The sequence below is a fragment of the Rhipicephalus sanguineus genome, chromosome 8 (assembly GCF_013339695.2).
Source record: "Rhipicephalus sanguineus isolate Rsan-2018 chromosome 8, BIME_Rsan_1.4, whole genome shotgun sequence".
Taxonomy (NCBI): Eukaryota; Metazoa; Arthropoda; class Arachnida; order Ixodida; family Ixodidae; genus Rhipicephalus; species Rhipicephalus sanguineus.
In genome coordinates this window covers 162996955-163069043 of record NC_051183.1, presented here as the reverse complement: position 1 = coordinate 163069043, position 72089 = coordinate 162996955, and the positions used below count along the sequence as shown (strand labels likewise).

Sequence of the window (72089 nt, the reverse complement as noted above, 5' to 3'; positions counted from 1 at the left end):
TATGTATGATTACGCTAACTAAGAAAAGAATATTCTATATCGGATAAGTGAAGAGAAGGTGTACTAATGCACTGATCCGAGGCCTTCCTGATAAAAAAACGCTTCTATAATTTCTCTTTCATGCTTCGTTTTTGCTTTTTCCAGAAACCTTGTCTTATGGAATACAGGACTGCACTTGCATTCCTTGCAATGTATGGCCATATGGCTACCATACCCATTCCTGACGTTGTACGCATGCTACCTAGCTCGATCATTAAAACATTGCCCTGTTTGACCTATATATAATTTTCCACAGGTTAACGGTATCTCATAGACAACATTTCATTGGCATTCTGTGAAGCTGTGCTCATGACGTATATTACATGGTCGATCATTCTTCTTGCAATTCAGGACACACACTTTTGAAAGCTTGCACGGGGCGGAAAACAACAAATTGATATCATATCTGGTTGCTATTTTCTTTAAGCTGTGAGACACCTTATGTAGTACATAGGGTATGACATGCAATGGTCTTTGATCCTTTTGTTTTCCCTTTGATCCCGTGTTTTGGCGCTTTACTTTCTGTAGGAGGCTTTCGCAAACGGGTACGACGACGCTATTGGGGTAGCCAGCAGCTTTCAGTTTATCAATCTGCGTAGTGAGACTAGCCTCAGCCTTGTGCTCACGCGACTTATTACTCAGTTCCACGTGATGGCCTTCTTTGTGCAGTGCGGAAGTGTTTTGAAGAACAGGAGCCGCAGTTTCAGAACGCTATAGGCTTGAACTTTGACAATTTTATCACGCTCCTAGAATTTTATCTTAGTTCGACAAACATCAACCACGATGGGCAATTCTTAATCCAACGCAACGGCATATGTATAGGTTCATCACTAGCCCCACTTCTTTGTGACATCTTTTTATCTGTAATAGACAACCGCATTTCTGCGAGCCTTGCATGTGTGCCTGTACGCCGAGTGTATCGTTATGTTGACGACTACCTTGTGCTTGTTGAAGAGAGCGGACAAATGTGTTTTAATGATAAAGTTACGGCCGTGCTCAATGTCTTCAAAGAGCACTCATGGGGGCTCAATTTCACATTTGAATTGCCAAAAGACAAGTGCATACAATATTTAGACGTTCTCATTTCATTCTCTGACAATAGGCATACTTGCTGGTGCTATCAACCTAGGAGCGCTAAGAATGTCCTCCCTTTTGACAGTGGCCATTCAAAGGTAATCAAAAGAGGCATTGCCACCACGTGTATTCGGGCCGCCCTTCATAAGTCGTGTGAGCACAAGGCTGAGGCTAGTCTCACTACGCAGATTGATAAACTAAAAGCTGCTGGCTACCCCAACAGCGTCGTCGTACCCGTTTGCGAAAGCCTCCTACAGAAAGTAAAGCGCTAAAACACGGGACCAAAGGGAAAACAAAAGGATCAAAGACCATTGCATGTCATACCCTATGTACTACATAAGGTGTCTCACAGCTTAAAGAAAATAGCAACCAGATATGATATCAATTTGTTGTTTTCCGCCCCGTGCAAGCTTTCAAAAGTGTGTGTCCCGAATTGCAAGAAGAATGATCGACCATGTAATATACGTCATGAGCACAGCTTCACAGAATGCCAATCAAATGTTGTCTATGAGATACCGTTAACCTGTGGAAAATTATATATAGGTCAAACAGGGCAGTGTTTTAATGATCGAGCTAGGTAGCATGCGTACAACGTCAAGAATGGGTATGGTAGCCATATGGCCATACATTGCAAGGAATGCAAGTGCAGTCCTGTATTCCATAAGACAAGGTTTCTGGAAAAAGCAAAAACGAAGCATGAAAGAGAAATTATAGAAGCGTTTTTTATCAGGAAGGCCTCGGATCAGTGCATTAGTACACCTTCTCTTCACTTATCCGATATAGAATATTCTTTTCTTAGTTAGCGTAATCATACATACTATCACACGTGTTATAGAGCACCTGCACCATGTATAAAAGCGGCCGAAGCACCTTCAATAAAGTCTAGTTGAAAATCAGCGCTCTTTCCTGTGTGTCGTTTTCTTTTCCTTCTGATGTTGCGCTGTACCCACGATATTCAGCATGAACCAACTGGCCCAAATCAAGCTCTTGTTGCTGCAAATTTCTTCTACATTGGGCTCTGTTCTGTCTTCTTCGGCTGCCGCAGACCCGGTGCTCACCTGCGTAGACCTGATAGCCGTCACGACATGCCAGTCACGCACCCTGGCCTACTACATGAAGAGGGGGATCGCACCTCCTGAGGTTGGTGCTTTTTTCGGTCTCGTTCAACCTTCTTGGGGTAACGCCAAAAGGATTTGCAAAATGATAAAATCGGAAAAGTGGCGACAAATTCGGATGTACTACGATTGGCTTAATGTCCTAGTTCTTGAAGGAAAGGATCCTCCGTACGAGAAGGCAAGACTGCGTCACTTCAAAAGCCTAGCAAGTAATACTGCCGAATTTCTTTGGAGACGTACCCTGCTATTTTTGCCAAAAAATAGAAACAAAAACATGTCGCTGAGCAAAGTAACGAAGTTGGGTGGAGCAACGTTACCAAACGAAGTTGAAAAGGTGTTAGAAAAAGGGCCGAAGTACAGTTTTCAACCAAGACTGGAACCTTACCAGCAGCTGGCCATGGCACGCAGCTTGGGACAAAAAGCTAGCGATGATGCAAGAAGTCATCTCATAGCGGAGAGTGTTGAATGTGCCATAACTAACTACAAGAAATCCCCACGACTGCCGCTGAAGAAGATTGCCACCTATATGAAAGATAACAATTTGGAAGTGATACAGGCCGATAAAGAAGGCGGATTCGTGGTGCTTCCGCAAGAATTATTTCAGGCAAAAGCAGCCACGGTAATTAACAAACATTTCGAGCCCATAAAATTTGACCCCAAACAGCAGAAAAGAAAAGCGCTGAAGTTGACCAAGGACATGAATTTGGAGGCACTAAGAAAGCTAGTGGGCAAGTCTGAAAGAGGCTACTTGGAGGCCTTTTTCTCTTGCAAAACACACAAGCCGGAGCATTCTTTCAGAGTGATAGTTTCGGAGAGATCGTCATGGCAGAAACATGTAGGACAGTTTCTTCAGGACAAATTGAAAAAGCTGACTTTTGAAGATCCGTTCCTAATAAGAAGCTCCACTGAACTGGTCCAGGAACTACAGATGGGGTACCATTCCAACGTCGTGGGATTTTCAATAGACATTGAGGACCTTTATTACTCAGTTCCACGTGATGGCCTTCTTTGTGCAGTGCGAAAGTGTTCTGAAGAACAGGAGCCGCAGTTTCAGAACGCTATAGGCTTGAACTCTGACAATTTTATCACGCTCCTAGAATTTTATCTTAGTTCGAGAACCATCAACCACGATGGGCAATTCTTAATCCAACGCAACGGCATATGTAGAGGTTCATCACTAGCCCCACTTCTTTGTGACATCTTTTTATCCGTAATAGACAACCGCATTTCTGCGAGCCTTGCATGTGTGTCTGTACGCCGAGTGTATCGTTATGTTGACGACTACCTTGTGCTTGTTGAAGAGAGCGGACAAATGTGTTTTAATGATAAAGTTACGGCCGTGCTCAATGTCTTCAAAGAGCACTCATGGGGGCTCAATTTCACATTTGAATTGCCAAAAGACAAGTGCATACAATATTTAGACGTTCTCATTTCATTCTCTGACAATAGGCATACTTGCTGGTGCTATCAACCTAGGAGCGCTAAGAATGTCCTCCCTTTTGACAGTGGCCATTCAAAGGTAATCAAAAGAGGCATTGCCACCACGTGTATTCAGGCCGCCCTTCATAAGTCGTGTGAGCACAAGGCTGAGGCTAGTCTCACTACGCAGATTGATAAACTAAAAGCTGCTGGCTACCCCAACAGCGTCGTCGTACCCGTTTGCGAAAGCCTCCTACAGAAAGTAAAGCGCCAAAACACGGGACCAAAGGGAAAACAAAAGGATCAAAGACCATTGCATGTCATACCCTATGTACATAAGGTGTCTCACAGCTTAAAGAAAATAGCAACCAGATATGATATCAATTTGTTGTTTTCCGCCCCGTGCAAGCTTTCAAAAGTGTGTGCCCTGAATTGCAAGAAGAATGATCGAATATACGTCATGAGCACAGCTTCACAGAATGCCAATCAAATGTTGTCTATGAGATACCGTTAACCTGTGGAAAATTATATATAGGTCAAACAGGGCAATGTTTTAATGATCGAGCTAGGTAGCATGCGTACAACGTCAAGAATGGGTATGGTAGCCATATGGCCATACATTGCAAGGAATGCAAGTGCAGTCCTGTATTCCATAAGACAAGGTTTCTGGAAAAAGCAAAAACGAAGCATGAAAGAGAAATTATAGAAGCGTTTTTTATCAGGAAGGCCTCGGATCAGTGCATTAGTACACCTTCTCTTCACTTTCCGATATAGAATATTCTTTTCTTAGTTAGCGTAATCATACATACTATCACACGTGTTATAGAGCACCTGCACCATGTATAAAAGCGGCCGAAGCACCTTCAATAAAGTCTAGTTGAAAGTCAGCGCTCTTTCCTGTGTGTCGTTTTCTTTTCCTTCTGATGTTGCGCTGTACCCACGATATTCATAGAAATACAAACGTAATGTTTATTAGACTGCTATAAAAGCGGAGCCAACACTGGAACTACAGACGTTGATCTGATATGACGCCTGTATCGTAGGAGTGCACATCGTAGGAGTATCATGTAGTGTTTATTGCTTTCTTGCAAAATTAGATGGCCAGCACCACAACCACAATTGACGTTGCACCGATTTTACGCCTGCGTAGGTTTCCAAACCAGTTTATAGGCCTGGCGTGGCTCAGTGCTAGAATACCTCATTGCCACGCAGAATGCTTGGGTTCGATTCCTGCTGGGACCCTAATTTTCATTCTTTCCATTCGTTGAGTCAACGCTGCCGATGTTGGTTTTCCTTAACTCTCTAGCATTTAAGTTGTCAATGTCTTTTCTCGCCGTTCCTGGGTAGATATAAACTGTCAATCACCTGTGGCGCATACCCGTGCACCGCGGCCCGTGGTAAACGGGTATTGCCACACGTGTCTAGTGGAAAGGGTTTCACGACGTACGTGACAGGATTTTAACGTCATTCATGTCATGAACCGGCAATCATATTTGTCAAATCCTCTTACCCTCCCATGCAAATTTTGGTATACACCAAGTTAAGGAGGCGATCATGAGAGCACCCAGACGTAGGCGGCTAGATAGATAGATAGATAGATAGATAGATAGATAGAAACGCTCAATGTGCTAGAGGTTCGCTAAGAAATGCTTCGCATTTAATAAAAATTTGTGGCAACGGGTGGGACTTCAAACCAGGCCGGCTTCCTGGCGGTCGAGTATTCTACCCCAGAGACATGCTGGTGCTTGTCTCTGTGGTAGAATACTCGACCGCCACCTGTATAGGGCATTTTTGTGAAGGCGTTTCAAGCCTTCACAAAAATGCCCTATACAGGTGCCATGTCGGGCAAGCTATCGTGTTAACATGTACAGTTTGACGGCTGTTGCTGCCGATTTTTAATAGTCGTTTCTCGCCCTTAATGATCAACAAGTACAGAAGCATTGTGATGATTTGTTCGATAAACACGCGCCTACACGAATTCATACTGAGTAGTTTTCTCGCGCGAGCGACGATATTACGCGGGGCGGGCGTGCCTGTATACTCATTTGCAGTTCTGTCGATACCTACTACTAAAAAAACCGCTGAACAAAAACAAAAACAATTCGTTGAAAAAGAGATACCGGTGTGTTGGTTCACTAAAGTGTACCAGTTGTCAGGTATGTGTTCTGACGTAAGAGTCAGAGAAGTACCGGCGAGTGCGGCCGGCTGCTTTCGGTGAGCCTGCGTCCGTTGCTGAAAGCGCGCCGCATGGATGGTCATCGCTCCTTGTGCGGACACGCACACAAGAAAAAATGGTTAAATTACGTTAACGAATGTCTAGACTATATATTACAGTAATTCTTACACGCTGGAATTGCGTGTACTTAAACCGAGAAGCGCCGGTGGCATGTAGACGGACTCAGCCGGTATACGCTAGGCCTAACGCTCGCTGGGAGTCGCGCTGGGTAGGACCGATCTCGGCGTAGATGAGTAGCGATGGTTGAAGTTTCTGCATTTTAGCCTCGAAATTTTTTTAACTGTTACCTAACGTAAAGCTGAAGTAAGTGGAAGTGCCAGAATTTCCCGAGATGCGTTTCCGGTGTGGCGATACCGAACGACGGCTGTTTTTCAGGCCTCCGTTCGGAGCGGTCGCGATGACAGAGCTCATTTACTTCTTGCGAACTGCACGGCGATGTAACGATTAGCTCTCTATGTTCGGACCGACGCCTCCACACTTATAAACATTACAATATGAAGTCATTACCGCAACACATCACGGATGCAAAACTGATATATATGCGCGACATGCACAAAATGTGTATTCATTGCCGGTACGTGCTCCGCAAGAATTAACGACGTTATTGACACTGCATGAATAAAAAACAAAGCGTGCTAGAAAGCAAAATGATCAGTGTTGGCTGCTTTGGGTTATTAACATATTTTTCTCTACATTCGACAGGGAAACACTAAAAGTGACCGTGACTTCACGTACATCATGAAAATAGTGCGCATCTAACCGTCTTTCCCTGCCAAGCTAGAATTTGTGACAGATGTTTGGTACCTGTTAGGATAGCATCTATCGGTACTGTCGAATCCAACATTCGATATTCAAGGATACCGAAGCATTCCGCCACGCACAATAATGAAAGCAGCGCGCGGCACTGGCAAAGACAGTGCAGGCTTCATTCAGTATGTGCCAGCACCTGTCAGTGAAAATTCCAGCGTCTATAGTGCTTCCCAGTGAGCGCCAGCGTCACAGCGGCAAAGCCAGTGCCCCTACCAGTGCGACCCAGCTCTTTCCCAATGCGTTCACCAGAGTCCCAGTGAATCTGAGCTTATACCAGTGTTCCCAGTGCTATCCAGTGCCAAAAAACGTACTGGTATCACGCTGGGGGTACTGGAACGGCGCTGCTTTTGAAATAGGGATATGTAATATAGAATCGTAGAAGAGTAAAATAACAAGGCGCAACGAGTGACCGAGTGGTTGATTGCTTCCAACCCATAACAAAAGGCTCAGCCATAATTCTTCATCGTCATCGACCACAGCACAACATAATACCTTACATGTGTGTAGCGGGCACCACGCTTTTCCCCAGAATGACGAATAAGGACCTAGTGGGTGCTTCCCTACTTCATGAAAGTTACGATGATTTATGTCGTAGTGGGTACCCTGCATGTGTATTTGTATTGGTTACCCCAAGAGAGTCCACAACGGGCTCTAGAGAGGCCGCCCTTCCAGCTTTCGATGTGACTGTGCTGCGTATTGCGCGCAGTCCTGGCGATTTTAGGGGCGAAGCTCCTTATAGCGGCACCCGTTCGTCCCTCGTAGCGTAGTATGTAACCAGTCTTACGCTTTGACCCGCAAGGTGGTGCCGGTGGGAGATTTTTCCTGTGCGTTGTTGAATAATAAAAAATTCGCAGCGTTAGCTAAAAGCCGACTTCTTCTGTCTCTCATTCCCATTAGCAGCCATTCTTTACCTCCAAGGTAGTGCCTGGTGAGATTTCTCCTGTGTGTGATTAAACAATAAAAATTTTGTTCAAAACGCCGTTGATTGATGAAATAAACCAACAAAAGACGCCAGATGTTTTGTAAAAGCAAAACGAAAGAACGCCAGATGTTTCTAAAGCAAAACGAAAAGACGCCAGCTGCTTAACGAAAGACGCCAGATGTTTTCTAAGCAATGGTTTTCTAAACAATGAAAATTGACAGCGTACATGTAAAATTAAAGTGCGCTGCAAGTCGTCATAACTCATCGAACCTTTAGTATAAACGCGCCCGATCTCACGTCGGTGATGATGTACTGGGCAGAATTCACGGGATTCACGGTTTACCGATGAACCTCCGCAGCTTCGCCCAGTCATCATCATTCACTCCGTGGATATGCTGTGATTTTTTACCACTTGCGCATGTTTATAAAACACGCTAGAACCAACGCATTGTATCTTTTGCAACAAAACTTATGTCTTTTATCGGTCTTAGCATTGTTTCTCCGGCTTTTTTATCTTGGCTTAAGTGGGTATGATCGTCTTGGTTTCCGAGTTTCTCAGTTGGTCGCCTTGATTTGAGCTTCATATCGCAAGAACTGTTACAAATATTATTGTAAAAGCTTGCATGTTGAATAAGAAAGCATTTGGTCTTTTTTACGTATAATTTTTACTCTTTCTCTTAACTTAGAAAAACAAAACAGTGTCACTGGTAAGTTTTGCACGCTAATTTCGCACGGTAGTGGCATTGATTCGCAGCTAAAAGAACGAATTCCTAAACTGACGTCACAAGGGAAAAAAAATATTGCGCTCGCTTGTCATGTGCCATAATAAAGACATTTCAATTGATTTCTTTTTTTTCTTACTTGTAACTGCCACAATTTTTTCAAAAAAAATTTCAAAAAGTATTTCAAGGGATTTCAGGATAATATGAGAAAACTTGGAAAACGTGAGATCAGTGGGATAATTTTCCAGTAAAATACACCAAACTCGGAAAATTAAAACAAGAAATGGTCTTGCGAAAAACGCACTTTTATATTTAAAAACACACCCGGAGAGTGCTCACAACATAAATCAATGACTATGCAGGAGGCGTTTGACCACCTGCACCCCTTTTTCGGCCACACCATTCGCTCTCGGGAACCTGGGACTGGAAATCACATGGGAGAAGTCACACACTTGCGCAAAATTACGAAAAGCACTGGAGGTGAATTGCGGACCCCCGTCGGTGTGTATCTCCAGCGGGATGCCGTGTCTTGCAAACATCATTTCAAGTTTTCGGATGACGCTTTCACTCGACGTCTGCAGCAGGCGCTCCACTTCCGGGTAATTCGAATATGCATCGTACGCTACCAAGTACGAAACCCCCGAATGTTCGCACAGATCTATTCCGACCCTTTCCCACGGAAAGCTTGGGGCAGGGCTGCTGATTACCGGCTCAGATGGTTGGCGATAAGCAAACTGGCAGCACGTGCTGCACTTTGCACGTAACTCTTCAATCTGGTTCTGCATGCCCGGCCAATACATTAGAAGTCGTGCTCTTGCTTTCGTTTTGCTGAGGCCGAGATGCCCCTCGTGCAGGCGTTCCAGCATCTCCCTGCGCAGTTGCCTTGGAACAAGCACTTTGCAACCCTTCATTAATATTCCCTCCACATATGACAGCTCCAATTTCACAGTCGCGAATGGACCAACCACTTGACCCTGTTCTAGGCCCGTTATGACTTGCCTCAGCTCTTCGTCTCGTTGCGTCTCTGCTTCATGTTCATCTTGTCACTCACCAGGCTTGCCAGGACTTGGGCGCTGACGTCCTCATCTTCCTCTGTCCGCATGTTGTCTTGAGCAGGGATCCGAGAGAGTGCATCGGCCAACAGTAGTTTCTTTCCTGGGACAAACTGTAAGGTAAGTTCAAAACGCATTAGACGCAAGAAAAATCGCTGCAGACGAGGAGGCATTTCACACAGTTCCTTTTTCGCGATCGCTAATAGAGGCTGATGGTCAGTCTCTAGTGCTATCTTTGTGCCAATTATGAACTCGCCAAATTTCTCGCACCCAAACGTGATTCCCAGCGCCTCCTTTTCTATCTGGGCGTATCTACTTTCGGTGTCCGTGAGCGCACGCGACGCATACGCTACTGGCCGCCAGCCCTTATCGTGCAGCTGCATCAGCGCTGCTCCCAGCGCATTCCTGGAGGGATCGGTGCTAATCTCGATTTCTTTGTGTGGGTCGAAGACTGCAAGGACGGGTGCTGATGTTAGCAACGTGCGAATACTTTCCCACTCTCTCTGGTGAATGTCGCTCCATTGAAAACACACACTTTCACGCATTAGACTGCGTAGCACCTCAGTTTTTTTAGACAAACAAGGGATGTACTTCCCGAAGTAATTCACTGCGCCTAACATTCTTCTTGCTTCCTGCTTTGATGCGGGTGTTGGCATGCTGGCGACACATTGCACGAGTTCTTCGTCCAGTTTGATTCCTTCACTTGAGATTATGTCTCCAAGAAATTTGATTTCTTGCGAGCCAAATATGCATTTCCCCGCGTTAAGCGCAGAAATGCATATTTCATTTTTCTTTCAGTGTGTGCATCCATAATGTACCTAGTAGGTTATATGATGGAAAACATATAGCAATAAGAGCGTCTGTATAATTTTCTTTGTCTGACATCTTATGTACATTGTATGATGCAGGTCATGCACAAGGAGCAATTTTGTATATATTTCTTCCCTGATATTTCGTGATTATTTATAAAAAATTTTTTGCCGATAGTGGTGTTATGGTTGTTGGGTTTTTCCTTTGTATATTTCTGTCTTTTTTGTTTTTTTGTGTTTGCTCGCGTCTATGTAACTATCTTCTGTGCTATGTTTGGTATCAGGATGTTTTTGTAATAACGTATATATATGTTTTTCTTCACCGTATTTGGTATTGTAATGTTAGCTTATGGCCAATTTAACGTTGTTACATATCTTTGTCACTGTCCCAACTGCCTTGTATAGGGTTCACTGGCCTCGTCAAGCTGTCCATAAACAGCTTTTTGCCAGTGAACCTCTCCAGAACCTGTTTCTTTCTGGGAAATAAAAAAATGATTTGATTTGAAAAAAAAAGCCTCCCTAGTGGGAAAGTTTGCAATTAAAACCTAAACAAATGGAAGGACATTAATCTAATTAACCGATTGAGCCATGTTTGTTACCACAACAAAAAAAAAATTGGCCGCGTATCTGCGTGCTTCGCTGCAAATGTCGTGTAAAGACGATAGAAGAGGCGCTGTGTGAGATATGGACGCCATCTGGCAATACGTCGGGAAACATGAGTGCTGTGTTGCGTGCTGGTAGTCCCGGCGCAGCAGCAGGCGAAGACCGGCGGTGACCAACGCGACCGGCAGGGACGCCAGCCAGCCCGAAAACGCGGTTTGGCGCGAAGCGCTGAAGCAGAGAAACGTCCGCACTCAACGAGTACTCTCCACACACTCTTTTATTTACACGTCGCCTGGGTAAAACAGGAACGCCAGAGCGGCGCCCACAACCGGCAGCCTGAAGGCCGCCCACAACGCTGCTTTTTCGTTTTTTAAATATTTTTTTTTCACCTTCTTGGCCTTCTCAAAACTAAAGTTTTTCAACACCAACCCATGGCATTCGTACAGTGCAATACAGAACCGAAACCGAAACACAACAATGAGCTCGTGCGAAGGGCACGGAGGAAGGCAAATTTCAGCGCAGTCGCATTTTCAGCTTTGTTGAAACAGCGCTCACTAGACGACGACGAAGTAAAAGAAGGCACAGGACAGGCAGCGCCTGTCATGTGCCTTCTTTTACTTCGTCGTCGTCTAGTGAGCGCTGTTTCAACAAAGATGAACGCATACCAACTAGCTCAAGCTTCCATTCTTATGCATTTTCAGCGCAGCTTAAGAAACTAGGGTCCTTAAAATTACGTGTGTATGCATTTTCTATTAAAGGAACACGCCACCTAATACTTACCTAGTGATGTTGCACCTCAGATATGCATGATATTTACTTTTTGATCGACAACGTTCACAAGTATGAACAGCCGTACCAGTTCAAGACGGCTGGCCCTTGGGCAAGTGGTTCAACTTTGGCCGAGTGGCTGAATCGAGGGACGTGCCGACAAACAGAAAGACAGACAGACAGAAAGACAGACCAAAATTTCTGCGTTTAAGTTCCCCAAGAAAGACTATCGTCTTTAAAACATTGTGTAGCTTGTACTAAGTCGCGCAAGGCTGGGTCTAAGCATAGCTAGCTGGTGGGCACCTAGCTAGCCCTGGCTTGGTTGGGCCCTCTAACCTCTCTGTCGCCCACCCCTTGCTATGCTGTAATATACGTGGCTATATGCTTCCTGTTTTTTTCTTCTATCATTTTTTTCGTCCCTGTGTCTTTCTACCTCTTTCTCTCTATGTCTCTTTTTCTTCCTTTTCCCCTTTCTTTTCTTTCACATTATGTGCCTCTCTCTCTCTCTCTCTCTGTGTATTCGTTCTCTCGCCTTCTGTCTCTTTCTTTCAATCGATTTACCTTTTTCTGTTTCCATCCATCCATTTCTCTCCATCTCTCTCTGTACACGTTCTCCCTCCTTCGTTCCACCCTCTTCACTCTCACTTCCCTTCCCCACCCCCTTGATAACCTGTACTTAGGGCTGCGTGTTTTCGGTGTTTAGAGTTCTTGAAAATCGGCGGGTGTTTATCAGAGTTCATATTTCTAGCGGAAATTCGGCGTTTATCGGAGTTCATTTCTCTAAGATCCCCAATTCTCCGAAATCCGGAGTTTTGCATTATTCTCACAACCCCAAAATTTTAGATCAATTCATGTCTGAATACTAAAACATCAAAACACACGAAGCACATTTTATTTTTCCAGAATGTTTGAATGCACAATAACATATATACCAGCGAAATACTTGAACGCAAAACACCTGTATTTGTGCTTATAACAACCTTACCTTAAAGCTTGTTGTGAAACACGCTAGCATACCTTGCGAGGTTGTTGTCAGTGATCGAAGCGCGCTCCTTTCGCTTGACGACTCTCAGCTTTGAAAATGCCCTTCCAAAGTTAGCGCTAGAAACAGGAAGCGCCAGAAGACGCAGCACGCAGCGAGAAAGCACTGGCCACTGGACATTGTGAAGCCTTCAAAACGACAGGGGTTTAACAATGTTACATATTTCATAAAACTGATGGCTTGTAAATTCACTCAGGAGCTGGCTCATGTCGTCAGTTTCAAGAAGCACTCATTCAAAAATAGGCGCAGAGGTTTGGAACGTGCAGGGCAGCTCATGCTTCTCATTTGGATTCACAATTTCAACACAGTACCAAAACTATTCATTAGTGTACTGGAGTTGATCGCACAGGTTCCTCTCAGATGTCTGTCTCCATTTTTCCGCAACAGCAGCGTAGTATCCGTGAACGTCTGCGACAGTCGTTCAGCGGTCAGTCTCGTCAAGGAGGTCCAACAGACTTGTGACATGTGATGCGAAGACCTTGGTTAGATCACGCCATTGACTGATGAGTGCGTGCAAACGAACCGTCAATATGGGATAAACTTGGTGTACCAGTTTCTGTGTACCAGTTTTTACCAGTGCCTCAAGTTTCTTAATGATTGACAGCACGGCACACGAATTGGTCTTCAGAAACGTCATCTTAGGGGGGCCATGACACCCAATTTTCATCATAATCTGTGTTATGTGGATTAATCCTTGTGCATTCACAAATAAGCTGGCGAACTTTTAGCGCATTTGGTCGAGTACTCAATTTATAATCAAATATTTTTATAAACACGCGAGCGGCCCGAGAGTCAGGCAACACTGGTACACTCGCGAGCCGTGACGTAACAAGCAGATAGCTGTGCAAGCCTCTGCATTGCGGCGACCGATATTGTTCCGTGGTCAGCTGCACGTGATGTCGAGATATTTGAGCTGTCTTCAGCTTAGCACTGAAATTGAACGATTTGCAGCGGCTGAAACTTTGGTAGAAGACAGGGGCGTAGGCAGAAATTTTTTTCGGGGGCGGGGGCACCTCCTTGATCCGACATTGGGTCTGGGCAGATAAGTGGGGTCGAGTGTTGTGCTGATAAGTGCTGGCGCGCAGTTATCGCGTCTGGTCGCAATGCGCTGACTTATCTTTTGTATCTGTGCTCACGGAAGCCCCGGGGCAGTGACGTCAGTGCGTCTACATATACGAGTGGAAATAAACGCCGGGGGGCCTTTTTTCGGTTGGAAGCCTCCGGGGAACTGCGCATCACCGGCGTGATCTTTTATCGTGCGAGGGGTGTTGGTCGCTGGCTTGCCGCAGCCCGCGCCAACACTACATGGTGTCAGAAGGTTAACGAGTCGAGACACCCAGGGAGGAAAACGAGACGTCGTCAAGCGGAAAGCGTCATGGCCTCTGGATCGCATGGCCTTGTGCAGCCTCCGCAGCTGGACTTCGACAACGCGTCGGAGTGGCCGGCGTGGATACAGACGTTCGACGACTATCGCTACGCGTCGGGCCTGAACGAGCGCTCGGAGGAGGCACAAGTGCGCGCCTTGCTCTATACTATGGGCCGGCAAGCACGGGACATCTTTTCAACGTTCCACCTCTCGGAGGACGATGCGAAGAAGTTCGACGTCGTCAAGAAGAGCTTTGACGAGTACTTCGTCAAAGACCGCAACTTGGTGTATGAGAGCGCTCGCTTCCACAGGAGACAGCAGATGCCCGGAGAAACCGTCGACCACTTCATGACAGCGCTGCATGTTCTGGCGGACCGGTGCGACTTCGGCGACTGCAAGGAACGCCTCGTGAGGGACCGGTTCGTCGTCGGCCTTCGAGACGAGAAGCTCTCGGAGGCTCTTCAAATGGACGGCAAGCTGACTCTGGCAACGGCTTTAGCGAAAGCGCGACTGAAGGAAACGGTGCAGATGCAACAAGAAGAGCTTCGTGGCCCGGAAGGCACCGGCAACGCTTCCTTGTTCCAGGAGTGCGGCGAGCTGGGAGTTAACGCCGTCGGGCACCAAAGGAGCCAGCAGAAAATAGTCCCCCGAAATCAAGGTTCACGCTGCAACTTCTGCGGGGGCCGCTTCCACGCGAGGACTGCCTGCCCCGCAAAGGCACAGAAGTGCCACAACTGCGGTATCAAAGGACATTTCAGCAAGGTGTGTCTCAAGAAGACTTCACAACGGCGACAGGTACGGGTCTCTTCGGTACACACAGACTCTAGTGACGTTTTCTTAGGAACTGTCAATGCATCAAGCGCGGAGTCGCGATTTGTCTTAGTACGAGTTAACGACGTGCCAGTTATGGCCAAGGTAGATACGGGCGCCGAAGTTTCAGTCGTACCACAGTCTTTTCCAGGCTTACCCACCAGACTAAATAAGGCAGACGAGGTACTCACGGGAGCCAGTGGGGCCCGTCTTGATGTCTTGGGCAAGTTCGAGGCAGAAGTTCAATAGAAAGGGAAAACTTCTCGCCAGGTGTTCTACGTTGTTAGTGCTTTGCGCAACATTCTGCTCGGTTTGCCTGCTCTCGAAGCGTTACGGATAGTCAAGTTTGTGGAACCTGTTTGCAAACAGACTAATTATGAGGCCTTCCTCTCCCGAGCTTTCAGCAGTCTAGGCACAATGCCAGGTGAATATAGCATCAGGCTGAAGCCGGAGGCCGTCCCATTTGCTATATGCGCGCCGCGCAGGATACCGATTCCACTAAGAGAACAGGTCAAAAAAGAAATTGAGAAAATGGAGCACATGGGCGTGATTCGCAAAGTCGAAGGCCCCACTGAATGGTGCGCCGGTATCGTGCCAGTCGTAAAACCCTCCGGCGAAGTCAGGGTGTGCGTCGACTTGACGCAGCTAAACAGTCTGTTTTGAGGGAAAGGTTTGCGCTACACTCTTATTCAAGTACCGTATAACGTCCGGCACATAAATGGCCCATTTTTATTCCACCACAAGGTACTGCATATAAGCGGCCCTTCAATCGCCATTAAGCGTGACAAATTCTGCGGTGACGGATTGGGCCCGCTATATGCGGCCGCGAGCGGACGCAACGCTTATATGGAGCCCGACGCGAAAATGGCTCGAGCGGACGCAACGCTTATATGGAGCCCGACGCGAAAATGGCTCGAGCGAACGCAACGTTTATATATACAGGGTCCGTTGTTTTATGCAGGAATTGAAATCGGCGCCGCGGCGAGAAGCGAGAGAGAAACTTCTAGCAACAGCGCCGAGCGAGCGTGCTCAAAGTTCGAAGTCCACGTTGACGTCGCGTAGTGTTTCTGTGCTGGCGCCGAATGCGGCCGGTGAATTCAAGATACAGCCGCGCCTCCCTGACTTTGGCCTGTGTGAAAAGCCACAAATTTTTAATAAAAAATATGACCTGTAGCATATGACGACACTTCTGCCACCTACATTCTTTTTGGTTTAGACTAAGCTAACAGTTGCAACAGGTCTCGTTGTACTGCCGGAGCGCCGCCGCCAGCTTCACATGTGTGCCGCGCTTACATGTTTATCGTGCTTATCGTACGCGACATTCGTCGACTGGACATTTTCCGCGTGTTGGGGCGTTCTCCTGCCTTGATCCAGTGGCGGATGATGGTCGTTGTTCGTTGCCACTCAACACAGCCTCACGGGACGCACAGCTTTGTGTCCGCGCTCAAAAGTGCTTTCTTGCTTCGTTCATCGATTACTCACGTTGATCGAGTGTACTTCCGAAGACAATCCGCGTCCGAGTGTTTTGACAAGCGGCGACCGCGGTTCCACAGGAGCGGAAGCTTGAGCCTTTTGACGAACGACTGTGAAGAGTGCCAATGCCAAACTTGGGTAAGCTGAAGAAGGTCGCTGAACTACGTAACTTTGTTGCTTCATTGCATGAAAACTGTTTGCAGGAACCGTCGTGTTGGCACAGCGAGGATGATCAACAGATACTCGATAGGCAGGTATGTTTTGTGCTTTGGGTGCACTTATATACACCACCATAAATGACATGTTTGAAGGATGCGCATTGCGCTACGCAATCTTATGCTTCGATCATGCAGGCCTCGTGTCGTTGTGCTGTTATTCCTTGACTGTTTACTGTACGAGATCATCGCTTGAGAGTGTTTCTAGAATCCCTTGTCGCCGTGAGAAAGTGTGTGCTTTTAAACACATGGGGTCGTCCCATAATGTTTTCACTGTGGTGATGCGAGAGTTCACCAAACTCGGCAATAACACGCAAAATTATCACAAGACTGGGGACGTGATACAGGGGCGTAGCCAAGGGGGGGTTGGGGGGGTTCAACCCCCCCCCCGAAATTTTTCAGTTTTGCTTGCGTATATAGGCACGCACACATACAAACGCACGCACGAACATACATAAAGTATGGTTGAACCCCCCCCCGAAAAAAATTTCTGGCTACGCCCCTGACGTGATAGCAAAACACACAGCCCTGACACGCGCACACGATGATGGATATGCTTTCGTGGTTGCGTCCCCGAGCTTTTCGCCAGAAATCCATGCAGTTGTTTTGTGGTTAGGATTTTAACCTAGCTGCCTCATAAATGTTTTAAAGGAGCTCACTCGAAGTAATGTATTTGAGTGAATTATGTTACGTACTGGTACTAAGTGCACACTCCAACAAATGTGTACTTAATGTGAAGAAGCACATGTTTATATCAAATAGTGTTAGTAGACGAATATGTCAATTCAATTAGGTTAATTAAGCTAACACATGCTACTCTTTGTTTCAATATTGTGTGTTTGAGAAAATATGCGTGAGCTCGTGTTCTGCCATTATATATTTTTTCTTAGCATCTTTAAGCACACGAGGTTCTCTATCACAAATAACTTGGATTGTGCTCATGTTGCGAGAATGTTGCTTTATTGTGTGGTGCTTTAAGTTATTGTATTTTCACGCTTTTTTTTTACTCAGCATAGTACCAATATTGCTCTCTTACTTAAATGCATAACCAAGGTTTAGTATGCAGTGATTTAGGGTTTATTGAGCTTTGTAAGGTCATAAATTAAAAGAAAAAGATCTCAATTCTCATATATGTTTCCAGAAGTTCACAGAAAGTTGGAAAATATTATCGGTTTTGTGAAGGCCTTACATAACTTAAAATGAAATCAAATTGACAGCTCAACTCTACAAGACAAACTACACGGGAATTCGCTTTAGAGAACCAAAAGTTTGTTCCCTGAATGGCTTACATTCATGATGCAATACAATATGCATGGCTCATTCCCACCTCACACCAAGTGCACATGGACCACGCACACTCTTTCATTTTTTTATATTTCGATAAAAGTGTGCATATCGTTATTTTCATGTGGATCGCCCATAGGGCTATGTGCATATTTCGGGTATTCCTTAAAGTCTTGGGCAATAACTAGTTACTAGTAACGCTTTACCGGTAACGAGTTACTTTTTTTGGTAACTTGTAACTGTAACTAGTTACTTTTAATTTATAGGAACTTGTAACGGTAACACTGTTACTTTTTTACAGAGTAACTGTAATGGGAAATACCGTTACAGTTACTTTCCCATATCCTCTCCACCTTTCATCTTTCCACAGCACGGCTCCCCTACCAATTTAGGGGTGGAGGTCGCTTAGAGAATTATCTACCCTGCAGAAGACCGAGGTCAGCAGTCAGTCTTTAATACAACTTAAGTTTACTTGTAAACTACATGTCGTAAGTCAATCATGTTGGAACTGAACAACTTGCTAAATTCAAGTAGTTTTTTTTTTCCGGCGTATATATATCCTTTTTGTCACTTGAGCTTCTAGCTCGGTTCTTGGTGTACCGGTGGAACATCACGACGCCAAGTTTATATTCTCCTTCGTCCGAGGCTGCGCAATAATCGTGTTTGACTGACGGCTAGAAAGCAGCAGAGCGCGAAACGGTTGAGAGACACAAATACCGTGAACTAAGTAATTTTTCAAAACCTCTTTGAAACTAATTGTAAAAGGTGTACTCCAACTTAATACAACAATTATTAACAAAATCACATGGACGTTTCGCCTCCTATGCATGTGACATCCTCAGTATACACTGGCAACAAGAAAAAGAAAAGGAAAGAAAGAAAAAAATTTGCGGAGATCGACTAGTGTCCCATACGTCCGTGTAAACCAGTAGGGGAATGTGGTTGTTGCATGTTATAGTCGGATACAACTTTAGAAGTCAGCGGCATTTTCTCCTCAAAAGCAGATGAACACAAGCCTGCACCAATGGGCGTGCACTCGGGACGGACATCATGAGCGGGATGGCGGTGGCTTCGCCTTTGGAGAACATCGGCGCGTGCATGAGCGGGACTATTTCTTTTCTTTAGTCTCTCCTGACTCCTTAAGTTGTAACCGACTATAGTTACTGTATATGCTACGACATGGCTCCTAAAGGTGCCATATACAGTAACTATATTGCAGGCCGACGCGTCGCGGCGAATGAACCGCGATTCCAGGAGTTTCTTCCCCTCACCTTCGTTCATGAGCCAGCATCGTCACAGTGTTTACGTCAAAGCTATGCCCTGTTCTCCGGAAGTGTTAAACAAGCTCCGTCTTAGAATGCGTTGCATGAGTTGCTTTAACAACATCCCGTTTGCCTTCTTTAAGCCTCGTTGATTCTTTCCTTCCCGTTTCGCCAATGCAAGTCGCGTCGCAATGCCCGCATCGGGCTTGTATATCACCCTACTCTGATCGTCTGCAGGTGTGCAATCTTTGGGTTTCGCGAACACATGCCCCAGAGTATAACGGGACTTAGAAACGGTTTGTATGCCCAGCGGACGCAAAGCTAACCGAACAGGGTCTGATACACCTTGAACATATATATGGAACAGACACAATGGACGTCGTCTTCATTCGTCACACACTCTCCGTTGCTATTCGCATGCGCTTCTGGGTGTCGTTAATAAACATCCTATGATACTGCTGTCGTTCTAGTGCATCAACCACATTTTCCATTTGAGTATCAGAGGACATTTGTTATTATTATTTGCAAATAAATTCCCTTTTTCACCAACGGTGCATGAACAACAAAATTGATGCAACAAAATGAAGTGTACACAACAAATGCTTGTGTTTGGCCCCCTATTAGGTTTACTTCGTCTAGGGTTTTACCACGTGCAATTTTGACTGCCCGCATGCCTTCGTACATATTTAATAAATGAATTCTATCGTTTGGTTTGTAATCTATTATTTATTTTATACAGTAACGGAAAAGTAGCGACGTTACTTCGTCACAGTAACTCCAACAAAGTAACGACGTTACTTGTCACAGTAACTGTAACTGTAACAGGTTACTTTTGGAAACTCTGTAACTGTAACTGTAACAGTTACTTTAACAGAGCCAATGACTTCACCCATCAAGCACGTGTTTTTCAGACACCCCTCTCAATATCACTTAAATTCCACATGTGGGCTTTTAAAAGTATGCCGCCCGCTTTCCCCGCCTGTAGTTGCCTTACCCACCATCTTCTGCAGCCCTTTGTGAGACGTGCCACCCTTCTGCAGCCTTTCCAAGTGGCTTTCATGCTCCACTCTTTTTTTTTTGCCTTTGACGGCTCTCGCTCAGTAGACCCCCCCCTTTTTCATTTTTTTTCTTTTTTTCTCTCCTTTTTCTTGCTTTTTTTTTTCCTTCTTTGCAGCTCCCCTTACTTCTGAGATGAGAGGCCTGAGCGCCGTTACAAACATTCTTGAAATGATGTGGCAAGGGCTACACTCCTCTCTCTAGTTTTCTCTTTCCAGGCAGCAATTACCAACAGCGACAAGCACCACCGCTAGACATGACGTCAACACTAACCCTTTAAAACTAACACGCCAAGGATGACAAGGTGCCTTCGATAAAGATAGGTCCCCCTATGGAAACGTCGGCCAGCCTGTCTGAGGCACTTTCTCCTGTTTGAAACCTATCCCACTTTTTTGGCTTAGGTAACTGTAACACTGTTACATTTTACTGGTAACGTGCCCATGACTGATTGCTTACTGTGTACACGTGTGAATGTTGAACACGCAATGGCACTCTTTCAATAGTCTGCAAGTGGCTGGTCCACTAATACCTGTTCTTATTGCACCCTGATCCCTTCATTCAAGGATCGATCTCTTTAATATATGAATATAGACTTGCCTGAAGACATGTTTGGTACTAACTATCTGTGTGTGGTTGGGTTTGTCTTGCGTGAAAATCAACATTTCCTTGTGGTATCTATTATGCATGTATCAGCGATGAGAGCTGTTCATGGCACTGACACAGAGGACAGATTGCAGTACAAGATAGGAGCATACTTCCTGCAAGCCCGGGCAAGCCATAATGAGTGGTAGGCATTTCTTTTCATCACTAGATTGCGACAGTTTGGACACATAGCACCTATAGTCCTTATGCAAAATCTGCTGCCATCTAGCGGCCGCTGTGTGCATTTCCGCCATGTTGAAGGCTAAGCGCGCTCCGCATGTAGACAAGGAGCGTACATATCAACGTGTGGCGGCTGATAAGAACGAAAATGCGAACATATTTTCGAGTGCTGTGTTGCTGAGATTGAGGAAATTGGGATGCTGAAAGAAGGTTTGCAGGAAACAAGCCTCCATGTTAGTACATTTCCTCGTGGCCGACGAGAATCAGCAGATCGTTCCATTGCTTCGGTTACTGCTTACGACTAACGCCGTGTTTCCGTTCGCCGTTAATATATGCGGTATGTGACAGCATCGGCACTCATCAGAGAACACTCTTTCATGTCATGCCAGAACAAGAAAGTTTTCGCACCGTGTGCTTGCTGCAGGCACAAACCCGCTTCGTGTACGAGCTTCAAAGCTGCATCGCGGCTACTCGCGCATACCTGCGCTGCTGTTGATATTAGCTTGTTTATTAAATTGCGATAACAATTACATGTTAGACAGATAGCTCGTGCGCGTCATTGATTTGCAGCGGACGGACCGATTGTGCTGGAGCGTGTTGTTTGTAGTTTGTTTTCGATGGTGGAGTTTAACAAGGTAGCGTCTGGTGGGATGCTTTGCGTGCGTATTTCTTCACTATGCGTATTTTTCAAGCATTTCATGTGGTATCACTGCCAGGTTCAGACGGGTTGCCCAGATGTCCTGACCGCCCCCACGCCTTACTTTTTTTTGTTTAACTTATACACCAGGAAGAGCAAATCAGGTTCTCCCAAAAGCTGATCCCCCCTTCGCAAAAATCCTCTGTACGCTCCAGTTTGCTATGAAATGTTAACAGGTGCTTCAAGTGCGTGGTACTTTTCTTATGAAACTAAATAAAATGCTGTTCCGGGAAATGTGCTACATTCTAACGTGGGTGCGCTACCGCTGGTTACGCGCTGAGGCGGTTTCAGTCGGCGAAGCAAAACTGCCTTGCCGCAACGGGTTTAAATTGTAAAGCACCAGTAGGCCCCTAAAGCGACAATGTGAACACGAATATTCTTGGCGTTTCCTGTTATATAGGATCACATATCGGAAGGATATTCAATAAAATACCAGCTGATCCCATCTACTTCTATGAGACACTACACTTTTCATGTTCACTTTCCACGTGCATGAGATGCGCAATTTTCTGCATTTTAATCGCGCGGTAATTCTGTACATAACATAGGTCGGATGACTACAACAGCGAAATAATATTATTTCAAAGATAAAAAGAGGACAACGTTTTATTTAAAATTAGATGGACACTACGTCGGCTCGGCATAGGCTGTCCCTCATGAAATATGCTTTGAATTGGGTCAACTGCACTTTCTTACCGTCATCGCTGCGCCTAGCCGCGCTAAATAAAGCCTCTTCCCAACCATCCTACATTATACAAGCATGATATTCAGATAGCTAACAACGCTTTATTCGCTACACTGAAAACAGACAGGCCAATTTGTAACCTAGCGCAGAGCTTCATTATCGACGACGACAGGCCTGCACGTGACTCGCAGTGTCAAACTTGTACCTTCTTCTCGCTGTGAGGCGGTTCTTTACACGTAATAACCGTCAACGTAAAAACTAGGAAATGCCGGTAACGTGTACAGGCCCGTCTGACATTTTTATGCCCTGATTGCCGACTACCAAAGCGGATACAAGCAAGAAGTGATAGCGGCGACAGCAATAGAATTCGGGCACAAGCCTCCAACATGGCGCCGAATCATTAGCTTCGTCAAACCTCCAACAGATGGCAGCAATTTTGCATAAGGTCTCTTGATATACAGCATATACTGGCCTTTAGCTTAGGAGTGAGAAACGTACCTTCTGCACTTCAGTACAATGCATATTATTTAGTTTGCATTCCTTGAACATGGAACGTCGAATAGTTTGCATTGTTGAACTTGTAATCTTTGAACATGGGATGTCGCCAGAGCCAACGTTTTGAAACTTGGAGTTGTCTTCATAAAGGGAGCAACTGTTAATTCTTGATGTTGCCATCTTGATGAAGGCAAGTCTACTCGTACAAGAGTTGGCTGCAGTGACATACCGTTTGAAGATTTTTTTCGTCTCTTCAAGCCTCCTCCATCTTCCATCGAACATCTGTGTTGTTTGTGCTGCCATGAAACTGTGGTGAAACTGTGTGGTGCTGCCATGAAAAAAAAAATTGGGCGTGCGCAGGCACAGCTCCATCGAAGAAAAATAATTATTTCTTTGTTAAAGATAGTGAAGGCACACTAATGCAATCTCAGCCAAGATTATTAATAGTTGCCGACTCAATTTTAATGTAGTAGTTTCGTTGCTGTGCATACGCACGATGAAACTCTCATCAAAAAAACGCCAGGCCTGCGCTGAAACCGCAGCACAGTCACAGCGAAAGCTGGAAGAGCGGCGTTTCAAGAGCCCGTTGTAAGCTCTCTTGGGGCTACAATACAAGTACACTAGAAAGGTACCCACTACGCCATAAATCAAATTTTCGTGAAGTTGGGAAGCGCCTACTAAGCCATTATTCGTCATTCTGCGGAGAAGCGAGGCACCAGCTACACGTCTGTAAGGGATTATGTGCACTTTTGTTGACGCGACGACTGATGACGATGAAGAATTACGGCTCAGCCCTTTGTAATGGGTTGGAAGCTTTAAACGGCTCACCAGTTATGTAATTTGCACTGGGTGACGCCCGGTCGCTATTTCCCTCTGCCGTCATGCTGTATAACATACGCTGACGTGGGAGAGAGACGGGGGAGGGGTGCGAAGAACTTTACTGAGACCCCGTGGAAATGGATCATGCGCTTATGGGCTTCCGTGGCAACCAATACAAGTGCACTTGCGAGGAACCCACTACGCTATAAATCATTGTAATTTTTGAGAAGTAGGGCAGCAGGCACTGTGCCATTTTTCGTCATTCTACGGAGAGCCGTGCTATCTGCTAAACGCATGCAAGGCATTATGCGCACTTTGTTGATGCTGTGCCTGATGGCGACGAAGAATTATGGCAGATACCTTTGTAATGGGTTGGAAGCAATCAACAACCTACTCGTTGTGCGACGCTTGGTGCTTATTTTACTCTTCTACCACGCTATATTGCATATGCTAATGTGGTTCGTTCCCGACACGAAGCCTGTATAGGCCCTTTTTGCAAAGCAGTTTCAACCACCGGCATGGCTCAGAGGTTGAATACTGGGCTCACACGCAGAGGACCCAGGTTCGAACCTCGTTCCATCCTGGAATTTTTTCTTATTTCGTTTTTTTTCTTATTTCGAGCGATACTGGTTACGGACACCGGCGGCGGCGGCGGCGGCGGACAACTACGGCGCCAAAAACGGCCGGTGAAATGATCTCATAACAGCTTTCGCTGTAAAAGTGGGAAGCAACCACACATGCTCCAGTGTTCAGCTAACCAGTCATCACTGCCTTTCTTTGTGTTTCAGTCTTCCCTGAGCCTTTCTTTGATACACTGCCCCATTTGCCCCACATAATGCTTATCCCATCATCTGATAAACGATGCCTTCCTTACAGAGCACATAATGTGTCCTGTGATTCCCATTGCAGCCTAGTGAGTGTCTGGGTTGCAACCTTTTCATAGTTTAGCATGCTTATTTGAGGCCGTGAACACTATGCTGATGATTGCTCGAGCACCAACCGTTCTTATATTGTCGGATATCCCGTGCAGGTATGACATAGTGGCAAACATATTTTGGCCATCACGATTAGCCATTTCTTTGGCCTGGCAGCTGGAAGGTGTTTGTTTAGTAGGGCTTCTGCAGCCAATACAGCAAGGGGAGCAGGATATCCTGCTTCCATCCAGCGAGTTCTTGAAATCAAGCCTCGTCCACAAGAAATAGGAACATGATTATTTACTACAATATGCAAGCACATAAGTTTTTAAATGTTTTAGATATGAGGATGACTGCGTCTTTCTTTATTAAATACCACAAAGGTTCTTTCGAACCTGAAGCCACTAACATATTAACACTGGCACATGATTACTAACACCCACTGGTGCTTACCCACGAGCATCTGGGCAAGGATTGTACCATATCAGGTTCCTGAATGTACAATTTCATTTGCATAAAAAGTGCATGAGCTAGTTATACGAACTGATGGGAAACAAGCCATTGCTGCCTCTTAGTTTCTCCCACTCAATAATGGTAGAAAGGTGCATTGTCTGACACTGCTTGGACAGTGGCGTAGCGAGGGGGTAGCAGACCAGGCCCATGCCCCCACTCGCCCTCTTCCCCGAAATGAATTTCTGCCTATGCCACTGTGGCTCGCTAACGCAGTAAAATTTCTGTTCCTATTACTTGTGGACAAGCCTTAATTTCCAAAGAACTCCACTGACACAAGCAGGATATCCTGTTCACCTTGCTGTATCGTTTGCATATGCCCTACCCAGAAAACCACCTTCCAGTTGCCAAGCCAAAAAAAAAAAGCCAAATCTTGATGGCCGAAAAATGTTTGCCACGATGCCATATCTGCACGGAATATTCAACAATATAAAAACGGTTGGTGCTCGGGATCATCAGCATAATGTTAATGGCCTCAAATAAGCATGCTAAACTATAGAAAAGCAGCAACCCAGATACTCAGAGGAGAGGCTTGGCTGCAATAAGAATCACAGGACACGTTACGTGCCCTGCATATAGGGTACCGTTTATCAGATACTCCTATCATGGGGTAAGCATTATAGAGGGCAAATGGGGCAACATCTCAAGGAAAGATTCAGGGAACATTGCAACAATGTAAAGAAACGCAGCGATTGCCTGTTTGCCAAACAGTAAAGAAACTATACTACATTGATTATTGAGTCAGCAAGTATTCATAATCTTGGCCGAGATTGCGTTAGTGTGTCATTACACTACTTGTCAAAGAAATAACTATTTTTCCTGGACGCAGCTGTGCCTGCGCATGTTGAAGTTTTTCTTTTTAAATTATAAATATGTGTGATCTGAGTCCAAAAAACACTTAAAAGATAGCGCCTATCTGTGTCCCTTCTTGTCCTGTCTTCACTACTCTCTGCAATAAACTTAATGGTTAAAAGGGAGCCGTCCGGCGACCTAACAGCTTGTCACTATCAGTGGGTTAGTAGGCCTTGAAGCGCTCCGCGTTGACTATGTCGCGCCCTCGACGGCGCATGTCCAAAGCTGGTTCGATGGGTTCGATCAGGTAGTTGACCGGTGATGTGCGCTCGATGACCCGGTAGAGGCCTTCGTATTTCGGCAGTAGTTTTGAAGAGAGGCCAGTTGCAGTGGTAGGGACCGAGAGCCATACGAGCGCTCCGGCGACTAACGTGGACTCAGAAGTGGTGGTGCCACTGTGAAGGCTCTTCTGCCGCTCTTGTTCGTGCATTGTAAAGGTCTTTGCAAGCTTGCGACACTCTTCAGCAAGCCTGGCTGTGTCAGAAATAGGCGCACACTCAGATGGATCCGGCTTGTAGGGTAGTATCGTGTCAATGGTGTGCGACGGGTGCCTTCCGTACAACAGGAAGAAGGGTGAAAAACAAGTAGTGCTTTGAGGGGCGGTATTATAGGCGTAGGTGACGAAGGGCAGAATGGCATCCCAATTTGTGTGATCGGCGGCGACATACATTGAGAGCATGTCGCCGAGCGTGTGGTTAAAGTGTTCGGTTAGGCCATTCGTCTGCGGGTTGTAAGCAGTAGTTTTGCGGTGAACAGCATGGCACTCTTTGAGAATGGCTTCGACGACTTCCGACAAGAAGACACGGCCTCGATCGCTGAGAAGCTTCTAGGGTGGACCGTGACGCAGCATGAATCGGTGTAGCAGGAAGGAGGCAACATCGCACGCTGTAGCTGCTGTGAGGGCAGCGGTTTCGGCAGATCGCGTTAGATGGTCAACGGCGATGATGGCCCAACGGTTACCAGCCGAGGTCAGAGGAAGTGGTCCATACAAATCGATGCCCACGCGGCCAAACGGATGGTTAGGGCAAGGTAATGGTTGTAGACCGACTGGTGACACGTGCGTTGAAGGTTTTCGGTGTTGGCAATCGAGGCAGGAGCGGACGAACTTCTGCACGTAACGGTACATCCCTCGCCAGAAGTATCGTTGTCGAATGCGGTGGTAAGTTTTGGACACCCCAGAGTGCGCGCATTGCGGATCAGAGTGGAAGGACTCGCATATTTCAGCACGCAGACTTCGGGGTATCACAAGCAGCCACTGGCGGCCGTTGGCGTTGTAATTGCGTCGGTGCAGTAGGTTGTCACGAATGGCGAAATTGTGGGCTTGACGACGCAATGGGCGAGTGGTTGGTGTTGCCGACGGATCAGTGAGCAAGTCTATCAGCGAGGTGATCCATTTATCCTTGCGCTGCTCGGTAGTGATGGTGTGAACGTCGATGGAAGAAACAGCAATGTGAGATACTGAGCAGGAGGCATTGGCGTCAGGCAAGGGGGAGCGCGAGAGGGCGTCGGCATCAGCATGCTGGCGTCCGTTGCGGTACAGCACGCGGATGTCGTAGTCTTGCAGGCGAAGTGCCCAGCGGGCGAGACGGCCCGAGGGATCCTTCAATGATGACAGCCAGCATAGTGCATGATGATCGGTGACGACATCAAATGGGTGACCATACAAATAATACATGAAAATTTACTACTTTGAAAATTATTAGAGAAATACAAATGCAGAGGTTCATTATTCACATAAAGGCCTATTCATACAGCAAATATGAACAAACTAAGATGTTTACAGAAGTAACCATAGCGTCCCAAATTTGACTAATTTTCACTAACGCAGCGTTTTTCGTGAATTTTTAAAAATGCATAATTTGCTCAGAATTCCATGAAATTATAAGAGCTATTTCTTCTTCACTTCTACTTATGCTAAATAAAAAGATATTTGTAATGTATAGCTTCAGTAGCTGCCAGCATGGTTGCGAATTTACGAAAACGCACTCTTCGTAAGATGGTCGTCGTCAACCGGCGACGCTCGTCGAATTTTCCTGTGTTGAAAAAAATTTTTATGTGAAAACAAATTGCGATTTCGTGCTGTGCAGTCATATGTGCACGACATACAAAATTATCAGGAAAATCGGAAACATCAAGTATACACCTTTTTTTTATCTTTCGTGGAATCGACCATTGTAAATGATGTTATCTCTGTGAAAACACTTGGGTTCAGGTGATATCTTAAGTATCTGCGTGATTTCTAGAAAAGTTAGTCGTGAGTTCAGCACTGCTATGTGCTCTTTTCTTGAGTAGCTGTGCTATCCTGTCAAGATGTTTAACAAGTAACAACGCACTTGAATGTGGATTCTTCTTTGTGGCAAAAGAGCGCAGACAACGGGACGAAGAACATACAGGGCACAGAGCTGACTATCAACTGATTTCCTTATTGGAAAGTCTGAGAATCTGTAGGCAGGCGAGCAAAAATCGAAAAATGGCACAAATGCTATCAAGTGACTCGGCCGCCCGGCTTTTTTTTGGATAGGGTTTACAAGATGCGGCAGAAGCCGATTTCATTAAAACATAAACACAAGCAAAAAATGGCAAAAAAGAACAATGACATGGTGGTCAATACCAAACTGATTAAAACCGCTAAAAGTCTGGCATTCATAAATCAACAAAAACGAAGAACCAGGGTCTGAAAAAAAAAGGTTTTTAAGCAAGTGACAGCAAGGCTAGAAAACTGCAACCACTAACAATAAAACAGAAAACAAAACAAGAAAACAAAAGCATGTGACAACAAGCTTAGTGATCACAATTGAGGCTCATGGCAGCTAATTTCTTCGTCAAATAGTGCTAGTGATAGCGCGCTAACGCAAGCTGCTCCCCTTTTGTGAATTATGTGCGCCTCACAAATTTTGTGAGCACATTACTCCCGATATTTCGTGAGAACTTGCACATTGTCAAGCAGTGGGGAGCAGCCGCATGATGTACAATGCCAGGTTCCTGCCTGTTGTTGCTTTTAAAGATTTGGCATGTTCACGCATTTTGTAATTTATGCATCGTCCGGTTTGTCCTACATATGATTTTCCGCATGATAATGGAATGTCATAAACGACGTTCTACAAGCATTCAATGAAATGGTTTCTGTGCTTCTTGTCACAGCAAAAGGATACTGTTTCATCCCTGTTAACTAGCCTGCATAGGGAGGCCAGATGGTTTGGGATGGAGCACAAAACTCTTATGCCTACTCTGCCTGCAGTCTTCTTCAACCTATGAGAGAAACCGTGAATGTAGGGAACGTCAGCCAAGGGAGAGCGAGTGTGCTTGTTTGGCCTGTTATTTCTGGTCGTTCTAAGAGTGACGAGCATCTTTTCAGCTAGGGAGCTCAAAAGAGCACTAGGGAACCCCGCGCTCCTCGAGCGTTCCACTTGAATCGTAAAACTTGTTTCCGTCCACTGAGGGCATGATCGGATGAGGGCGTTTCTCATGGCAAAATAGCCTATTCCTGGAGTCATCCAGGAGTCATGCATGGAGTACCATTTGAGTAGCGAAAGGATGCTGTTATGCAACGTTACATCAAAGAAGCTGACCGAGCTAATTGGCCTGTATATGATAGCTGGCCTATCTATGACACCACAGCCCTCAGAAGTGCTGTATAGCGGTTTGTTTTCTTATGTTTTTGATCAAAGCAGCATTAAGCCAAGGCTATGGGGTTGGGCATTGAATACACGTGGATTATTCAAGTAAAATGGTAAAAATGATATCACTATTTCGAAACAGAAAGTCATCAATCATAAATTGCAGCATCTGTTGATGTGTTGCGCTAAGCTGTTCGCTTCAATGCCAAACTACATTTTTACACTCTCTCTTGCAGGTTTCAAATACAGCAACTGTACCACCACAACAGTGCAGCACAGGAGAGCCTATCGTCAGTGCCGCGTCGAGAAATTAAATAAAAAAGCACTTACTCCTGGAAACTTCTCGTATCATCTTATTGGTTTGTTTGTGATTATAAAACTGCACTTTCATGGGAATTGAATCAACTAGCACCATTTATTGTCCCATTGAAACTAAATAAATTGACAATGTAGAGCTTGTTTCCAAATGCCTGCATCATAGGCCTACAAGATTACTTATTGGCTTCAAAATACTCTTACCTGTAAAGAACGCTGTTGATATAGTCATTGCTGGAAATGTTCTGCTGATATTTTTGTTACAATCCTCTAAAGCCTACACACTTTCGTATTGTTAACCACAAAAAGATTTATTGACCTGTGTGCAGCAAACATGCTGTTGCAGGCATAAGGCTGCAATACGCTGAAACTCATACATCAGAATTCTACACACTAACAGCAGCCAATTCCTTGTAGACCCTCATTACGTGTGCATGAGAAAGCGCATTAGACTGGCAAAAGACAGTCTTATGATTCTGATGTCTAAAGACATTAGTCTCTTTATTGAAATACATTAATTTTTTTCATAAGGGATATACTTCTGTGAGATTAGCTGATGCATGCTCCTTGTACTAAGTAAGATGCAATTTTTCTAGTTCATGAAGTTGACTGACGTTATCAAATGATGTAGCAAATTTTCATCAATAGTTGCTGCAAATAGCTAACATTCACGGTGGAAATTTGCTAACTTACAAATACTATTTTCCTGCATTTAGTAACTAAGTAATAACCGTCATGGTAGTAATGTTACTAGCTTAGCTTACTACCTTCCAATAAGTAGTAACAGGAACTAGTAACTGTCATGGTAGTAAGTTTACTAACTTTCTGTTACTACCTTTGGTATGTAATAGCTGCAGGTAGTAAATGTCATGGTAGTAACTTTACTACCTTGCCGTTTACTACCTGCAGTTACTACTTAGGTAGTGAATGTTGTGACAGCAATTTACTACCTCAAAGTTAGTAAGTAGCACTACCTTTTCTTTTAAGAGTGTAGAATGATGTGTCTTGTAGTTAATATTGTTTGGGACACAATTGCAAGGAAAGTGCACACGCTCAAAGCCAAATTGCTAAGGTAGCTTGCTAGAAAATAACAAGTGGACTGTCCCCTTATTTGTTTTGAAAGGATAAGTTCATGAGATTCAATTAGCTTAATCTAATCCAATAGCAGCTTTGAAAACCACTTCAGAGAAACTACTGCCGAGATCCTTTAGGGGGCCATTATGTGCACAGGTGCTGAAGTGGAACACGTGGAGGTTGAAAATTGAGCAGTAAAGAATATGGCATGTATTTTAGGGTGATTTTATTTTTACATTCGTTATTTTGTTCACACAATGCCCTATTACTCCAACAAGAGAGCATATAGGTGAAGAACCCTTGCAATGCATCCTATTGTATATGTAGTGATGCTTGTGCTCTGCAGGTGAGAAAGACAATGGGGACATCAATGAACATCAATGTCTAGTGGGTCTTTGGGATTTTGCCGAAGACATCATGTTTGTCCATGATGAACCGACAGTGCAACCACACAAGGACATAGGAAAGAAGGCACATAACACAGTGCTGTGTTTCGTGTACCTTTCCTCTGTGTGTGGTTGTGCTGCTGGTTCATCATGAAGGACAACCAACTAGCCCAAGTTTCAGTCTTGCTAGACATGTTTGTGCCTGCTATTTTTTTTGTGTCAACAAGCTGGCCTCCTACTCTTGTAGAACTTCTCACTGTCTTGTGTTTGCGTTGTAGCGTGACAATATTCTCTATATTTTCTGTCATGGCTCTACATCTCATTGTTCTGCTCAGTATGCAGCTGCGCAGCAGCATAACATGTTCCTTCATTCACTTAGTGCACTAAATACTGGCATGGGTACTCGAAGAAATGGCACAAAATGTAACAACAATTAGCGGTGCCAGATGGAACACCTAAATGCCACAGTTCTACAGTAATGGGTGAAGGGAAGGGCTTGAAGCAGAGAATGGAAATAAGGGACCCATGCATACATAATTAAGTGCCAGACTGGCACAGTGATGGATTTGGACTCGATGCCTGACTAACTTATTGCAAATATATGTCTCAACACTGCAAGGGAAAGGTCATGTTTTGAAATGGTACCAGAAAAATAACAAATACATTTCAGGTCTCAACATTTAGTGAAGGACAAATCTAGTACTATATGCAAATACCCTTCATGTGGCACAATGTCTGACAGATGGTGTGCCGTGGTAACTGCCACGGAAGGGGGCTGCACGTAAAGGATAATATTGAAGAATTGATCGCTGGGCAAGTTGGTAATCCATGACTACAAAGAACTGCGCGAAATAAACTGGCACAAGGAAGATGCTTGTCCGTGCGTCTCCTTGTGCCAGTTTATTTCACGCAGTTCTTCGTAAAAAAGAATAATAGCTGCACATTTAGACGTGCATGTCTGCATGCTTATGTGAGCGCTATATGAGCTGCTAATTCTGAAAAAAAAAACTGCAACACTTGCGCTTGAACTACTACAGAATGTTATTGTGTATAGCTAGTGTTGGTACTGGCAATAAATCTTGAATTCTCAAGCACAGTTTGTATTAGCTGCTGTACCAGCCAAAGCTAAGGATGTTTCATGACAGCTTATATTTAAATAAAGGTGCACGTAAAGCTACATGGTATGGAACAGGGGCGTAGCCAGGCGGGGGGGGCCCTGGAGGGCGTTCGACCCCCCCCCCCCGAAAATTTTCAATTTTGCTTGTGTATATATACACACAGACATGCAAACGCATGCACAAACATACATAAAGCATGGATGACTCCCCCCCACCCTGAAAAGAATTTCTGGCTACGCCCCGGGTATTGAACATGAGGGAGGTTGACTGGGACACGTAAAGCTCAACATTTATGGGTGTGCTATTAGTGTGAAAGCGTGCTTTTTATTTGCAGCTGTTATTTGCAATTATGACACCTACTGAGTAAAAGAATTGTTCCTCTATATCTACTATTTAGTATTATACGTTTGCATGTTGTGTCCCATGATCCGAATCAAGCAGGATGCTACTGACTGCACATTTTTAAGACAGGTGAACATTTATTCCTAGAAGTCAAGATTACTGCCAGAGTTCAGCCACTTCTAGCATTCTGCTAGTTTATACGTTAAAGCGTTGTTAAGCTCAAAGCATACTCGGCTGGATGACGTGGAGTGAAGTAATACTGGCCCTTGTCGCTCCGATCACATCTCGTAGCCAAGGAAAGAATCACTTTCACTCGTCGACAATGGGTGGGATACGAAAACAACCTTCAACCTGCTATGTTTCCCAACACGGGGCCTCCACCAGATCGCTGTTCGGCGCTGATATGTGGTCAACTGAGGCATGTTATAGAGCTTAACGTTCATGAAGCTTCAAGGTGCAAAACAAGTGCATATTTAATTTGGGGTTGTTAGTTAGATTTAACAGCACCTATTAAATATTAGAATGTTTCAAGTTAATCTTTGCATCATTCAGTATAATTGTTCACATGATCCTTCTGAATCCTTCAGGCCACTTCTGACTTTTGAAGAAATAGCATGGTTTTATCCTTAAAAGCTGGATCATATTGTGACTTGCTAGCTTGCATTGCTTGCTAGCTTCTTTTGATGCGACGCTTGGCAGGAAACATGTTCTAACGGGTGATGCAAGCGATTTCATGCGTGCTCTTTCCGCGCCAGTCATGCACTATACGTTTCATCGTTTGTGGAAGCCAAGGGGAGCATCACTTCCAACTGTCAACAACGAACGAACCACGAGAACGAACAACCTCAGACCCGCCGTCCTCCCCAGCATGACAATTCCACGGCATCGCTCGTCCGCGCCGTCAGCCTCGAGCTCGGGAGACTGCATTCTTTTTCTGCGAAGGCTCGTTGTTCTTTCGACTCAACAACAACGTTTCTTCATCGTCTATGCTACACTCGAGAGAGAAATGAGCGCGCCCGTTCTGAAAGCTGGTCCGTCGCCTCGTACGCGCTGCACTACACCAAACCCATCAGTTGCGCGAATAAGCGATTATGTGTTTTTATCCGATTCTCTGAGATGAACCTCTACATAATACTGTCCGTATAAACGCACCGACATCAACGCGATGCTCGCGAAGGACGTGGGAGACTACTTCGCCAAGTAGAGATGAGATCAGCTGACTTCCACCGCCTGTACTGCGTCAAACATCGCAGAAAACTTTTCTTTGGCGGCTGGTTGCACATCAGGGCACGTTCGGCTGCTGTATGATGCCGGCAAATGGAAATGCACTCGGAAACGCATCGTTCATTGTTCACCTCTGTCTCCGTGCGGGATGCGCAAGCCGTCGGACGAGAAACATAATTCCACACACAAACTGACTGTGACTGCCCGCGAGGGTTCGCTTAAGGTCGTGCACACGTATACACGCGCATTATACGCGAACGATGCCTCTCATATATGCAAAATTATAGCGTTGTAGCCGATCGTAAAATCGTCCAAGATAACGTGAAGTGCATATATAAAGCCGCGGAAGTCCACCAAGATCGTGTGGTGCGGTGGCGTAGTGGTTACAGTGTCTGCTTGTCACGCGGTTGGCCTGGGTTCAAATCCCCGTGGTGGAGTGTGTGTGTGTGTTGATACATGGTGTGTGACTCTCTGTGCAGTGTTCTTGTGATGTGTAAATGCATATTCATGAGTTGAAAGGCTGAAGAGAACAAAAGAAAAAAAAAAGAGGAACACTGCACGATCAACTACAACGTAGAAGAATTCTTTTCTTTTTCTAAAAATTTGCGAAAAGTACCGCATATTGAGCCGTATATAAGCCGGACAGATTTGACCTGAAATACCGCTTAACCACATCGACGGTATGCGTTACTTTAAGCGGTCACTTTTAAACGGCCTTCTGGCAATGAGATGGCCGCGCATAGGGAAGAGCCGCATAAATTTAGGCCGCATAAGAAAGAGCCGCTTAGCCAGAGGCCGTAAAAAGAAGGGCCGCATGAAAGAGCCGTATAAGTAGGCCGCTTAGAGAGCCATTTATAAGCGTCGAAAATTTGACCTACTTTCCGCCTTATATGCGTTGTTTTAAGCGGTCGTTTGCTAAGAGTGTACCTACTGTTGATCAAGCGTTAGGTTCTTTGGCGGGGGCCAAGTGGTTCTCAAAACTAGATGCAAATTCAGGCTTTTACCAGGTTCAACTAGCAAAGGATTCGGAGGAATTAACCACGTTTATAACGCCATTTGGGCGGTATTGTTTCACAAGGCTGCCTTTTGGAATTACGTCAGCGCCGGAGTACTTCCAAAAGCGCATGACCGAAATACTGCAGGGCCTCCCCGGGGTGGTAAACCTAATGGACGACATCCTTGTCTTTGGTGACACTAAAGAGCAGCACGACGCGACGCTCACAGGTGTTCTTGCTAGGCTGGTTCAAAATAACGTCACCTTAAACAAAGCAAAGTGTGTCTTCGGGGTGAATGAAATCTCTTTCTTAGGCCATCTCTTGAGCATAGACGGAGTAAAACCCGACCCTGCAAAGATTGAGGCCGTGAAGAAACTGGAGCCTCCCTGTAACGTAACCGAGTTACGTTTTGGGCATGGCCAACCATCTCGGAAGATTCTTGCCTAACTTGGCGCATGTAACGGCCCCTCTAAGGGCGCTGTTGGCGAAGGAAACCGAATGGGTTTGGGGCTCTGCCCAGAACACAGCCTTCGAGAACCTGAAGGACCTCATTTGCTCCGCTAAGTGTATGGCCTTGTACGACCCTAGACTTCCAACGATTCTTTCAGCAGACGCCTCATCTTACGGACCAGGAGCAGTCCTTTTCCAGACGCAACGTAATGGTGAGCGACGACCCGTAGCGTTTGCCTCTCGAGCGCTCACGAAAGCCGAGCAGCGATATGCTCAAGTGGAAAAGGAGGCACTGGCATTGACGTGGGCTGCTGAAAGATTCGATGAATACATCAGAGGACTGCAGGCTGTTTTCGAAACTGATCACAAGCCTCTGGTATCGTTGCTAGGAAAGCTGCCTCTGGATGTGCTTCCCCCACGTGTACAACGCTTTAGGCTGCGACTAATGCGTTATGAGATTCAAGTCGTGTATGTTCCCGGAAAATCCCTCATCACAGCGGATGCTCTTTCACGGGCACCGCTCGCGAAATTCAGGCGCTTATGCGGAGAACTTTCAGTGGGCGAAGTGTCGTCATACGCTAAATCTTGCATTCAAGGCCTGAAAACCGGTAGCGACCTCTTCAAACGAGTGAAAACAGCCCAAGAGGCCGATCCTGTCTGTAAATCATTGCGCGAGTTATGCCGCAAGGGTTGGCCAGCAAAACCGAACCTTCCTTCTCATCTCACGCCGTACTGGCAAGATAGAGGGACGATATCCGAGTGTGAAGGCTCGCTCGTAAACGGTACGAGGCTTGTCATACCTCCGTGCTTGAAAAAGAAATTTTATCAAAGCTACACGATGGGCATCCAGGCATTTCGAGAAGCCGAGCGCTGGCGAAGGAGTTGGTTTGGTGGCCAGGCCTTAGCGAACAACTATCGCGCCAAGTGAAAGAGTGTGAGACATGTGTGCGGTATGCGCCGCAAAATTCTGAGCCTTTGATTTCAACCCCCTCTCCAAGCTTCGCATGGGAGAGAGTAGGGGCAGATCTTTGCTTTATTAACAATCGCCACTATCTTGTTGTGGTAGATTATCTGTCACGCTATCCGGAAGTAGCATTGCTTTCTTCCACCAATGCGGCTGCCGTAATCGAGAGAATGAAGAGTATCTTTGCACGCCACGGCATTCCGGAAACAGTGGTGACAGATAATGGCCCACAATTCTCATGTTCCCAATTTGAGCAATTTGCCAACGATTATGGCTTTGGTCACATCACCGTAAGCCCGAGGTATCCGCAAGCTAACGGGGAGATTGAAAGAATGGTGCAGACGATTAAGCGCCTTGTGCTCAAATCCGAGGACCCATACTTGGCTCTTCTCGCCTACAGGGCGACACCCGGCATTGTGGGGCTGAGCCCGGCGGAAATTCTGATGGGCCGACGTCTTCGAACCCGTGTCCCAATGGTACCACAATTGCGTGACCCAGTCAAGTGTAGTCTTTTTCACATTAAAGCCAAAGACTGCGCTGAAAAGAAGCGGCAAGCGCGGCATTTTGACAAACGCCACCGAGCCAGACCACTAAAGAAACTAGATCCTGGCGATGCGGTCTGGGTGACCGACATGCAAACGAGAGCCATGGTAGTTGCAGCGGCAGCTACACCCAGGTCTTACGTGGTGAGAACTGATGAGGGCATCACGTTAAGGCGTAACAGAAGGATGCTGAACCGTCTGCAAAAACGGGGCAAACCCGAAGGAAGCTACGAGTTTCCCGACTCCAATGATCCGGCTGAACCGCGAGGGGACAATACGGCCCCCTCATTAGCGGCTACTCAGGCTCCCTCGGCAACAGGATATGTGACCAGAGCGGGCAGATTGGTCAAACGTCCAGTGCGTTGGGGTATTGATGAAGGAGTTGGTTGAATGCATTGCTTGTTGTGCCACGCATTATACTTGTTCTTTGTAATGCCCGCTACAAACCCCACCCTTTTTTGTTCCTCGGGATAATGGGAATTGGTTTGTAAATAAAAAAGGGGGGATGTGCTGATAAGTGCTGGCGCGCAGTTATCGCGTCTGGTCGCAATGCGCTGACTTATCTTTTGTATCTGTGCTCACGGAAGCCCCGGGGCAGTGACGTCAGTGCGTCTACATATACGAGTGGAAATAAACGCCGGGGGGCCTTTTTTCGGTTGGAAGCCTCCGGGGAACTGCGCATCACCGGCGTGATCTTTTATCGTGCGAGGGGCGTTGGTCGCTGGCTTGCCGCAGCCCGCGCCAACACGACAAGTGTCATTTTGTGCTCTGTATCCCATAGAAAAAAAATTCGGGGGGAGCACGGGCCTGGTGTGCCCCCCCCCCACGTGCGTAGCAAAGGGGGGGGCAGGTTCAACCCCCCCCCGAATTTTTTCAATTTGGCTTGCTCTTATATACACGCACACATACAAACGCACGCACGAACATACATAAAGTATGGGTGAACCCCCCCCCCCGAAAAAATTTCTGGCTACGCCCCTGACCCCCCCCCCCCTTCCCCCTGGCTACTCCCCTGGTAGAAGACGACGGCTCCGTTCCGTGCTCCACGTGACGTCACACGCGCCGTAGCAAAATGGCGGTCGCGTGCGGTGGGCGGGCTTTACAGCCGGCGACTTCTATGTCTTGTTTTGCACAGAAATAGTCTTTTACGGCCCACTTTTGAAATCCGTATTGGCATAATAGACCCTCTACTTCTAGCTTTCGCTGAAAATCACAAATCTTTGGGCGACGGTGTCATGGCCCCTTTAACGAGAATGTCGTGCACATATCTTCAGGCGATTAAATCAGATTCTTGAGCTTCTCACACTTCGTTCCCTTGGCTTCGTCGCTTCTGAAGAAAGACAATATGGCGCGCCAGTAATCTAAAATATCTTCTAGAGCTTCATAAAAAAAAATCACAGCATATCCACGGAGTGAATGATGATGAGTGGGCGAAGCTGCGAAGGTTCATCGGTAAACCGTGAATCTTCCGTGAATTCTGCCCAGTACATCATCACCGACGTGAGATCGGGCGCGTTTATACTAAAGGTTCGATGAGTTATGACGACTTGCAGCTCACTTTAATTTTACATGTACGCTGTGAATTTTCATTGTTTAGAAAACCATTACTTTAGAAAACATCTGGCGTCTTTCGTTAAGCAGCTGGCGTCTTTTCGTTTTGCTTTAGAAACATCTGGCGTTCTTTCGTTTTGCTTTTACAAAACATCTGGCGTCTTTCGTTCATCAATCAACGGCGTTTTGAACAAAATTTTTATTGTTTAATCACGCACAGGAGAAATCTCACCAGGCACTACCTTGGAGGTAAACAATGGCTGCTAATGGGAATGAGAGACAGAAGAAGTCGGCTTTTAGCTAACACTTACACTTCTACTGCTACTAACGTTTCCTACTGGAACATGCCAATGGCTGCTAATGGGGAATGAGAGACAGAAGAATTCGGCTTTTAGTTAACGCGCACGCTGCGAATTTTTTATTGTTCAACAACGCACAGGAAAGATCTCCCACCGGCACCACCTTGGAGGTCAAACCGTAAGACTGGTTACGCACTACGACTACTACGACGACTACGAGGGACGAACGGGTGCCGCCTTAAGGAGCTTCGCCCCTAAAAGAGAACCACCTCGACGGACATACGGTTTTCAGCGACTTCATAGACACGCCCATGGCCAAGCACACAAGACCAAACTTACGGCGCAGCTCCCGCGACGACTTCAACAGGGCAGGAAAGCGCACAACGAAATCGTGAACTACGTTAAACGAGCGTGTCTTGATTCCATCCTCCGGAGTGTTGTCGAGTAGGTGGCACGAATCTTTGAAATGAAGCGCCTTGAATTAGGGGTTGGAGAGCTGTAAGTCCTTGTGAAGCTTCTGCATGTAGGAAGCGGTGTCGGAGCACAATACAGCTACGTCGCCTAATACAGCTACGCGCGGTAAACCTTGAATCGGTCAAACCAGAAGATGTATCAATGAGCGCTTAGAACTTGCCCTTTCAAGATGTATCAATGAGCGCTTAGAACTTGCCCTTTCGATAAGGAACGGAACCAAGTCATATTGGCTCTTGAATTCGGAGTTTATCGGATAACTCCGAATTGTCAAAAATTTTACCGGCGAATGTTTATCGATTTTTTTTCGGATAAACCCATAAACACGGAGCCCTATCTATACGTCACAAGGCTATGGTGCTCTGCCAGCATGCCTGGATAACCGAATGGATACGATTCATAGCAGGCAACAGCGCAGATACACGAGACAAGGGAGACTGACAGGACCTGTCTCGTGCATCTGCGCTGTTCCCTGCTATGAAGCCAAGCCAACAAGCTCACGTTTACGCCCTTCTATACGACGCCCACCTTCGCATCGTGGGAACGCGGGTTTCCCTCTCTCTCTCTGCGTACTCGTTCTCTCGCCCATCAGCGTTATTGAATTCCAGGCCGGACAAATGGGCGCATGTGTGCTGGGAGCAAAGCAGAAGAGGATCGAAGGCGATGAAGAAGAGGTCGGAGATAGCGCGTGCCGGATCACGATGATGATTTTCCACCTACACTCTAATGGTGCGTTCACACTTGGCCTCGAAGGAGGCGAAAGCGGCAAAACTCACCGGAAAACTGCCCGATTCGCCGCCTAAGCGGCCGGAAAACCAGGCGGCGACAAAATTGGTCTCGGACCAATTTTTCCGCCAGGCGAAAGCGGATCGTTTTTCCGCTTGTATGCATCCGGTCAAACATGGCGACCAAGGTGTCCACCGAGCTACTGATTGATGCGATAAAGAACTACCCAGAGTTGTTTGACAAGACTCACCCCCGTTATAAGGACGCAGCATACAAAAACGAGATTTGGGGACACATTGCAAAAGAGTTGGGAGTCACCAGTAAGTACACACGCATTTCTTGTCAGTAGCATACGAGCCGAGAGTCAGCGCTAGCGATCGCGAAGCAAATGCGCTCCTTGGTTTCGTCTCTGATTTGGTTTAGCATTCCACGCTATTTCATGGCTGCTCTTTCGCAAAGCTTTGCGGTGTGTCGCAAAAGCAGCGGCCTGCGACTTTCGAGAGCAGGCACTCGCAGCGACTTGAGCAATGCCTGCGCTTATTATTGGTTTCGTGCTCGTCCAAAAAATTATAAAGCACTGTTAACAGAATCTTGCACCGTGAGGGCCGGACAGAATTGGGGCATATCAATGTTTATATATCTCACTGCGCCACAAGGGCCTCGTCATAAACTTCGTAGCACGCGAATCGAAAGCAGCTGATATAGCCACGTTATGAACTAGTTCCATTGCTGCACGAAAAACTGAATCGGAACAACGTGGTGCGCGTTACATGCTGTGATGCGAGTCCAATCGAGGCAAGACGAGGTCGTAATATATTGTGTTTATTGTGTAGGTTCAGAGCGAACGATGAACTTTAGCATCGCATTCCTTGACAGCTGTTCTGAAGGTGAACACCTGTTGTGCGTATTCGCCCAGGAAATCAAAACCTTTTCTCCTAATCAACAGCATGTGTAGGTGGTCCACGTTTGCTACTGGTGTCGTATAAAATTGCTACTGTTCCGCAGGTGCCGTATGCCAGAAGAGGTTTAAAAACCTCAAGGATACGTTCACGAAAACAAAAAATCAAATTAAAGACAGTATGAAAAGTGGAGCGGGAGCGAAGGATATTCCGCTCGTGAAGTGGAAGCACTTTGAAGCAATGACACCAATTATGGAAGTGCTTCATCGGGAGCCAATGTAAGTTGAACATGTGTAATCTTTCAAGCACGGTGAACCTATTTCTCAAGATTCCTTCATTCTTGTTTTGTGCACTGTGAAAAGCTCACTTGCTCATACCTGTCAGGTCTACTTGCCAAAAATGAAGGTATTAAAGATATTGCTGCAATATGCATGCTGCTCGTTTCAGCAGGAATGATAAGAACACAGGAGTGCTGCTCTCGAATTCTCATATCACACTTTTGCTGTTTCAGCTTGTGTAGCAACATTGAATTTGGCTCTCTTGAGAGGTGAGTGAATCAGGGAGAATTGCATGTTTTTCAATACATTTGCCAAGTACATATCTTAAAGCTAGGTGATCATGACGCAACTACTTTGGCATTGGCTAAGTGCACAATAAAAGGTGGTTTATCATATTTACAAGACCAATGTAGCATCAACAAGAAAAATGACATTAATCGGCTGCAGCCACTCGGTTTGCCTTTCACGTTGCCGGGATCTTGGGGTGTAAGTTTCACTTCTGCAGCTCACTTCTATGTTTCGTTGCGTTGTCATGGTCTCATAATTTATAGGCAATAGACTTGCACCTCTGGCCACGCTTTGCCGTCTTTCCCCATGTATGCACTAGTGTTAAACTTCCGACGTAGCATCAGTGTGGCATCACACCTGCTTTGCTCCATCTAGAGAATTGTCCGCCAAGCCGATTCCTGCGAGATGCACAGCCTCAAAATATATGTATCGCTGTCATTTGTTGGAATGGTGGCACATAGCAATCGAATCCTCACTGTGGCCACTTTTTTTTTTTTAGTTGGAGAAAGATTATATACTTTGTGTGCTGTTTGACAGCAGAGTCTTACAAAGATGCAAGAAATGCTTTCAAAATAAATATGCAGTTGCTTGTGGGTGGTAAAAAACATGTTCTAAAATTCTACCACTCTACATAGTTGACACGATCACATCACATGTTTTTTATGGTAACTAAGAAAATATGAACAGCATGGAAAAGTTCAACATGATTTATTTGTGCTCTCTACAGTGCACAGACTGAAACGGCTGGAAGCCAGGATGCCGAATTCACACCTGCTGAAGCAGATGACTTTCAGGACTGGCCAGTGCCCGACGCTCCTGACAGTCCAGTGGACACCGACGGCCGAACAGAATCTGCCAGCAGGACGACGGAAAGGTAAAAGCAGTTACATGGTGGTCTCAGATGGCAAGAAAATTCTGTTTTTCAGATCACCCGAGCGTACAGATGACTGTGAGCCAGAGGTGGATGAAACAGAAATGTAAGCTGTATTTGGTCATTCTCTGCCTGCTTATGTACGTATTGCAAAAAGTTTCTCACCCATTTTTTTATTCCAATAGTGTGCCAAGACCACGAAAGAGAGCAAGGTCAAGAAGTGCACAGCGGTAACGGACACTTCCAGATTGTACATTGTAACACCAGTGGAAACGAAACGGCAGCATAGGGCATAGAAGTATGCAGGTCAGCACAGCTGTCCAGTGTACTTCTCTGCCTTGTGTTTCACATTTCCACTGCTGTTACAACGAACATTAACCTAATGTCCAGATTTACTCTCTGCTAATATTCAATAGTGAAGATATCCCTTTCTTCCAGCCCTGACGGCACTGCTGTTTCAACTGCCAGCGTTGCGGCTGCATGCCTCGACCACCTAAAGAACATTGCAGCAGAAAGACGGCAAGAGGGATTCAGAGATGATTACACATACCACTATTGCATAGCAGCTGCTGGCTTCATCAAAACCTTGCCACCTGACGATCAGTTTGACACTATCTGCGCAATACACGCAATAATTCAAGACAAAGTTCTTGAAGTCAGGGCCCGTACTTCTGACCACTAGTCACAATTGTGACTGATTTTTACTTTTCTTGCAGCAGACATTATTCAAAAGTGACCATAACCATACCCTGTTACGACCGAAGAAAAAATGTAGGCTTTGCCCTCACAACCATGGTGCACCTACCATTCAACAATGAAAGAGTCACGCTAGCTGGTTTGCGCTCGAACCATAAGTACGTTTTTTTTTACTAATGTAAACACTGTGAGCATTGTTTATGCCCTTCGTCTTCTCATATGTACATACTCATCATCACCAACTGGGTTTGGGCTGTGGGGCTCATACTCTAGACAATAAAGAAGAGTCTTGAGAGTCCTAAACGTTACGTCACAAGTGGTGGAGAGTGCTGTCCGGTCCCTGAATCCTCTCACGCTAACAGATCCTGTCCAACGAACTACCGGGTATTCACCTTTCTACCTCGTCTACGGTCGTGCGCCCAAACCCAACACAGCCCAAACCCAGTTGGTGATGATGAGTAAGTACATATGAGAAGATGAAGGGCATAAACAGTGCTCGCAATACTATGCACATTAATAGTTCACAGTCAGTCATTACTACCAAAAACATGTGGCTGAGCAGTGATGTTGGAATCCCTGAAGAAATTTCATAGGACCTTCAAGTTTCCAACCTAAAACCAGCAACGCAAGCGTGTCTATATGGGAAAGTCAATTATCTGAAATACAGAAGTGCTTGATGTCGCGAAAATAAGAAACTATCGGATGGAGCCCTTATGCAATTTCTCTGTGGGCGGAGCTTACATTTTTCTTAGGTTGTAAGTGACTATAGTCATTGTGTGTGCACAACTGTGAAGTACAAAGCTTAACACTGGTACTGTTAAATTTTCCTGTCACTTATAGTGTATGAGAAAGCACCTTAAATATTGGGTTCAAGAGCACCATAACTAGTCATTTTGAACATAGCATGGCATCGGATCGTGAAAATTATTTGTAGCATTGTGTGATTCCAGTTAGTTGAAATATGGGCTCAGGAGTGGTCGCAGCTAGTCGTTCTGTTCAGAAAAGTGCAAGATGGAAAGCTTTCCATTGTTTTTAAATACTCCTATCACTCGTGTTAATCAAGATACTTTAAGTATGAGCTCGAAAGTGCTCATAATTTGTCATTTTGTAGACAGAACTGCAGAACAACAAGCTATCTCATTGTTCAAAGGAATGTATGATGTCTACACAGCGACTTTGTGTGTGTTGAATGCACCTAAGCACAATTTTTAGCCATTCCTACAATATGGCAAAGTGCCTTGACTGCCACTGTGATTTTTATGCTTCTTAATGTTTGTTATCCAAGGTGTTGTCCAGTATTCAAAGAAGGGCTCAGGAGTAGCAAAAGTAGTTGTGTACAGATTTTGAAAAATTTTCCCTCTCGTGTTAAGGTTACTCTTCAATGTGGGCTGGTCAGTGGTCGCAGCTAGTAATTGTGTTCATAGAACTGTGCCGTACAGAGCTTTCAAGTGATATTTTTTTAGCCGCTTCAGTCACTCGTGCTACTCTTAATACATAGAAATGTGGGCTGATGAGTGGTCACAGTGAGTCATTGCGTGCACAGAACTGTGCCGTACAGAGCTTTTCAGTTTTTTAACCACTTCAGTCACTCGTGCTAATCTGAATACATTTAAATGTGGGCTGATGAGTGGTCGCAGCTAGTCATTGTGTTCACAGAACTGTGCCGTACAGAGCTTTCAAGTGATATTTTTTTAGCCGCTTCAGTCACTCGTGCTACTCTTAATACATAGAAATGTGGGCTGATGAGTGGTCACAGTGAGTCATTGCGTGCACAGAACTGTGCCGTACAGAGCTTTTCAGTTTTTTAACCACTTCAGTCACTCGTGCTAATCTGAATACATTTAAATGTGGGCTGATGAGTGGTCGCAGCTAGTCATTGTGTTCACAGAACTGTGCCGTACAGAGCTTTCAAGTGATATTTTTTTAGCCGCTTCAGTCACTCGTGCTACTCTTAATACATAGAAATGTGGGCTGATGAGTGGTCACAGTGAGTCATTGCGTGCACAGAACTGTGCCGTACAGAGCTTTTCAGTTTTTTAACCACTTCAGTCACTCGCGCTAATCTGAATACATTTAAATGTGGGCTGATGAGTGGTCGCAGCTAGTCATTGTGTTCACAGAACTGTGCCGTACAGAGCTTTCAAGTGATATTTTTTTAGCCGCTTCAGTCACTCGTGCTACTCTTAATACATAGAAATGTGGGCTGATGAGTGGTCACAGTGAGTCATTGCGTGCACAGAACTGTGCCGTACAGAGCTTTTCAGTTTTTTAACCACTTCAGTCACTCGTGCTAATCTGAATACATTTAAATGTGGGCTGATGAGTGGTCGCAGCTAGTCATTGTGTTCACAGAACTGTGCCGTACAGAGCTTTCAAGTGATATTTTTTTAGCCGCTTCAGTCACTCGTGCTACTCTTAATACATAGAAATGTGGGCTGATAAGTGGTCACAGTGAGTCATTGCGTGCACAGAACTGTGCCGTACAGAGCTTTTCAGTTTTTTAACCACTTCAGTCACTCGTGCTAATCTGAATACATTTAAATGTGGGCTGATGAGTGGTCGCAGCTAGTCATTGTGTTCACAGAACTGTGCTGTACAAAGCATTCCAGTCATTTTTTAATTAATGTCTTCCTGTTACGCATGTTGTGCGAGATACTTAGATACTTAGTTTTTTTGAACTCGACAAATACTCTTGAAAAACATTCTTCTGATGGCTCTCATTTGTAAATCTTTCACATGTGTATGTGTTATCTTCCTTTTTGGTGTTCTGCAATAACCAAGGTTACGTGTGAATAATGTTATTATCTTGCGTTTTTTTTTTCTTTGTCTCTGCAAAGGACTGCAATTTTGTAAAGTTAGACATAATTGTACTTTTTTTCTATATGCGTCTTGTTATATTGCTGATTTATGCTGATATATTGTTAATATATCGCTGCTGTTTAGACTGCTGCTTTATTTTTATGTGTCTTGTGTTATATATTGCTATATCATGTTGATATATTGCTAATATATTGCTGCTGTTAGCGCTAATGAGGGGGCTGGCGGCTTCGTCAAGCTGTCTAAATGACAGCTTTTACCGCCCGCCCCTTCGTATCAGTAACTGTATTGATGCGAAAATAAAAGTCATTGTCAGTACTGGCTCACTAGTGGTTGTAACTTGGAATTTTGTACACAAAACTGTAGAGCAACAACTTTTTATAAATATGCAATGGAGTGACTGTACATCGCAGGTGCCCGACTTCGATTTCTGTGTTTTTTTATGTTAAGCGTTATCCAATGTTGAAGTAAGGGCTTTTAGTGCTTAAACAGTCCTGCCATGCACACAACTGCACGGTGAGGCCTGTACTTCATTCTGACAGGTGCTTTTTGAAAGCTATACTGTGTTAAAAATGCTATACAATACTATACAGTTTACAATGTGACAGTATGTGTACCTGAAATGTTTATTAAAAACTACTTACGTGCTTGTGATGTGGGGTTCTTAATGATGCGTTCTTGCCAGGGGACACTGCCATCATCAGTAATAAAGTAGTTGCAGAGCTTGTCTCTCACATCATAGGCTTGCCTAAGCAACAGAAACGCATAGAAAGTGAGTAGTGTTTGCCTAAGCTCATTGGCTGTGCACAGCGAGAATGATTTCCAACTGAAAGTTCTGACGAAAGAATAAAGTTGGCACACTGCTACAGTTCCTATTACAGTAATGGGTTGTCTCCTGTCCTCGTCAACATTTTCTGCTGAAAACTGTTACAATGTGTAGCGAGAACTGTAGTTAGACAACAGGGAGGTGTGTGAGAAATGCATTGTTCACACTTCTCTGCACCATTTTTGGTCAAGTGCATCAGAAAGCAATGATACTACTGTATCAATCAGTAAGCCAGTTTTGCAGCCACAAATACTTGCAGAACGTCTTGAGCTCTTGACATGCCACGTCAAACGAATTATTTCGGAGAGCTCTTGTATTCAGCTTGTGCACCCGAATATTTTTCGTTAATTTTGAGGAACATGCTTAGATGAGGCAAATGAAGAACAAAACAGCACCGTTTTCTGCATATTCTGACGCTGAAGTTGTCCTGTTTTAATCTGCTCTGATGTAGAGCCAACAGCACGCTTAATTTGCGAACGCTCCGCAGCCTGGCCTAGACTGCCTTGTACTGATGCCAGCTTCGCGAAGTGTTATTCGGTATATTCGCGGCAGCTGACGAGAGTCAGCTCACCCACCCCGCCAGTCAGACACAAGTGAAAGACAAGTCGACCAGTCAAATCGAGCTGCATTTCAGCTATCGTCAGCTGCTGCAAACATAACCAGGTACAGTTTGCAGCGCTGCCTTCAGTCCAAGCAGGTGCAGCCAGGCTGCTGAACATTTGTATTAAGCATGCTGACGGCTGTACATGAAGTTGCAGAACACTCTGGCTTGGGCTAAAGGAGACTATCCGCAAGTAAATAAGGTTCAATGTGATTAACACTGACAGTAAAGCCATGTTATTTAAAAGTATGTGATGCATAAAATTGCAGCTATATGTCGGGAGAAAGTTCTTTTAGTTGCACCTAGATTCAGTTATGAGCAGATAATGCTTTTCGTGATGTTTTAAACACTTATAAATTCACTTTGTATATTGCACAAGGATATAACATATACAATATTTTTATATCACCAATACCGGGTTGAGCGACAGCCTGAGCTGCTTATTGCAGACAGAGCATTCCCTGTGCCTCCTTCAGCTCTCCAGTTGCCCTCAGTGAGCTGCCCTTGCCAATCCTCGGTGTCGGCACTGCCAGGTGGACAATATGCTGCCCGAGATGCAGGAGACTCGCACAACAAAAAATTGTGTAGTGTTACACAAGCAGACACAATTTTACGAATGTTTTCTTCCTTTGCTTTAAAAGGCCGTCGAAGGATGCGCCACCTTTGAGCCATAATGCCAAAGGCATTTTCAACAACTCTTCGTGCTCGGCTGAGTCGATAGTTAAAAATTCTTTTCTTGTGCCGCTCTTCAAAAGCCTGATGATCATCAGATGTGTCACTGAACAAGGATGGAAGGGCTGCATTGCACAACATAAACCTGGCATAAATAAAGCTAGCAAACAAAAATGGCAATGGCACTACAAGAACGCAAAGCACGAATGGCTTCGAAAAAGATTTTAGTGACTTACATTTCCGAGAATAAGGCCTCATCATAAAGGTTTTCAAAGGAAACGCTTCATCGCCCACGAAAAAATATGGCATGGCACCAATGTTGCCTATCTCGGAGTCTCTAGGAATTCCCATTTTACTGGCTTCGATCAACTCTAGCAGCTTGCTACGCCCGAAAACACCACCATCAGATTCACTGCCGTAATGGCCAACTTCGACATAGAGAAACCTAAGAAAGCACAAAGAAGATTTCATTATAAAGTACACATGTGCAAAAAAAGTTCTGTGAGCATGACAAATGTTTTCAACAGGCAAGTAATCTGTGCTTTTGGACCCATGTACTACATTAGTTCATTCTTGTTGGCATGCGTAACTGTTCGTCTCAGAGAACAGAGGCCTGAGAGGCGCATTATGGTTCAGAAATTTAATCGGTACTTTGATTGAAGTTACTTTTGTACAATAACGTCCACTTCAGGTGTGGCAGGTATTACGTAAGCTCGTGAAAGTGGGTGGCTGGTTTATGGAGTTCAACATCCCAAAGCAACTCGGGCTATGAGGGATGCTGTAGTGGAGGGCTCTGGACAATTTCAACTATGTGGGGTTCTTTAACGTGTGCTGAAAATGCGCAGTACAAGGGCCTCTAAATCTTTACCCTCAGAGACATTTTGTACACATTTGTGCACACAACTTGTTCCTGCTGGTTGTGTCGGGTAGTGGCTAAGAAAGAGCAAGATACGTGGAGCCTCAAGTGAACTGAACCACTTGTGGAATAAATATTTTCACTGAACATCTTCCAATGTACTGTTGGCATCATGATCACCTTTCTAAAGGCATTACCATGTTTGACACGTCTGCTTTTGGCACGTAAAACTCCAAATGATATTACTACAATACTCAAAGAGCCGTTCGACATGACGCTTTAAACAAGCCACATAAAAAGCATAATTTTTCTTTGCTCGAAATGAGCACAACCCAAAATGAAATTACACTAGATTTATAGCCCGATATTTCATTATATTTATGCAAGAACACAGCCTGAATGCCTGCAGAATAAATACACATTTAATTACAATATAACTACAGTTAATCACTATAAAACACATAAATCAAATCAACATGTTGCGACATTATTTTTGTTGCACTAGAACATTGAGAGCCCTGAAATAATGTTCTGTAAACTTGATGCATTTACAAACAGTTCTTTACAGGTTTGATATGAAGGGGTTAAAAGTAGCAACAAAACATTAAAAATAAGCCATACTTGTAATTAGCTTCACTTATAGCTAGTAGTGAGTGGCTGAAACTGCCTTTGTAGTTCCTGTTTTGAGAACCTGTATTTGCTGGGCACTCGATCACAACATGCTTCCCGTCGATGGCTCCTATGCAATGCGGCATATTCCACCTCAGCTCAAATTCGTTTGCAACCTATTGAAAGAAACGAGTAAGAATGCAGCAGTAGTGAGCAAAAGTCATGCCATGGCATCGTACAACATTTGCAAAGTGTGCAGAATTGTAGACCCATCCCTGTCTAAACAATGCACGAGTATGTTCATGGTGTCTGCTACAACCCTTATTTTCTAATTTCATCTCTGCAATACAGAAGCTCTGAGCTATGTCAATAAACAATATTGTTACGGGTATCACAAGTACATGGGAGACAGAAGCAAGTACACAGAAACATTTACAAGGTACTGTGCCACAGCACGGCTCACAGCCTCTCATTTGGAATGCCACCTCCTTCTTTCTCTTTTCATTGCAAGGTGGTCTCAACAGCATGCTCAAGCACAATGCCACTTAACAATTTGCAAAGCCCACTGTGCCCAAATACACAGAACATGTAATATGTTCAGGACTTAGGTCGGCAAACTCACTAATGAGTCGACTCATTCAGACTCAGATCGGGCTGCGAGTCTGAGTGAGTTTGGGTGAGTGATATTTTGGTGAGATTGAGTCTGAGCGAGTCCAGTTGAGGAACATTTTAGCGAGCGCCCTAAGGACAAAATATATTTCTCGAGTGCATCTGAGTGAGCTCCACCTTTTTTGCCAACCTATTGTCCTATCTACGCATCTTCAGCATTACTATCAACCTTATATTGGCTTATGTTTATACTGAAGTCTATGCACACATATTTGAACACACCAGCATTCATGCGCCACCTCAATATTTATTGATCAGAGGTGTGAGTTGGGGGGGGTGCTATGACTTCCCCCGCAAACTCTTTCACGGGAAGTTCTTAATAAAAATATCTCATGTGAGTCTCATGTTTCGTAAAAATGATTTCAATGGATTGAAACCACTGATAACTGGTATTTGCAGGTGCAAGATTAAAAGGCATATTGTAGAGCACCGATTATGTGAGATATTGGCTTTAAACAGCATTTACACCATGATCGAAACACCTAATTTTACGCTAACGGACTCATGAGTTGACTCACTCAGACGCAGGTGAAGCTGCGAGTCTGAGTAAGTCTGGCCGAGTAATATGGTGCTGAGTTTGAACCCGAGTGAGTCCAGTTGAGAAAATGTTTAGTGAGCCTGGGTCGAGTGAGTCCGGTTGAGGAAAATTTGGGTGAGTCAGAGTCTGAGTGAGCTCTCAGAGCAAAATATAGTTCTTGAGCGAGTCTGATTGAGCTCCTATTTTTTTGCCGACCTATGATTCGGCATGCAAAATTTTTTACTTAATAGACCATTGGTCATTCTGCTTTTCTGTCTGCAGCTTCGGGAGCTTTTACTGCTATTCTGAAATACCTCGTTATGCAACTGGGGCAGCAGAAGTTTAGGCCGAACAATTAAACAAGAGGATTTAAATGAGCGCACACTTGGTGTTCCACCTTGCTAACTAATGAAATGTTAAAGACAATTTGTAAATATATGTGCATACTTGTAGCTTTGAGCATGCAGTATAGTGGAATTTTCTAATGTATTACATGGCAGTTTGAGGTTGCATGCACAAGGTCACTTATAATATTAAAAGAAATAACTTATTTCTATCAGGATATTGATTTCTACTACATGATAATTTTCTGAAATGCTATTTTTGCTTCTTTAAAACAATGCTTACTCTATTTTTGTGCTGTGACACATGCAATGTGATTTTCATTGTGTGCATAATAGACTTTTTGGCATACTATCCAAGTCTGTACACATACATCTCCTGAACTGGTGAATGATGAGAGACAGCTATGCAAAATTCCTTTAGCAGCAGCATTTGTTCTGCCATACTCAGCCTCAATATTCCAGGGGCCCTGAGAAGCTTACTGCCATTCTCATTATTCCCCATCCACCACGTCAAAAAGACCCATGCAGTTTTCTCTAGCTTCTTACTTCCAGGGCCTCATACGTGACTTCACAGAGCTTGCTTGCATGCAGGAAAATTTGCGCAAAACTGGAAAAGGACAACACAAAGAAGGAACACTTCAACAGATCGAGCGCACATGCTTGCATGCTCCATCAACTACTTGGAAGAAACACACCCTGCATTTGGTCCAAATACTGTGAAAGTGCTTTTCTTGCTTTGAAGCAACCCTAACATGCAACCCGGTGCTGGGCCACTTCGGTCCAAGAACACTCACCATCCCTCACAATCAGGGGCGTAGGCAGAAATGTTTTTCGGGGGGGCACCTCCTTGATTTGAAGTGGGGACAGGGCAGGCAGATGTGGTCAAGTGTCATTTTGAGCTCTGTATGCCATAGCAAAAAAAATTTCAGGGGGGGGGGAGGGAGGGCACGGGCCCGGTGTGCCCCCCGCCCCCACCTGGCTACCCCACTGCTCACAATGAGGCTAGCAGTCATGGTCTTGGTGCCATTCTCCAGCAACGTGACAACACCTCGCATCAATGAGTCATTGCTTATGCTGGTCATGCTCTGACCGCTGCAGAGAATTACATAATAACCAAGAAGTGCCTTGCTGTTTGTGCAGTACAAAATTTTGGCCATATCTCTGCAGCTGCTACTTTACAGTCGTTACCGACTGTAACGCATTGTGCTGGCTTTCGTGGCTAAAAAACTTGTCGGGTCACCTTGGTCATTGGGTAGTTCACTTGCAGGAGTACGATTTTTGATGTCTACATGTCTGGAAAGGACCAAGACGTTAATGTTCTATCTCGCTACCCTCTGCCCAGCCACGGTAACACACAATTGGCTCTTGAATGAAGACTGCTTTACCCATCACAGCGCTCAGTTGTCTGAAATCCAGCAGCCCACCTGTCCTTGTTTTGCACCAATGTGTCGACCCATACTGCCGCACTATCCTAGAACACATGGAAGGTCTTTTTCCTTTTCCGAACGCTCAACTTCGTTGGCAACATAACCAATTCAAGCATCACGATGGGCCTTTACATCCTATGTTCAGCATGTCTATGGCAACAAATGGGCCCCAATTAAACTACATTCTTTGCAACATGAGGTTCTGGAAGCTTCTCACAATGACCGCACAGCTGGTCATCCAGGCTTTCACAAACCTTATGACAAAATACAAAGTTGCTGCAAAGTGAAGGCGGACTCAATATTTTGGGCAACTTGTATGGCCGTGCACTTTTTTAGATTAGGCGTCATTAACTATATTTTGCCCTATTCGAATGCTGCAACTATGATGGATTCAAGACTACTAATATCACTTTCAGTGTTGATTTCATGAAAGATTACACAATAGTCTGAGAAAAGAAGGGGTCCAAGGACAGCTGTTAGTCGAATGCAGGAACATACATTAGTAAAGGAACAGATACTACCATAAGCACTGAAAAAATTGTAATCAGTTAAGAAAGAAGAATTCAGCGCACTTATAGAGGCTATGGTCAATGTTAAAGAAACTTAGCTTAATGTTAAAGAAACAGAGCCACACCAGGTCTATAAACTGGTTTAAAAAAACAGTCTATGCACGCGTAATGTCGGTGCAGCATCAATTGTGGTTGCAGTGCTGGCTATCTAATTTTACAAGAAAGCAATAAACACTACACATGTACTCCTACAATAAAGGCGTCACATCGGATTAACGTCTGTGGTTACAGTGTTGGCTCCACTTTTATAGCAGTCTAATAAACATTATACATTTGTATTCCTATGATTGAGCAAGCTATATAGAAGCATTTCTCGACCCCGGAGGAATACATTAACGTAACTTACGCATGATATTCACATGATTGCACCATAAAGTGCACTTCATTTCGATAATACTGGCGTATGTGCTATAATGTGAGCACTGACATTACGTCCGACCATAAGTTACCCTTTCAACGCCAGTGTAGTTGACGTGCCTGGTAAGGCCACGATGTGCACACAACTACTACACTTACAAAAACACCCCGACCCCCCTCGTAACGCTTGACTCAAAGCAAAAAAATGCAGCATAGAACTACTTGCTGACTGCTTCCCATGAAACCGATTCCCACATGGCATGGGATCTGCCGAATTTTTTTTTCTTAGTACATTCGCATATTTCAGCCATACTAAACAAGTGGCAAGCCATGGGATACAGAGAATTTGCCTAGTTGTCATTGCAACTTTTTTTTTAGATACAAACAAACGCATACTTTCATTGGGCGTTACAGAATTTTAGTATGGGGGCCCAAGGTCCGCCTAAAAAAAAAAAAAAAAGGTGCGCGAACAGAAGAACGCAAAGGAGAGTACAAAACAACGTAAAAGGTCGGGGAGCCCCGTACCTTGGGGCCTCCTATAAAACTCTATATTAAACATTATTTGGGGATACAGCTTATACCTTGAGCCACTCGGCTGCGGACGACGGGTACATCACGTACAAGGGACCAAGGACTTCCCATATCGCTTGGCACACATCCGACACAATGCCGCAAGCAGTAGAGCGCCCCGCCAAGAAGTTGAACGACGACGTCCGAATAGTCTCTCCTGCTGCCAGAAATCTGAAGCAAAGAGCGAACACGGCATTCTGTGACGGTTCATTTTGGTCCTTCGAAGGCACAAAAACACTGTCCAAGAGCTGACATTCGAAACGAACACGCAGCCAAAACGAGGCCGTCACAGTGCGCTTACCTCACTGCCAGAGCTAGGCGATGTTCCGGTGGAATCGCCTTGCGCAACCTGGTATCGACCTTCCTTATTCGAGGAGCCACCAGTTTCAGAAGCGTGTCAAAACTTCGTGGTGGCATCCTCAGGTAGCTAGCAAAAAAAGAGCATAGTGCGAGTACTTAAACAAACAAAAAAAAAACATGCTAAACGGCTGTTTCACACCGAGCGAGTCAGACTAAGCTAATAAGTGACAGCAACGTGTCAATTGTCAACATTACTTACTCCCGATAGTATTCCACGTCCCAGGATCGCAGATGCGGCAACAAAGCGTTGGCATGCCCCAACATAGCACGCTTTTGCAAAGCAGGGCGTATCCACCATCGCCGCTTTCGTGGCGTCCGCTTCTTGCGTTGCTCCTCGTGCATTTCAAGGAAGCGGGTAGCTAAAACTATCAAAACTATTTCTTCTTCTTCTTCCATGACGAGACCTGAAGGAAGTAGCTGGAAGTAGCAGACGAGACACGAAGTGGCGCAAAATCGCTGCTACCGATGAAGGGTGGATGAATAATCAGGTGTCTTGTCTGAAATAGTAGAGTGACGAGCGCCGCCACACGGACAAATGTGGTTGATGCGGCGAAAGCGGCGGCGGCGGCGGCCAGTGGTGGCAAAACAAATGTGAACGTTTTCGACGCGCGCGGACTCGGTTTTCCGGCCGCTCTGGCGTTTTTGCTTCCCCAGTGTGAACGTACCATAAGAAAAGATCGAGTAAAAAGGGCGTCTTTTTGTCCCACAACAATAATCGTCATCTGGCTTGCTTGCGTTTCCTTTCTTGAAAACTCGGCGCTGGCCACTTTCCTGCCAAGAATGCTATGTCACGCTGATAGCGCGCATGTCGTTCGTGACCAGAAAGTGCCGGGCGCGCGGCGATAGTGCAAGGAAAGGAAGGCAAAATAAATTACGATTATTGTTGTGGGACAAAAAGACGCCCTTTTTAGATGCGAAGTATCTTAAGGCGGAGCTCAATCCGGTGATGGTGGTGGTGGTGGTGGTGTGCGGCGTGACCACCCTTACTGCGCATGCGCATACCCTGTCCACACACCTCCTCTCCACTCACCCTCTCCCCTCCCCCTCTCCACTTTCGCTCTCTCCTCCCCTTCACACACCCCTCCCCCTTTCCACTCTTCCTCTGAAACGCGGACTAGACATGCCGAAATTCTCTCCTGCGCAACGCCGCGATGAGCTCGAGCGCATGCGCGTCCCCTCCTCTTCTCTCTCCCCTTCTACGCTGCCCCCCTCTCGCCCGCCTGTCGACCGCGTTCCCCGCTCGCCCTGTGAGAATTAACGGCCAGGCTAGATGGAAGATACGACGCGCGTAGCGTCCCTCTTCGCGTTCCACGACGCGAGGTCGGTAGCATGCACAACGAACGCCAACGGAACGCGATCGTGCAAGTGCTCCGGCTTCGCATCGCCTCATGGTTCCTTTTAGCGGGAGATGGTGTATTACTCGATCTTTTCTTAGAGTGTATGACACACGGCAAACCTCGACCATAACAGCTCTGCTGCAAAAGTAGCCTATATGTATACACGCTGGAACAATGATCAAAAACAACGTGTAAACAATCTCGTGCATCAATAGAAATTCTTCTCGGGCTAGCTGGTGTTGTATCCCAGGCGTCATATTTTTTAGCGCAAACAGGAAGAGAAAAGAACGAACTGGCTGAGAAGAGGAGAAGAACATGAGTTGTCATTAAGAAGAACATGACTTGTCGTTGAAAAATGGTAGTAATGCGCATTTACCGGTCCGTTGCTCAGCCTGCCCGTGTGCACCGCGGCTAAGCGAGATCAAGACTCTGGGTAGGGGCGGTGATACCTTGGGAAGGGAGTTGCTGGAAGCTTTCCATATTAAGAGCAAGGGCACAGAGTGTATTAGTGACACGTCCATACATTTGTACGGCAACGAGTTCAGACTATTCAGGCCGATGATTGATTTGCTATGCCACGGCTGCGCGCATGCGCTTTAGGTGATCTGTCTTTTCCGTGGTTTTTTTCATAAATAAAGCCAGTTGATGTTTAGCGCTTGGCCTGTGCACTGTCTTCTTCTCTTCTTGTCCTCTTCTCAGCTAGTTCGTTCTTTTTTCTTCCTGTTTGCGCTAAAAAAAATCACAGCATATTCACGGGGTGAATGATGATGAGTGGGGCGAAGCTACGGAGGGAATCATCTGTAAACCGTGAAACTCTTCCGTGAAATGCGCCCAGTACATAATATAAAGAGTGTGAAACATCGTGTATATATTAAACATCAAACTTTTATTGTACTGTTGGTTTACGTGGTCCCTTCATTATCACTTGTGATCGGTGAAATGCAAGGAAGAAGTCCGCTCCCGAGCGAAAGAGCGACCGCATTCCCCGCTCGCCCTGTGCGAATTAAAGGCAAGGCTAGAGGGAAGACAGGACGCGCGTTCCACGACGCGAGGTCGGTAGGATGCCCAACGAAAGCCAACGGAACGCGATCGTGCAAGTGCTCCGGCTTCGCATCGCCTCATGGTTCCATTTAGCGTCCCAAAACCAAATATATTGCTCAAGGTGTGCCTTGCGTTTTTCGTAGAAATAATTTCTTTATCATGTACATTAAGACGAAAAGTTGAAAGCTCACTAGAGTGTATCGCCCGCAAAGTATGTCTTTTAGTGTGATTTAACTCTCGTACGGCAGGGTCCTCGCGCCGTTGCCGGTCCACCTCGCCCGTTGACGATCGGGCGATGTGGCTACATACAACTACTACTACTACTACACTTTAAGAAAAACATCTGGCGTTCTTTCGTTCTGCTTTTACAAAACATCTGGCGTCTTTCGTTGGTTTATTTCATCAATCAACGGCGTTTTGAACAAAATTTTTATTGTTTAATCACGCACAGGAGAAATCTCACCAGGCACTACCTTGGAGGTAAACAATGGCTGCTAATGGGAATGAGAGACAGAAGAAGTCGGCTTTTAGCTAACACTTACACTTCTACTTCTACTAACGTTTCCTACTGGAACATGCCAATGGCTGCTAATGGGGAATGAGAGACAGAAGAATTCGGCTTTTAGTTAACGCGCACGCTGCGAATTTTTTATTGTTCAACAACGCACAGGAGAAATCTCCCACCGGCACCACCTTGGAGGTCAAAGCGTAAGACTTGTTACGGACTACTACGATGACGACGACTACGAGGGACGAACGGGTGCCGCCTTAAGGAGCTTCGCCCCTAAAATATGACGTCTGGAATGCCATGCATATGTCGGGAGGCGTGGTTTAAGGCGCCGGTTTATGCTGGGCTTCGAGCGCCCCGACGCGCCCGCCACCGCACAGTTTCGCTCCTCAAGAGTACATTCGCATTATATTTAGTGCGCAGCTCTTAGGCGCCCGTTCCTGCGTTGAGCGGCGTCGCCGTTGTCGGTGTAACCGATAGAGCGAACGAGGACGAAAAAAAAGCGAACGCGGAGCGCAGCGAGCCGCTGTGTTATCGTCTGCAATGCCTCGTGCCTGCTCGTGCTTCTTTGACAGCGCAACGCGTGCCTCTCGCGCACCGGCAGGAAGAAGTGGGTTGACCTGTGAGGCTTCGGAGAAGAACAACAACGCGCGTTGGTCGAAGGGACGCTTTGTGTGTGGAACGCGCTAACAGACTCTTGGATTTTAACGCGATAGCGTTAAAGAGCTCGTTCCGCAGAAATTCCGGTGTCGGCGTCGGCGTCGTTGGTTGTGAGCGAAAAATCTGGTCCGTGACCGAAAAATCGAGAAACATGCAAATAAAATAAATAAAAAATTCGAGTGAGAATCGAACCCAGGCCGTCTGCGTGGCAAGCAGGTGCTCTACCGCGGAGCCACTCCATTGCTTGAACTGCACTGAAATTAACTTTAACGCTTCACAAACATACGCGTCCTGTGTACAGGTGTCACAGTAGGAGATGTAATATCGCTGTAAAATGGGGTACAAGAGTTAGTGCCATTGGGCGTCACACCATGTGAACTGCATCCGCCTCGTGCGCTGCTGCTTTCAGTTGTACTGGTGGCGCCACCAACGGCGAACGGTGGCGAAAGGTGGGCACGCGCGGCTCATAGAAGCCGTGGGCAAATCGCCCGTTACTCGCTGTTTTTCTATTCATTTTTCATTCTGGTTTGATATTTGTACTGCCGACGCTGCTCCACTGGACAACCATGCCGTCTGTTGCGTCGATTGTTCTATATTATTTGTTTTAAAATGACAGGCCCGTTTTTTTATGCGTGCGCGCGATGCACTGCGTACGTTTCTTACGTGCATGTGTCCAAGTTGTTTGCGTGATCTGTTAACACAGATGAAATAAAAACTGTTGCAGTGCAAAACAGCATTCTTGTTTTATTGAACACCCCAAACAGTACAACAACAATGAATAACAGAGAGCTGAGCTAGTTGGTAAGTATTCATTCTAAAAAGACATGGCGTGCAAACAAGGACACAAGAAAGAAGTCAGGACACCACAAACGCCAACTAACATCTGAAGAGGTGCACAACGGCTGAAAAGAAAGAAGGCATAATCTTGAGAGAATAGCTTGTAATGTGAAGAAGGCTAAATCACTTACTTTAGAATTGTTTTTTTTCAGCCAAAACACATAAGAACGAGATTCCGTTTCGAGCAATCGTTTCAAAGCAAGGCACCTGGCAAGTCGCTGTATCTAGTTATTTGCAGAACTGCTTAACCTCTTTGAGTTTTTCAGACCCTTTTCGCATGCGTAATTCTCAGGCGCTAGTTCAGTTCCTCTCAGAGGAGAACCCCGGCTGTTGTAAGGCCTTTAGTATGGATCACGGTGTTAGAATAGGTTAGGTGTACCGACGTTCCGCCTCCGCCAAGCAGCCTCCTCGCCGAACATGGGGACGCGCTTCATGTTTTTTCCGACAGGCTGCGCTGGGTGTATCGAGGCTTCAGGACAGCCGCTTCAACGGGGGCCGCGTCGCTTACGAAGCTGCATTTGCGACAACTCTTCAACTGCTGGCCGTTCCTTTTTTATCAGGGTAACCGCACATATCAATCTGATTTGAAAGTAAATGTACAACATCATGAAATTCAGTGGCGGTAGCCAACAGATGGAAATACATAGGAAATGATGATGATGATGATAGATTCTTTTATTATGCAAAGGGAGGACCGAAGGCCACTGATGAGGAGGTTGGGGGTGGGGGAGGGTTGGTAGGCACACACGAAATCACGCGCGCCAAGCCGCTACTAACTCCGAAGTGGGCTAATGTGATAAGATGGTGAGGGTGTTCGAGTATGTCCTTTTGTACTGCTTCCAAATCGGGATGCATAAAAATGGCGCTGTTCCTTCGATGAGGATGTAGGGCAGGACAACGTAAAATGAGATGCTCCATGTTGGCTATGCATGGAGAGTGGCAAAAGGTACATATGCAGGGGGCGGAGGTGTCTATGCCCCTCTTCCGGTCAGCAAGAGTCTGCCATTGATGAATTATGTGGGGGGTAGTGGCTGTGTTTGCTAGCACTTTGTTAATAAATATCTCCTGAGATCGGCTGAGGGCGAGGTTCTTAAAGATACGAGGAGGGGTGACATCTTTGAGTCTCTCCCGGTTAGTGTACTTGAGGAAGCATCGCAGTCGTGCCATTTCGGAATGAGAGCTCGTTGGCAAATTCGTGTAGGGATGGCAACCAAGATCGGGAGATCCATGTAGGAGAGGTTGGAGATGATATGGTAGAACTCCAGCATTCGAGGTGGCTAGACTGTGTGCCACCTCGTTACCTCCCCCTTGGATCCCCACGTGACCCGGCGTCCAGGCGACTCTTGTGTCAATGCCATTCTTCTGTTTGTGCAGGAGAATTTTGCGGATGCGTAAAGCTGCAACATCTTCAGTATTGGGATTCTCGATGTTCTTTAGTGCTTCATATGAGTCCGTGTAGATAGTTGATGGCGCTATGTTATCCTGTAGGGCGGTCCAAATGGCCAAAAGTTCTGCTTGTGTAGGCGTCGCATAGTCCATTCTGCATATGTAGCGCTTGGCCTCACCGGTCGAGGGTTTGTACCATGCTAAGGCCAGGCTTTGTCCATCGAGAGCGGCGTCGGTAAATACGGCATTGGTGGTGTGCAGATTGTGTCGCTGAGAAAGCCTCTGCCTCGCCGCAGTGGCTCCGATTGGGAGTGGTGTGGATGACTTGGAGTGGCACAGGAGAGGAAAGTTAAGGGTGTTATCTTCACTAGCCATGTCCCGGGGTTCCATACGGACACGTCGGGTGTTCCAAAGCAGGGTGTCTTGCCCCTGTATGGTGAGGTGTAAACGGTTGTATAGAGATATCTGCGCATTTCTAAGAATATCATCAATGGGTGGCATGGGCGTTAAGTTCTGCAGTTTTTGTATATTGGTAAACTTAGGGAGGCCCGTGATAGTCCGAAGGATGTGGCGGTGGAGAACTTGCAGAGTTTTCTCGGCTTTTTTTGACAGCGATATGACGGTGCCTCCGTAAGTGATTTTACCGATAGCGATTGATCTGACTATGGTAGCGCAGGCTGATTGGCGTGCTCCGCCAAATTTATTGGAGATGCGCTTTATTGTGTTCAGTAGCTTTGGCCATTGTTTTTTGAGCTCGGTGGTCCAAAAATGTCCCGTATTACAGCTGTGGATGGGAATACCGAGAATTTTAATGTGCCCGTGTGTTGCCGTTACTTGATGTGGTCCTAGTGTTAATGTTATTGCTTGCTCTGTTGGAAGAGCACTACGTCTGCCATTGACGCAAAGAAGTTGAGTTTTCTCTGGCGCTAAGGCCAGTCCTATTTTTGGAAGGGTATCTTCGAGTGCAATCAGAGCAGCTTGAAGTTCATTTGTCATATCCTGAATGTTCCCACCATAGTCCTGTGCTTCGGTCCAAATGGTTATATCATCCGCATATATGGTATAGCGGGCACCAGTGTTCGATTCCAGTTCTTGGGCTACAGTGAGCATGGCAACATTAAAAAGCAGAGGACCCAAAATAGAGCCCTGAGGAACGCCTCGGTCGAGATAGTAAGTCGCAGGGGACGTATTACTATTGGCGCGAAGTCGTACTGGTCGTGCTTCTAGAAATCTTGCGATCCACTCAAGCGTTCGTTGGCTGGGGTATATTCTTGCTAGATTCGATAGGATGTGGTCCTGTTTGATGTTGTCAAAAGCTTTTCGCATGTCGACTGCTAAAATATAGTCAGGAGGTCCGCATCGTGAGTTTCTATTTAGGACTCTTCGAAGCAACCAGAGGTTGTTGTGCGTTCCCATGTTGGGCCTGAAACCGGCTTGAGACGGGTGCAATCCTGATGCGTGATATTCGATATAGTTGGTTATCCTCGTATGTATCATCCTCTCAATGAGTTTACAGATGGTCGGTGTAAGCGATATGGGACGGAGATTGGCTATGATTGTAGGATCCTTGCCTGGTTTTGGTATAGGATTGATAATAGACAGACGCAAATGTTCTGGGACTACTCCCTGAGACCATTGCTCGTTAATGATTTTTAGGAGGACAGTTTCGGCTTCTTCTGACAGATTGCGTAGCATTTTCCAAGTGATGTTGTCATGTCCCGGTGCAGAATCACATCTGCCCTGTTTTACGGCTGCATGAAGCTCCCCCAGCGTGAAAGGAGCGTCCAGGTCTGGGTTTGTGAATTCAATCTTCGGCGTTTCGAGCGGAGAGGGCGCCCTAATGCTGGCATGAGGAAAAAATGTTTTTATGATTTCCTCTTCATGCTCGGCGTTGCCGTGTCGGAGTGCAAGTGTCTCGAGTGGAGAGGGTGCTTTGCTTTTACCAAGCATTTTGCGAAGAATCCCCCAAAGCTGCTTCATGCCTTTTATTTTTCCGAGTCGCTCACAAGTGGAGACCTATTGCGTTTGACTGAGCTCCTCCCCGTGTTGCCTAATCAGCTTGAATATTTCTCTGATACGACGGAGAGTCTGGTACCTTCTGCCGTTGGTCTTGTACTTTTGTGTGAGCTTGTTGGCTCTCTTCCATAGAGCAATCATTCGCGAGTCAACGCCTCCATCACCTTCTTCACCAAAAGTTTCTTCAGTGGCAGAGCGAAGGTTGTTACGCAAATGTTGTGCGAATTCTTCGATGGTTTCGAATTTTCCTTCGGTGCCGTCCCGAAAGCGGGACCAGTTGATAGATCGAATACATGTGCGCTGTTTGCGATTTTTCTTATTAATAGTGAAAATAATGGGGTAATGATTGCTGCCCCACGTGGTAGAATGAGTCTCCCAGCGTTTAACTACTTTAGCTGTGGCGATGGTTAAGTCGGGAGTGGTATCGGTCTGCTTTGCGTGGAGCCCCGCCCTAGTGCGAACCCCAATTTTGTTGCAAAGTGAAGTGGAACTGATTCCAGTTGATCAGCCAGAAGGCGTCCTCTCGAATCCGCAGAGGTATATCCCCAGATATCACTTTTGGCATTGAAGTCTCCGCCTATTACGATCTGCGTACTCTTGGCCTCGTGCAGCAGCTGCTGTATCCACACGTATTCGTCCGGTGAAGTGGCGCCGCACCGAGGACGGTAGTAGACCGAAACGGCCACCAGTGAGTGTCGCCTGCCTTTGCCCGGGAGAGCGAGCTTGACTGCCACGAGCTCCCTGTACTCATTGCTTGCTCGTGTGGTTTCCATAAGTATTGCAGTGCATGACTTGTGAAATAAGACGGCCGCCTGCCCTTTCGGTGGAGGGGCAGGATCAGTGTACTTCCTGGACGCGTGAGTGATTGTTGGGTAGGCGAATGTCTTATAATTACATAGCGACACTGGACCCCTTGTTTCTTGCAACAAAATGATGAGAGGTTTATATTGGTCAACTTGATATTTTAATGCGTGGACATTCTGAGAGATACTTCTGCAGTTCCATTGGATGCATAATCTATTAGGAATTTTCATGGTTATTCCCTGCTGCGGTTGCGGGCGCGCCGGTAGTTCCTCTTGCATTCATCTGCGGTCGCTTTAATTTGTGCGATTTCCCGCTCATTTACTTCTTTGTGTTGCATAATTACTTGTTCCTGTTGCGCCATGGCTCGCTCAATTGCTTCCATGCGGGAGTTCAGTTTCTCGAGGAGCTGCATGATGGTATCAAGTGCCTGGTCCATCGTGACAGATGGTTTTCGGTCGAGGGTGCTAGGAGTCCTCTGGAGCTCATTGTGCTTTTCAATGCGTGGCTGCGTCGCAGGGTTAGCTTGCACGGTGTGCTCTGCAGCGGCTGGTGATGGTTTCTTGGGGAGTGGTGGTCCATCCGATTTTTTAGGCTTTACCTGTGAGGGAGAGTTGATCGCCGTTTGTTCGCGGATTCCTTGCGAGGCCTGTATCCAAGATGTGATCTGTTGCTGCATTGCGTCTAATTTCTGTTGCATGAAGTTTTCCATTTGTTGCTGGAACTTGTTCCAGGCACCTGTCGAGGCTGCCTGAACTTGTTCGAAACGCTCAAGTCTATCCTCAAAGTTATTGTTGTTTATTCCCGCGTTCGACGCCGTCACCTGTGACCATGTCTTGGGCGGGGTGCCTGTGTTTTTATCTAATGGTTCTGGCTGCTCTCCTTGGTTCGATTTTGCAGCAGCATTCTTCTTGGGGAGCGGCGGGCTTGTGGCTCTAAATGCTCTCGTGGGGCAGTTGGGGTCCAAAGAAATGTGGCCCGCTGCTTGACAGGCCACGCAGAACGGTGTCTCCTCACACTGGCTATCTTCCTCGTGTGTGCGGCCGCAGTGACGACACACAGCTTGCGATGGGCAAAATATGGCGATGTGGCCCAGTCCATGACATCGAAAACATGCTAGGGCCCTAGGCCGGTGCTCATACACTGGGACAATTTCGTAATCCAAGGATGGCCGTCTAGGGGGCCGTGGCGTGTCAAAGGTGATGAGAAGCATCTGTGTCTTGCCCATAATCCGAAATCCTAGAATGTTAGCAGATTCGCAACGAATGTGGTTGGCAATGTATTCCTCAGTGTGCTCCGCTCTTATCTTCACGACACCCTTGGAAGTGACTTCAGAAGGTTGAGTTGCGCCCACTATCTCAACAGGAATCCTGCGCGCCTCAACTACCGATCCCAGTGTCAGCGTGAGCTCTCCTTGTGCTAGCAAATTGTGTAAGTGTTGCTTATCCCAAATGGACAATCTAACTGCATTGGCCTTGACTATATACTTAAATGCAGAATGCTCGGCTGCAACGCTGGTGGGAGCAGTCTGTCCTATTAGGCGAGTAATAGCTGACTTTGGGATCTCCTGTATAGACATTTGGTTAAGCGGCCTGACGAGCACGAAAAAGTGAGGCCTACTCACCCGCTCCAACCGCAGTTCGCCTTTGAGTCGTCGCGTCGTGTATCTGCGGTAGTGCACCGTGTCCCAGTCCGATGGGTTGTTGTCCTCGTGCTCCATGCTGTCCTCGGAACTCGTTGTAGTGAGCTGCGTTGGCTTCGAGGATGCTGAACCGGCCGACGCCGCCGCCGCGTCCGCTTCAGGTGCCGGACGCGTTCTCAGCATTGTTGAGCTGGCGTTCCAATGTTCCGTTGCAATTTCATCCGTACGAGAGGCCATGAGTGATGCTGTGGGGAGCTGCAGTTGCTGAAGTGGGCCTAAGGGTTCAGGCGCGTTCACCGAGTCCATAGTTGCAGCTGGCTTAGCCACGGTCGCAACCGCTAAATCGGCGCGGCCGTACGCGAGGTGAGCCCAAGCGTCGTTAGGCCCAACCCATCAACGAGGAGCAAACTTCCTTCGACGAAGAAATTATCCGCTGAATGTCCAAGAAGGCACACAGTCCACTGACTCCGGTGGTGTTCACAGTCCTGCTCACCGAAATCCGAAAGCATATGGTGAAAAAATCCACTAGAACACTACGCAAAACGCAGAGCCCATGTCCATAGGAAATATAGCCTCTGCGAACAGCGATAATGAGTTTACAGGTGAACACGAATTTCAAAAATATTTTAGCTCGTGCACAAATAAGGCCACCGTGGCAAATTAGTTGAGGCCACCGCGACAAACTGGGTTAATAATAACATCTGGTGTTTTACGTCCAAAAACCACGATATGATTATGAGAGACGCCGTAGTGGAGGGCTCCGGAAATTTCGACCATGTGGTGTTCTTTAACGTGCACTGACATCGCGCAGGCCTCTACCATTTCGCCTCTACCGAAATGCGACCGCCGCGGCCGGAATCGAACCCGCGACAACGGAACACCGTGCCCACGACCTTCGGGTCAGCAGCCGAGCACCTTAGCCACTGGTCCACCGCGGCGGACCCGAACTGGGTTAGTCAAAAAGAAAAAGGTATTCCCTGAAAAAGAAAGCGGGGGTGAGGGGGGTTGACGTCTCTCTATATGATGCGTGTAAGAAGAAAGCAACACATTTGACAATGGTAGGTTAGAAATTCCTTTAATGGGTTGTCGTTGTGCATGCACCATATCGCATGGATTCAAGCAGCCGCCCACGGTGTTAGTTATTGTTCAGCCGCCTTTGAAACGTTTACACGTGCTGGCTGGCGCGTGTTAGTGAAGGTTAACGTCCGCTTACCGACCAATCCATCATGACTCACCATGTGCCATTCTGACTCTGCCTCTCGTTATTCGTCACAGACATGCTGTTTGTTGCAGTAGCAGAAGTAGAACTTTGTGCCCTGCTCTGGGTGCACAAAGGTGAAATGGTCGTGCCCGCTTCCTTTTCAGCGTCCTAACCATTTGCTTTCCAGTTTTTCTTTCGGGAATGACAGGAATTGAGAGTGACACCATATTCCGTGACGTCACTGTCTGACCCGTTAAAACTAACACGCCAAAGCAGACGAGGCCCCATTCGTGCACATACGTTCGCCAGTCGAAACGCCTGCCGCCGAAATGCTAGCCTATTTGAAATAGCTTATCCTTGTTCATCGTGTCCTTATTTACACAACTTATAACAACTTATATTGTCCAGATGGGCAAGAAGTGCTCTTTGCGCGATGCATCTCGGGCTGCAAATCGTGCACGGAGAAAATTTGCTTTTTCGCTGCTCCGAAGGGTAGTGACCGCTTGAAAATGTGGCCACTGCTATTCCACGAAAAAATCGCGAGTTGCAAACAACAAATTTTGTTTGTGAAAAAGATTTTCATGCGCGATTTGTCACCAAATCATGGGAAACGCTATTTAAAAGGAAACGTTCTTGTGAGGAAACATTCTTTCGTATCATTTAGCCGCACCATACCATACAATACTCGAACTAAAGCAGCTTTTTCAAGCAAAAATATGTAAAATTCGTAGATCGTGCCAATACTGTGATAAAATTCTTGGCGCACCATAACGTATATATCTTGCAGTATATTTATTTTGAATATGTCGAACAGCGGCTTCGTAGTCATCGGCCACAAGCTGTCGCCCACTTCATTGCACTCTCTTTCAATCCTGTATTTTCCGACGTGGGAGCGGCGCGTCACCTGCTAGTGCACGCCGCGAAAGACATAAATAGAGTTATTTTATTCCATTACATCAAAGCATCCGTCTTCTCGCAAATGTTTACAAAAATTGCAAATAAGCGGTTCGTAGTAAAAGATTCTGAAGGCTCACTTGATCTCATATGCGAAATGCCCCTTAACATGACACCTGCTCTTTATATGATGCTGACCGCAAATACATTAATTAATATTTCGAGGGCAAATGAAGGATGAATTGGACACGCGTCACGCAACTGCAGATTTATTTTGTAGACAAAATGCGGGCACGATCGCCTAGGCCACGGTGTTGCCGAGGCCGAAGGTGGTGTTTATGAGCTTCACGCCGCATGCCGAACCGTCATGCATAAAACACTACTAAGTCATTATATCTAACTTATGTATATTATATTACAATACCACACAATCCTCACAGGGCCTTGCGATATTGCTAAACACGCTAAAACACCGAATGTTAGAAGCGTCAGATTTGTGCTGGGTATAGCCAGGTGGCCACCGTCCCGCGCGCGCCTCCTTTCGGCAAGAAAGGAAAAGAGGTCCCCGATTTCTCCTTATTCCAGTACGCCGTCGCTCCACCTAAACTATTCTAACACCGTGGTATGGATATTGAAGACCTGTATTATTCTTTGCCGCATAAGGACTTGTTAAAATGTGTTAATGAATGTATTAACGAACAAGAGCACCAGACGGTTTTCACCGAAAAATGTGGTGTTTCTACTGGGGCATTTCTAGAAATCCTATCCATGTATTTAAAGTCGACGCTGGTAGGTTGGAAGGAAGGCGTTTATGTGCAGAAATCAGGGATATGTATTGGTTCTAAAGTTGCTCCGGTTCTTAGTGATTTATACCTTAGCAAGATTGACAATCTTTTGGAAGGCGCCTTAGGTAATTCGGTTATTAAAGTTTTTCGTTATGTGGACGATTACTTGATTGTTTGTAGTGGTGAGGACTTTGAAAAGGTGGTAACTTCCGTGAGCGAAAAATTTGAATTAAATGGAGGAGGGCTGAGCTTTACAAAAGAGGTGCCTCAGAATAATGGAATACAATTTCTAGACATTTCCTTAACGTTCCAGAAGAACCACGTATGCTGGCAGTATTCTCCTAGATCTTCAAAACCGCTGTTAAATTTTTCGTCGAAGCACTCGAAGGTTGTAAAAAACGGCATCGCCATGTCTTGCCTTAAGTCAGCCCTCACCAAGTCGTGTGAGCACAAAATGAGTGATAGCTTTAACGCACAGGTTACACGTCTTTTAGATGTAGGGTATCCTCGTGATGCAGTGGCCACGGTTGCTGAACGTTTAAAGAAGTCTATTGTGTTAAGCCCGAGCATGGTTGCAGAAAGCGATAGGAAGAAACGTGTCGTAGGTATACCGTACATTCATCGCGTATCTCACAGGCTAAAGAAAGTGGGGACTAGATACGGCGTTAATGTTGTTTTCACGGCTGCCAATAAGCTAGGTAAGATTTGTGCCGCTGTGCAGAGGAAGAATGAGGGAGTAAAAGACAAGAAGCGGACCGATATTTGTTTACTAAAACACACCAACAAATTCACTGATTGCCGTACGAGTGTGGTGTATAAGATCCCTTTCAGCTGCGGCCGCTTCTACGTAGGACAGACGGGCCGATGCATCAACCAGAGATTGCTGGAACATAAGAGATCGCTAACAGGAGGCTCACCTTCTAATCTATCTTTACATTGTCGAGATTGTAAGTGCACGCCAAAATTTGATGAATGCACAGTGTTGTACCGGCATAGAAATGAAGAAACGCGCCTGATGATTGAAGCATGGCATTTCGAGAATAGTGGTAGCGCATGCGTGAGCCACCGTCGATTACCTTGCATAAAGATGAAATCAAATGCCTTAACAGTTATCTTTCACGTAGACCGCCACGCGTGCCGGATTGATAGGTTCGCATGTTGCATGGGCATGCGCAGATAAGTTTTCGTGCCTTCTTTCTTTTCAGCCGTTGTGCATCTCTTCAGTTGTTAGTTGGCGTTTGTGGTGTCCTGACTTCTTTCTTGTGTCCGTGTTTGCACGCCCTGTCTTTTTAGAATGGACAACAACAATGACTATTACGGCTGTATGCCTGCTTAAGAAACGCACAAAAGACACGCGTTTTTATCTTCGCCCAACACTCGTAGCACTGAACTAGGCCAAGAAAACCAAAATCTAACTTGCTCAACGTTGAACAGCCGTCACACAGCTGCATAATAATGCGTGAAAGTACTTTATCAAATGACCAACAAACATTCCCACAGCGTTTTTTTTTGTTCACAGACCACGTTAACATGTGAGAAAAGTTCTAACTGCATTGCAATCATATATTTCGGAATATCTAATCACTTTCACCATTGAAGCCACAATCCTCTAACACATGCGGTTTAAATTGAGCATGGTATTACTCAGATTTATACAGGAAATGCGCACGCGTGTAATGTATCTCGTATGCTAGATTCTCCTTGGTACGTGCAGCTCAACATAAAATGCGATTCCAGAAGTAATGTTCGTGGAGTAGCGAGCATATAGAAGGGCAACCACTTACAGCTTCACAATTACCTTTGCAAAAACGGTATTCCAATCGCAATTCAATATTAACCGACGCAACAACGATAACACACTTCTTGCACACAGGCGTATCACGTTGACGCGCGAGGCCAAGCGTAGTGTTTTAAGTGTAGCACAATCGTGCGCGTACAGTACGCTAGAATATTCTGGCACAATGTCGTCAAGCTTGCAGTCACTTCAGCGGTTCCCACGATGTAGCATCAGTTGACGTCCTCACGTCATCAAACTGCTACGACGCCGAGAACTACACACACAGCTGACTTGGAAAAAACGCGGTCTTGCAGGAGGCCATCTTGTCCAGCAACCAACGGACAAAAGTACACAGCTGAGGCGTCTGAAACATTGCTGTTGATGAGATGGCAGCTGAACGAAATCAGGGCTCATCGTCCGACGTGTGGCCACCGCCTTAACACAATATTAACGTTGCAACGTTCAGGAAGACGCGACGAAAGCCACGAGCCAAGCCGGTCTTGTCGGGTGCGCTACTGCACATAAAGCCCCTTGATTTTGGAAAGTAGCGGCGCTGTTTTATCCGTGCCGCCGCGCCCACGCCGCGCCGTTATGGTGGCTGCGCCGTCAACCTCCTCTTTTTTCGCCCTCTCTTTCGTGGAGCCGGCGCATCCGCAACGCTGAGTGGCTGCGACGCGCGATACCTCCCAGTCAGGTGACCCTGACGTCACGAAAAGCGCGCGCAAGCAAACTTCGCGCGCTTTTAGTTGCTCGCGCACGCCATGAACCCTCCAGGCGTGAACCCTCCAGGCGTGTGTGTGCGGGTGCATGCGTGTTTGTGTGTGTGCATGTGTGCGCTTGCGTGTGTAGGTGCGTGTGCGCACGTGTTTGCGGTGTGGTGTGAGTACATGTGTGCGTCTGCATGTGCGTAGGTTTGTGCATGTGCGCGCCATCGTGTGCGTGCGTTTGTGTATCTCTTCGCGCCTGTGTGCGTTGCGCGCACCTATACGTTTGTCTGTATGTGTGCGCCTGTGCGTGCGTGCGCTTGTGTATATTCGCGCGGTGTGTATGTATGTGGGTGCGTGTATCGCGTCTGTATGTATGTAAATGTGTATGTATGTGCGGGGCGGGCGTGCGTGCCTGTATCACGTGCGTATGTATGTATGTGCGTGCGTGTCGTATCGCTTGGAAATGCGGCGTGTGTATGTATGTGCGTGTGTGTCTGTATCGCGTGTGTACGTGCCGTGGGTATGTATGTGCGTGCGTGTCCATCGCGTGTGAGCGCGTGTGATATGTGCGTGTGTGTCTGTATCGCGTGTGTATGTGGTGTGAGTGTGTATCGCGTGTGTAGGCGTGTGTGTATGTGCGTGCGTGCGTGCCTGTATCGCGGTGTGTATGCGTGTGTGTGTACATATGTGCGTGCGTACGGGTCTGACAGCGGCATTGGCACAAAAATGTTTCGGCCCACTCACCATCGACCAATTCAAGTAGTAAACCACCACATTTCTCCTTGGCTACCTTCTTTGAGCGTCATCAAGACACCAATAGGAACGAAATTCTCGACTATACTTTAAGCTGCTTGCATTATATGCCGCTTAACACACCTCCGCGTTACGAACAGCCGAAGCGCGGCGACGGAGAGTAAACCGCTCTGCCGCCATGTTGGTATACTCATTTGTTTTTTCAAAGCGCATCCGCTTGTATTTATCAAAGCGTCTAGAAAAATATATTTGTCATTATGTTCTATCGGAAGCCACTTTCGTCACAACGGTTTTTAAGGGACAGATTCTCATTGAATGCTTCAACGGGCCGAAATAACAAGCGCGCGCAGTGATTCTAATGCGGCTGTGGCGAGCAATTGGAGGGTTTCAGCGTGCCGTGCGCACCGCGCCGGCCAGGGGAGCGGAGAAATCCGAGGAGAATTGAGGAGGAAAACGCGCGCGGGACGAGAGTGTCGCTACTTTTTAAATCAAGGGGCTATTAACTGCACAGTGCAGAGCGCGCGCTCTCACGGCCACCGAAAGGAATAAAAGAAAGTGGAGAGAGGAGTTAGCTTGGAGCCAGGCCAGACGGTGGAAGCAAGAGGACGTGTTGCGTCGTCGGTGTGGCGTATTGTCGAGAGATTGCGCTAGTTTGTTTTTTGCGCAACGGAATCGCAAACTTCATTTAAAATGCATGGGATCCTATGGGGGTTTGTGAGAGGGTACAACCGCCTGAGCCGAGCGGTGGCGCCACCATACCGATGCACCAGGCGGATAACAAGTTGGTAGTTTTAAAGCCGGCCACCCATTTCAAAAGGCACACACATTACTGCGCGTATTCCCTTACGAACAGGTAGTGGGTGCATCGAAGCTCCGAAAAAGTATCATGCGTGTAATTGCGGCTGGATTTAAAGCATGCCACCCATTACAAAGGGCATACACATTAGTACGCGCATTCTCTTACACACACGTAGTGGGTACACTGTTGTCATAAAGTGCTGTTGAAGCGGGCGGAAACCTTTACCTTTACTGTAGGTATGTCGAGTGCGCGTGTGCGTGTGTGTGAGACCGGGCGGACTGAACATATTTGTCACGTTCAAGACAAAGGCGACGTTCACAGGCGGCGAGACAAGGCCCCAGAGTCCCAAACGGGGTCGGTACAGCACAGCCAAAACAAGGGCACTGGCGCGAGAGCTACTGCATCTTCGTCTGCCTCTTCTCGCTGGCATATTAAGCGCGTGGCATGGCCCCTCCTCCCGAAGGAGCATCGCCTGGATGCTAAACGAAGCGTTTACGGTAAGCATAGACGAGAACCTAATATCATCAATGTCACAATCTGTAGTATGATTTTTAACCGCACTTCGCGCACAATCTCTGGTTGTGGCTGTCGGCGTCGTGGTGATTGGCTTCCGTCCGGAAGGACTTCGTAGTTGACGGCGCTCACTCGTCGTAGCACTTTGTAAGGGCCGAAATACCGACTGAGAAGCTTTATCAGAAAGGCCCTTTGCGGCGCACGGGGGTCCATACTAACGCCTGGTCACCCGGTTGGTAATCGACTTGTCTGTGGCGGAGG

At 46.1% G+C, this 72089-nt stretch overlaps 1 protein-coding gene across 1 annotated transcript; it reads right to left on the bottom strand.

Annotated features, from left to right (window-relative positions):
* Positions 1-42168: 42168 nt before the first annotated feature.
* LOC119403027 (uncharacterized) lies at positions 42169-54228 on the bottom strand. The gene is made up of 6 exons (XM_037669996.2): positions 54113-54228; positions 53823-53982; positions 49371-49534; positions 47637-48338; positions 46439-46542; positions 42169-42262 (listed from the first exon to the last, which is right to left on the bottom strand). Exons 1-6 carry the CDS (start codon positions 54226-54228, stop codon positions 42201-42203), a joined length of 1308 nt encoding a protein of 435 aa, XP_037525924.2. The 3' UTR covers positions 42169-42200.
* Positions 54229-72089: the final 17861 nt, after the last annotated feature.

Bases quoted from the DNA above. Each gene is read 5' to 3' on its own strand.
- LOC119403027 (XM_037669996.2), bottom strand. From the start codon at position 54,228: ATGCCACCACGAAGTTTTGACACGCTTCTGAAACTGGTGGCTCCTCGA. The intron at 48,339-49,370 runs GTATGGCTTATT...GTGCTTTCTTAG, and splicing joins ATAAGTGAAGCTAATTACAA to GTTTCTCTATGTCGAAGTTG. The intron at 46,543-47,636 runs GTATTGGTGATA...TCTGTTGCTTAG, and splicing joins TCAGGCTGTCGCTCAACCCG to GCAAGCCTATGATGTGAGAG.